The following is a 70692-nucleotide window of genomic DNA, read 5'->3' as shown; positions in this document are numbered from 1 at the left end:
TTTGCTTTTGTCTAATCTACAAGCAGTGACCTCAGCTTTATAGTAGAGATTGAATTCAATTTGCTTCTCACAGAAATAGCATCCTTTCTACTTCTCTATCCATAGATTTCCTTAATTTTTATTTAGTTACAAATTTAATTACTATGAACAGGCTTAAAAACAAAGGCCATCTAGCCATAGGTCAGTATTCCAACTGGAGAGAACATTTCAGAATTCAAATTGCCACAGCAGAGAGTCAACACTTTTTACCATGGACGTCAAAATACTAGTTTCTCCTGACTCTGTTGAATGGAAGTTGATAAACAGTTCCATTATTGAGGTCTGGTTACTACTGAAAAAAAAAAAATATAGGGCATGCATGTTTTTCTTCCAAGGTGATTTTTTTTTTTTTTTTTTTTTTTTTTTTTAAGGAACGGCTCAATACCATTCCCAAGTGGTAATTTTGCCCACACTGAAAGATGATGCCTTGGGTAGAAGTGTTTTTCTGTTCTTCTTTTGATGATTCACACTCTTCCTCTTTTGCCCTTCTGATCCTATGTTACCAACTTCCCACAGCTTGTGCTTAGGGCTTCACCAAGGGAGCTTGAGCCACACGAGGCAACTCTGATCTCGGAATGTTCTGCTGAGGGGTAGAAGAATCCTAAGAACTTTATTTTAAAAGGGGAGAGGAATTAGGATACATATATTGTCCTACCTTTGTTTAAGCTAAGTGGATCATAGGCTTTTATTCTTCTGGAATCCAGACAATGTAAATCTTAATTTTGGATCAAGCAAGTAGCCATATAACAAGCCGAAGTGCTCAGCCAATGGATGACTTAGTCTTATAAGTGGTGCTTTGATGGCATTGGTACAAGTTAATGCTCCTTATAGGAAGTATTAGCAAATGATTATTTGCATTTATTATAGAGATACTATAATGACACAAGTTTTAAAAAATTCTCCAAATAGTTATGATTCCAAGATTTCTATTCCTTTCTTATCTTAGTACCAAACTCAAAACAAAACAAAGCACAATCCTTTTGTTTATTCAAGCAACTGTTGTTTGACTCTGGGTGTGCTGAGCACAGCTGCTACTTACTCTAATTGCTGCAAAGGAATGCAAAGGCGCAACTCACTGGCTTTTCTAGCTGCGCTTCTCCTTTGGCTGGTATTTTCATAGTTTATACTTGTTTTTAAAAGTTGCTATGATTTATGTAACAATATGAATAACTTCATGCTACTTGTGTGTTTGTATCAGTTATTTGTCTCATTGTCCTGACAAGATCAACTTAAGGAAGGGAGAGTTTATTTTGGCTCAAAGTTTGAGGGTACACAGTCCATCATGGCAGAGAAAGCATGGTGGAGGGAGAATGGAGCAGCTGGTCACATTTCAGGCCCAGTTAAGGAGCAGAGAGAGAGATGAATGCCAGAGTCCTGCTGGATTCCTCCCTTTTGTTTAGGTAGGACCTCAGCCTAAGGGATGGTGCTGCCCACAGTTAAGGTGGGTGTTTCTATTCCAGTTAACCAAATCTAGATAATCCCTCACAAGTATGCTCAGAGGCTAAGATCATCTACAGTGCCCTTTACAGGCACGCACAGAGGCTTGTCTCTTAGGTTATTCTAGGCTGTGTCAATTTGGCAATCAATACCACAGTAACCTATGTGAACACTTATCCTGTGAAGAGCTTATAAATGATTCTGTTTTCTCATTTCACCCTCAGTAGTTAGCTGGTATAATGAAGTATCTCCAAGGAGACAGACTGCATCCATATATTGGCAAATATGCTCCCATACAGCCAGACACCACTCTTCTCTCATGAAGGCGAGAGAGAATAAAGAATCTTTTACTGAAAGTCATATTTTCAATCCAGTGAGGCCAGAGCATTGATCGAACTGCATGTTATAGAGCCTGCAATTCTCTGAGGTCCCAGGAATCTGCTCTGACGCTTTGATGTCCATACCATTATCCTCAGGGAAATTAAATGGGTCTGGCACACAATCCTCCCTAGTTCAGGAGCTCATGGTATTGCTGTGATGGCTCTGAAGGCCTAGGGCCGCATCACCTCCCCACACTCTGTCCCCACCTCTGGTTGGAGTTCATAGATATTGACAACGAATACATTTTAAGCCTGCATGTTTCTTCACACATGGCCAGTGAACTAGGGTTAACATTTTGCAATGAAAACTTCTTCAGCTCTCTTGCTGTTGCAGGCCCTGGGGAGATGTGAGCCCAATGCCTCTCTATGTACTTCTTGCTTGAATTTTATTTCTATTTTCCAGAAGTTTCTGAATTATAAAGTTGCCTATCTGACCCTGTGACACTTGACATTTAAACTTAGGGGATATAGTCCTCAAAAGAATGGTTCTCAAGCTGGGCGTGGTGGCACACGCCTTTAATCCCTGCATTTAGGAAGCAGAGGCAGGCGGATTTCTGAGTTCGAGGCCAGCCTGGTCTACAAAGTAAGTTCCAGGACAGCCAGGGCTACACAGAGAAACCCTGTCTCGAAAAAAAAAAAAAAAAAAAAAAAGAATGGATCTCAACAGGTAGACTGATTTTGGTGAGACTGATCTTGGATATTAATTGACACATTTGGAAGGGAATGTCAGTTGTAGAATTGTGTCCATCAGATTTACCTGTGGGCATGCCATCCATGGGTATCTTCTTAATTGATGTAGGAGGTCCCAGCCCACTGCAGGTGGTGCCATCCTTATGTAGGGGCACTTATGCTATGTAAGAAAGGCAGACAAGCAAGCCAATAAGCAGTGGCAATTCTTCTACGACCTCTTCTTCGGTTTCTGTCTCCAGGTTCACGCTGTGCACCCTTACCTAGGATTTGCCTGAAGATGGACTACAGTCAGTAAATTAAAGTAAACTCTCTCCTCTTCGAGTTGCTTTTGGTCAGAGTGGTTTATCGGAGCAGAGGAAATGCAGACTGAAACAGAGATGAATACCAGGCATGCAGAACACTGCTCTGATGGATCTGACCATGTGTTGGGACTAGGATTGTGGAAACATTTGAAACATTTGGCTAGAAAGGGTGTTGAGTGTTTAGAGCTTACTGGGTCATTCTGTGAGTTCTTGGAAACTAAAAATGCTAAAAGAAATGGAGATGATGGAGGCATGGCTTGCCAACTCTGAGGGACACTCGAAAGTCCCCCAGAGAGTCTTCTAACATTCTTTGTGTGGTATGTTTTTGATTAAGAATTATGGAAGTCAAACCTTTGCTTTACTGTAACAATGGATGCTGGCCATGTGGGAATAAACACATCAGCTGTGATTAATAGGCAATCAGAATCAGAAGTGAAATCTGAGAATATTTCTCCAGGATTAGTGCACAAAAACCAAGTCTGTGGTCCAGAGGGGCAAATGCTGCTACTAAAGCTAGCAGCTGAACTCAGTGATGTGAAACAGTCTCTCACATGGTATTAAATGGTATTAAAGCTGCAGGATTGAATAGGTCATGGAGAGCAGCTGAGGCTTGGTGCTGTGAGAGTCCATTGGTTTAAGTGCAGCCTGGGTTGTAGTAGAGACCCCAGGATTGAATGGGTCATGGGGAGAAGCTGTTGTTTGGTGCTGTGAGAGACCAGGAGGACACTGGTGAAATACTTGTAGTTATAGTGAGACCCCAGAATATTCAAGCTGCTAGGATTGTGGGATATCCATGAGGAGCAGTGTCAGGTGTGGAGTGGAGCCAATATGAGTTCACCAGAAACACTGTCTATGTTCTGAGTGGCAGAGCTGGAGTGGGGCAGGGATGAGGGAAGGGGCTGTCCAAGTCCTTTGTAGCCCAGAATATCTTTAGTTAGTTCTTAACACCAGACGTTGAGCTTTTGACATTGTTGGATATTGGTTTTGCTTTGGGATGATTGTAATCTGCCCGGGAGGCGGGGGGGGGCAACCAGATCTCGAGAGCCAGTATTTAGCATTAGAACACAAGCAGCATCAGACCAACCCCCAACATGCAATGGGCTCTGCTAACAGAGGAACTGCTAGAGTCCTGTCCACTGCTTCCCTGGGAATGGTGCAATGCTGGGCCTGTAGTGTGGGTTCCATTATAAAGACAAACATGAGAACAAAAGCTTGGGAGTACACACAAGAGGACCTTAGATGCCATCACTCTTGGCAGGGGTCACTGGCCTGCATCAGTGAGCAGGTGGTCACTTCCAGGCAGTGTCTAAGTGACAACAAAAGCAGGGAGAGCCCCACTTAACCCTCGAGCACTCAGCAATGCAAAATGCATGGATGCCTATGACACCTGGGACTCTGGGTATTGGAAACCTTGACATGGTTGTGTTGTGATTATCATGGAGACTATTGGTGAGTGTGTATGGGAGGGTGTGTCCTGGAACACAAGATGTCAATTAAGGATTCTCTTCTGCTGAAGTGAGGACAGGAGCCTAATGGAAGTTGAGTCTGACCCTCTCATGTATACTGATTGCTATGAGGATTGTGGTGGGCAGTGTGTGGGTCCAAGGAATGAGGCCACCATGAACTGTCAAAGATGGGAGAACAAAGTGGGATCATGTCAGAGAGATTGGGAAACCTCCAGGCAGGTGGCCCAGGGATTTAGGTACCTAGAGACTACAGCAGGAGGTAAGATCTCCGTGGAGTAGAGATTGATGACAGGGTGACAGGGTCAAAGGGCAGACTTGTTGTATAGCTGTATGAGTGGCATCACCTTTTCTTTGAAATATGAGACCACACAGTTAATTTTCCATCTGTTAGTGATTGAGGGGTTTACTATGGTTGTATTTACATTTAAAATAATATTTTTCTTAATTCTTTGAGAATCTTGTATTGTATTTTGATGATATTCACACACTCCTAACTCCTCCTACACCCTATATCTTCTTCCTGCCCCTATCTCCCTACCCATCCGGCATATGAGGGTTTTTTTTGTTTTTGTTTTTGTTTTGCTTTGCTTTGTTTTGTATTGTATTGTTTTGTTTTGTTTTAACCAGTAAGTCCAGTTTGTGTTATTTATTAGTCTTGTGTGTGTAGTTTTCCACTGGAACATGGTCAGCCTACCTGGAATCACATCATTAAAGAATACCAACTCTCTCTCTCTCTCTCTCCCTCTCTCTCTCTCTCTCTTCCCCCCTCCCCCCCCCCCACGGCCTCCTTTGCCAACTTTCATTGCCAATAGGTCTTGAGATAGGGGTTGGACTTGGTGTCTGCCTCTCACCTTCCCAGGTCTTCAGATAGGGGTTGGACTTGGTGTCTGCCTCTCACCTTCCCTGCAGGGCTGTGCTCTGGGCTCTGGGCTGAGCTTGCGTAGATCCTGCACGTGCTGTCCCAGTGCTTGTGAGTTTATATGAGCAACTTCTCTCTTGTGTCAAAAGGCACCAGTTTCCTTGAAGTGATGTCTTATTACCTCTGCCTCTTACACTCTGTCCTCCCAGTCTTTTGTGAAGGTATGTGAATCTTGACCGGAGGGGTGTGATATCCACACTCCATTTAGGGGTCAGCATTCTGAAATCTTTTATTCTCTGCATGTTGGTCAGATGAGAGTCTCTGTATTAATTAATGGCCACCTACTGCAGGATGATACAAGGGATTTAACTTGCTTGTGTCATGGGAATCACCACCCTTTATTTTTTTCTCATTGTCTATCCTTGACTGTGTCCAAACTCTCAATCCTCCTGCCTCAGCCTGCCATGTATCAAGAGTACAGGCATGTATCACCATGCCTGGCTGAGGTGTTTTCTTTTTTGGAAAATGAAAATAGCTTGCAATATTGTTGAGTTTATATCTGAACGTAGTCTTACTAAACTTCTCCCATTTTTAATTTCCTCAGAGATTTAACAGCTATTTTTTAACCACTTCAATTTCAATTTGTGATATTTTTCAGGTCATGTCTTAAAAAAAAAAAAAAGAAAGAAAGAAAAGAGAATCAGTTGAAGGAAATGCAGTATACGATAGGCTGTTGGTTATATTCCAGAAGAGCATGCAATGTTCCGCTCTACTTCCCCATGTGTCTTGAATTGTCTTTAATGGACACACTTCTTTAAGGATCAGAGCTAATTAGTATATGGTGACATCCTGTCAAGAAACAGCCATTCCTCCTACACCCTTCCCAAACCATGAAGCTTTCTGATTTGTGAAAAATTCAGTCTTCAAGGACTAGAGAGGTGCTTTAAGAGTTAAGATCTTATGCTACTCCTGCAGAGAAGCCGGGTTCAATTCTTAGCACCCATTTTGGCTCCCAAAACCTCGTAACTCTAGCTTCATGAGATCTGACACCTCTGGCTTTCGTAGGCCCCTGTACTAATAAGCATATACACACACAGGTGCACACGCAGGTGCACACAGATACATGCAGAGAGATACACAGAGAGGCATGCACAGATATAAACAGACATGCCCGCACAGAACATACCCACAGACACATGTATAAACACACATAGACACATGCATTGACACACACACACCCACAGACATAAACACAGACATAAACACAGACACACACCCACAGACACATGCACAGACACACAGGCACACACAGGCGTACACTCACAGACATGCACGATTTAAAAAAAATTGAATTGAAAAAACTCTTTATTGTTTTATAGTTTGTCTGTGTTAGTTACAATATCTGTGTCTGTGAAAACGTAGATCAAGTCCAGTCAGAAAACCTAGTACAATGTGTAGTTCATAGGAAGCATTCACATGCCAGGTAGCAGGATGAAGGTACAGCTTGTAGGAAGGGTGCTTGCCTAGCAAGGGTGAGGTCTTGGGTTTAAACCCTGGGACCTCAAGTGCCAAGGAGTAAAGTTGTTAACCTTTCCATCTCGCTTACATTTCTATTTTTAATATAATTTGTAAAGCAGGCAATAGCACATGTATGCTGTTCAGATATGTATTCTTTAGAGATTCCACTTGAAATAGTTACTTTATGAAGTCTTAAGTATTCTTCCGGTGATCTTAATCAATTGAATCAATGTCATGTGGGAAATGGGGGAGCAGCAGTTTGGATAAGCTGCCGAAACTGTGTCTCGTGTGCTATGTGTAGCTTAGACGAGCCTGTTGTGATCGAAAGCCCAGTTTGGTAATTTTAATGGTGATACTAATATGATGGGGAACTTGGAATCCACAGGCAGGATTCCCTATTTGGGAGCTGAAGTTGAAGAGGTGTTTCCAGCTATTCGACAGTGTGTAAAGTTTATATTTGGAAGTGTTGTTTAAACATCACTTTGAAATTAAAGAGACCAGGATCTAGGTGAAAGAAATTATCTTTAATATCTTGGGATGATAGTGGACAAGACACAAAAGGGTTACTAATATTTAGCCGAGTGTCCTTATTTTCCATTTGGGGTCAAAGGCTGAGCTCCAAATGAATAGGGTAACATTACTAAAGGCAGTGCAGAGCCTGGAGCTGGGTGTCCAGGGACTGCACAGTGCAGAGCCTGGAGCTGGGTGTTCAGAGACTACACAGACATTAAAGAATTTACTGATCGGATTCTTCTTCTTCTTTTTTTTTGAAAAAAAAAAAAAAAAGACTTTGCTGTTTCTAGACTTGAGTACTATAGAGGCCAGTTGTCCTGTCTCTAGGTTGTACTACTCGGCATTCTGTGTCCTTTTCATTGGAGAATATCATTGTTTAGCATTTATCCTTAGATCTGTGAGCTCTCACAAGTGAAGTTTGCACTTGGTATAAAGCAGAATCAAGTGTTTCCATATGTAATTAATAGGTATGTAATCATTAAAACTTCCCTCCTCCAATGAACAGTCAGCAATGGCGTGGTATGACTTCCCTGCCATGTTTATCCGAGGTATCTGACTTTGTCTGTCACCCTACACTGACACCACAATTAGAAGTTTCTTTTATTTTTTTAATTGGTTCAAATTTGACTATTCTGATTCATTCTAGTTTCTGTAAAGCTTTTAAAAGCAAATCACCAATCTCTACTAAACTCTTTCCCTGGTATTTTGATTTGGGATTCTATTTAAGTCTTTGGACTCAGAGATCCATGGGCATTTTGTTCTTTGTTCTTTGTATTTTTCATATTTGATATATGACTTGTTGTACCTGTTCATCTATGCTTGGATATGTTTTGAAAATTATTCTACCTGAGTCATGTTTTGATGTAGGTATGTACTACAAGATTATATTTTATTGAATACATGTAAAAAGCTCTGAACAAGGAAAATAAAAGATTTTCTCTTAATAAAGCAACATAGTATCTCTAGCTCTCTCTTTTGTGTGTCTGTGTCTGTGCACATACACACGAACCACATAAGTGAGTGCTAAGAATGTATAAGATCAATTCTCTTAGCAAAATTAGGGTGTTATTAGCTATAGTCACAACACCATACAGTGGACCTTGTATAATTTTAAGTTCTAGTGTCATCAATTTATCCAATCCCTGTACGTGGTCTGTCCCTCCAAATTACGCAGACTTAAATAATGTTTCCCTTAGTAACGATTTTCTCAGGGTTCTGTGTAACTATCACAAACATTTTTATTCCAATTATTTACTATTTAATATTAGGTCATATTTAAACATTTATTACTGTCTATGTAAACATCATTATTATGTAGAAGTACCATTAACCTTTTACTTGTTGCTTCTGATTGACAAAATTGTTAGACTTTTCTTTTTACTAAATTGTTTGCAGATTCCTTCAGGTTTCTGTGTTTTGTTTTTTTCCGTTTTGTTTTTCTTTTTCTTTTTTTTTTTTTTTTAGTTTTTAAAAAGTATATTTTATTCAAAAATTTTGAAATATATACACACGCACACCTTGATCTCTGTTATCTTTCCAAGTCAACAATTACATTTTGAATTAGACTTTGACATATGCAACTTAAATATACTACTTATGTAATTATATAAATTAGTTTTTATTTTAGGTAAATTTGAGCCCATATTTTAATGTGGCTAATTCATAGATAATTGTTTAAGAATGTTTATTAACGTGAACATGAGGGGTATAAAAGAGTGGTATTTATTTATCTTTTCTTTTTAAAAAAACTATATTTTTAAGTGTATATTTTATTATTTTTTTTTCCATTTTTTATTAGGTATTTAACTCATTTACATTTCCAATGCTATACCAAAAGTCCCCCATATCCACCCACCCCCACTCCCCTGCCCACCCACTCCCCCTTTTTGGCCCTGGTATTCCCCTGTACTGGGGCATATAAAGTTTGCAAGTCCAATGGGCCTCTCTTTCCAGTGATGGCCGACTAGGCCATCTTTTGATATATATGCAGCTAGAGTCAAGAGCTCCGGGGTACTGGTTAGCTCATAATGTTGTTCCACCTATAGGGTTGCAGATCCCTTTAGCTCCTTGGCTACTTTCTCTAGCTCCTCCATTGGGAGCCCTATGATCCATCCATTAGCTGACTGTGAGCATCCACTTCTGTGTTTGCTGGGCCCCGGCATAGTCTCACAAGAGACAGCTACATCTGCGTCCTTTCAATAAAATCTTGCTAGTGTATGCAATGGTGTCAGCGTTTGGATGCTGATTATGGGGTGGATCCCTGGCTATGGCAGTCTCTACATGGTCCATCCTTTCATCTCAGCTCCAAACTCCGTCTCTGTAACTCCTTCCATGGGTGTTTTGTTCCCAAATCTAAGGAGGGGCATAGTGTCCACACTTCAGTCTTCATTCTCCTTGAGTTTCATGTGTTTAGCAAATTATATCTTATATCTTGGGTATCCTAGGTTTGGGGCTAATATCCACTTATCAGTGAATACATATTGTGTGAGTTCCTTTGTGAATGTGTTACCTCACTCAGGATGATGCCCTCCAGGTCCATCCATTTGGCTAGGAATTTCATAAATTCATTCTTTTTAATAGCTGAGTAGTACTCCATTGTGTAGATGTACCACATTTTCTGTATCCATTCCTCTGTTGAGGGGCATCTAGGTTCTTTCCAGCTTCTGGCTATTATAAATAAGGCTGCTATGAACATAGTGGAGCATGTGTCCTTCTTACCTGTTGGGGCATCTTCTGGATATATGCCCAGGAGAGGTATTGCTGGATCCTCCGGTAGTACTATGTCCAGTTTTCTGAGGAACCGCCAGACTGATTTCCAGAGTGGTTGTACAAGCCTGCACTCCCACCAACAATGGAGGAGTGTTCCTCTTTCTCCACATCCTCGCCAGCATCTGCTGTCACCTGAATTTTTGATCTTAGCCATTCTGACTGGTGTGAGGTGGAATCTCAGGGTTGTTTTGATGTGCATTTCCCTGATGATTAAGGATGTTGAACATTTTTTCAAGTGCTTCTCTGCCATTCGGTATTCCTCAGGTGAGAATTCTTTGTTCAGTTCTGAGCCCCATTTTTTAATGGGGTTATTTGATTTTCTGAAGTCCACCTTCTTGGGTTCTTTATATATGTTGGATATTAGTCCCCTATCTGATTTAGGATAGGTAAAGATCCTTTCCCAATCTGTTGGTGGTCTTTTTGTCTTATTGACGGTGTCTTTTGCCTTGCAGAAACTTTGGAGTTTCATTAGGTCCCATTTATCGATTCTCGATCTTACAGCACAAGCCATTGCTGTTCTGTTCAGGAATTTTTCCCCTGTGCCCATATCTTCAAGGCTTTTCCCCACTTTCTCCTCTATAAGTTTCAGTGTCTCTGGTTTTATGTGAAGTTCCTTGATCCACTTAGATTTGACCTTAGTACAAGGAGATAAGTATGGATCGATTCGCATTCTTCTACACGATAACAACCAGTTGTGCCAGCACCAATTGTTGAAAATGCTGTCTTTCTTCCACTGGATGGTTTTAGCTCCCTTGTCGAAGATCAAGTGACCATAGGTGTGTGGGTTCATTTCTGGGTCTTCAATTCTATTCCATTGGTCTACTTGTCTGTCTCTATACCAGTACCATGCAGTTTTTATCACAATTGCTCTGTAGTAAAGCTTTAGGTCTGGCATGGTGATTCCGCCAGAAGTTCTTTTATCCTTGAGAAGACTTTTTGCTATCCTAGGTTTTTTGTTATTCCAGACAAATTTGCAAATTGCTCCTTCCAATTCGTTGAAGAATTGAGTTGGAATTTTGATGGGGATTGCATTGAATCTGTAGATTGCTTTTGGCAAGATAGCCATTTTTACAATGTTGATCCTGCCAATCCATGAGCATGGGAGATCTTTCCATCTTCTGAGATCTTCTTTAATTTCTTTCTTCAGAGATTTGAAGTTTTTATCATACAGATCTTTCACCTCCTTAGTTAGAGTCACGCCAAGATATTTTATATTATTTGTGACTATTGAGAAGGGTGTTGTTTCCCTAATTTCTTTCTCAGCCTGTTTATTCTTTGTATAGAGAAAGACCATTGACTTGTTTGAGTTTATTTTATATCCAGCTACTTCACCGAAGCTGTTTATCAGGTTTAGGAGTTCTCTGGTAGAATTTTTAGGGTCACTTATATATACTATCATATCATCTGCAAAAAGTGATATTTTGACTTCCTCTTTTCCAATTTGTATCCCCTTGATCTCCTTTTGTTGTCGAATTGCTCTGGCTAATACTTCAAGTACTATGTTGAAAAGGTAGGGAGAAAGTGGGCAGCCTTGTCTAGTCCCTGATTTTAGTGGGATTGCTTCCAGCTTCTCTCCATTTACTTTGATGTTGGCTACTGGTTTGCTGTAGATTGCTTTTATCATGTTTAGGTATGGGCCTTGAATTCCTGATCTTTCCAAAACTTTTATCATGAATGGGTGTTGGATCTTGTCAAATGCTTTTTCTGCATCTAACGAGATGATCATGTGGTTTTTGTCTTTGAATTTGTTTATATAATGGATTACATTGATGGATTTTCGTATATTAAACCATCCCTGCATCCCTGGAATAAAACCTACTTGGTCAGGATGGATGATTGCTTTAATGTGTTCTTGGATTCGGTTAGCGAGAATTTTATTGAGGATTTTTGCATCGATATTCATAAGAGAAATTGGTCTGAAGTTCTCTATCTTTGTTGGATCTTTCTGTGGTTTAGGTATCAGAGTAATAGTGGCTTCATAAAATGAGTTGGGTAGAGTACCTTCTACTTCTATTTTGTGAAATAGTTTGTGCAGAATTGGAATTAGATCTTCTTTGAAGGTCTGATAGAACTCTGCACTAAACCCATCTGGTCCTGGGCTTTTTTTGGTTGGGAGACTATTAATAACTGCTTCTATTTCTTTAGGTGATATGGGACTGTTTAGATGGTCAACTTGATCCTGATTCAACTTTGGTACCTGGTTACCTGGTATCTGTCCAGAAATTTGTCCATTTCGTCCAGGTTTTCCAGTTTTGTTGAGTATAGCCTTTTGTAGAAGGATCTGATGGTGTTTTGGATTTCTTCAGGATCTGTTGTTATGTCTCCCTTTTCATTTCTGATTTTGTTAATTAGGATTTTGTCCCTGTGCCCTTTAGTGAGTCTAGCTAAGGGTTTATCTATCTTGTTGATTTTCTCAAAGAACCAACTCCTCGTTTGGTTAATTCTTTGAATAGTTCTTCTTGTTTCCACTTGGTTGATTTCACCCCTGAGTTTGATTATTTCCTGCCGTCTACTCCTCTTGGGTGAATTTGCTTCCTTTTTTTCTAGGGCTTTTAGATGTGTTGTCAAGCTGCTAGTATGTGCTGTCTCCCGTTTCTTCTTGGAGGCACTCAGCGCTATGAGTTTCCCTCTTAGAAATGCTTTCATTGTGTCCCATAGGTTTGGGTACGTTGTGGCTTCATTTTCATTAAACTCTGAAAAGTCTTTAATTTCTTTCTTTATTCCTTCCTTGACCAAGGTATCATTGAGAAGAGTGTTATTCAGTTTCCACGTGAATGTTGGCTTTCCATTATTTATGTTGTTATTGAAGATCAGTCTTAGGCCATGGTGGTCTGATAGGATACATGGGACAATTTCAATATTTTTGTATCTATTGAGGCCTGTTTTGTGACCAATTATATGGTCAATTTTGGAGAAGGTCCCGTGAGGTGCTGAGAAGAAGGTATATCCTTTTGTTTTAGGATAAAATGTTCTGTAGATATCTGTCAGGTCCATTTGTTTCATAACTTCTGTTAGTTTCACTGTGTCCCTGTTTAGTTTCTGTTTCCACGATCTGTCCTTTGAAGAAAGTGGTGTGTTGAAGTCTCCCACTATTATTGTGTGAGGTGCAATGTATGCTTTGAGCTTTACTAAAGTGTCTCTAATGAATGTGGCTGCCCTTGCATTTGGTGCGTAGATATTCAGAATTGAGAGTTCCTCTTGGAGGATTTTACCTTTGATGAGTATGAAGTGTCCCTCCTTGTCTTTTTTGATAACTTTGGGTTGGAAGTCGATTTTATCCGATATTAAAATGGCTACTCCAGCTTGTTTCTTCAGTCCATTTGCTTGGAAAATTGTTTTCCAGCCTTTCACTCTGAGGTAGTGTCTGTCTTTTTCCCTGAGATGGGTTTCCTGTAAGCAGCAGAATGTTGGGTCCTGTTTGTGTAGCCAGTCTGTTAGTCTATGTCTTTTTATTGGGGAATTGAGTCCATTGATATTAAGAGATATTAAGGAAAAGTAATTGTTGCTCCCTTTTATTTTTGTTGTTAGAGTTGACATTCTGTTCTTGTGGCTGTCTTCTTTTTGGTTTGTTGAATGATTACTTTCTTGGTTGTTCTAGGGCGTGATTTCCGTCCTTGTATTGCTTCTTTTCTGTTATTATCCTTTGAAGGGCTGGATTCGTGGAAAGATATTGTGTGAACTTGGTTTTGTCGTGGAATACTTTGGTTTCTCCATCTATGGTAATTGAGAGTTTGGCCGGGTATAGTAGCCTGGGCTGGCATTTGTGTTCTCTTAGTGTCTGTATAACATCTGTCCAGGCTCTTCTGGCTTTCATAGTCTCTGGTGAAAAGTCTGGTGTAATTCTGATAGGCCTTCCTTTATATGTTACTTGACCTTTCTCCCTTACTGCTTTTAATATTCTATCTTTATTTAGTGCATTTGTTGTTCTGATTATTATGTGTCGGGAGGAATTTCTTTTCTGGTCCAGTCTATTTGGAGTTCTGTATGCTTCTTGTATGATCATGGGCATCTCTTTTTTTATGTTTGGGAAGTTTTCTTCTATTATTTTGTTGAAGATATTAGCTGGCCCTTTAAGTTGAAAATCTTCATTCTCATCAATTCCTATTATCCGTAGGTTTGGTCTTCTCATTGTGTCCTGGATTACCTGGATGTTTTGAGTTAGGATCCTTTTGCATTTTGTATTTTCTTTGACTGTTGTGTCGATGTTCTCTATGGAATCTTCTGCACCTGAGATTCTCTCTTCCATTTCTTGTATTCTGTTGCTGATGCTCGCATCTATGGTTCCAGATCTCTTTCCTAGGGTTTCTATCTCCAGCGTTGCCTCGCTTTGGGTTTTCTTTATTGTGTCTACTTCCCCTTTTAGTTCTAGTATGGTTTTGTTCATTTCCATCACCTGTTTGGCTGTGTTTTCCTGCTTTTCTTTAAGAGCCTGTAACTCTTTAGCAGTGCTCTCCTGTAAATCTTTAAGTGACTTATGAAAGTCCTTCTTGATGTCCTCTATCATCATCATGAGAAATGTTTTTAAATCTGGGTCTAGATTTTCGGTTGTGTTGGGGTGCCCAGGACTAGGTGGGGTGGGAGTGCTGCGTTCTGATGATGGTGAGTGGTCTTGATTTCTGTTAGTAGGATTCTTACGTTTGCCTTTCGCCATCTGGTAATCTCTGAAGCTAGCTGTTTTAGTTGTCACTGTTAAGAGCTTGTTCTTCAGGTGACTCTGTTAGCCTCTATGAGCAGACCTGGAGGGTAGCACTCTCCTTAGTTTCAGTGGGCAGAGTATTCTCTGCAGGCAAGCTCTCTTCTTGCAAGGCAGGTACCCAGATATCTGGTGTTCGAACCAGACTCCTGGCAGAAGTTGTGTTCCACTCACTAGAGGTCTTAGGATCACGTGTGGAATCCTGTGTGGGCCCTTGCGGGTGTCAGGCGACTCAGCTGGCAAGGTAGCCGGGGCTCGAGTGGAGTGGAAGGGGTTTGTGCCCCAGATCAAGCCCGGGTAGCCTGCTTCCCTATGTACCGCAGTCTCAAGTTCCGCGCGATTGGATTGGGGTAGGCGCTGTGTTCCACTCACCAGAGGTCTTAGGGTCCCGTGGGGAGTCCCGTGTGGGCCCTTGCGGGTGTTGGGCAAGACTCTGCTGTCAAGGTAGCCCGGGGCTCGAGTCTCGAGTCGAGCGGAAGGGACTTGTGCCCCAGATCAGGCCCGGGTAGCCTGCTTCCCTATGTACCGCAGTCTCAAGTTCCGCGCGATTGGATTGGGGCAGGCACTGTGATCCACTCACCAGAGGTCTTAGGGTCCCGTGGGGAGTCCCGTGTGGACCCTTGCGGGTGTTGGGCAAGACTCTGCTGGCAAGGTAGCCCGGGGCTCGAGTCACGAGTCGAGCGGAAGGGCCCGTTTTGTTTTTCAAAACAGGGTTTCTTCGTATAGCTTTGGCTATCCTGGAACTTTCTCTTGAACTCAAAGATCTGCCTGCCTCTGCTTCCCGATTGCTGGGATTAAAGGCACATGTCAGCACCAGCCAGCCCCCTTTCTGTTTCTGAATGTATAAGCAGTAACGTGAGAGTTGGTTGCTCATGCTGTTGCTGTTTACTTCAGCAGCTGTGGGAATTTTCTTTTTTTTGCTGAGCTGCTTGTCCATATTGAAGGTGAAATAGATTATGATGATTTTGATTGTGTCTGCTTCAGAAGGCGTTGGACAACCACTTTCGTGACAGTGTCTCTGGTGGAAGCTGTTAGACGTTTAGTCTGAGCACTTGGGGCTGCCTGTCAGCATCCTCTGTGTGGGGATGGAAACTTGGTGTTGGTCACAAGTTTCTTGCTTCAAAGGGGAAAAATCTCACGAGGTGTTGATTTTCCTGGAATGTTTTGATAAATTGTGATAATGATAATTGGGTGTTGTCGTTAATCACACCCACCACTGAGAGTCTAGAGGTATAAGCAGAAACCATGTGTTTGCAATATGTGTGTTGATAAAAGACCCATAAGGAAAGACAGTTAACCCAACTAAAATGAGCAAACAGAACTCGAAAGTCTTTGAATGGACAAGCTTAACCAAAGGACAAATATCCATGAGTTCATGCCGACATGAAGAATGTATAAAATAGAAAATAAATAGATGATAAGGGATTGATAATCCTTATTGAAGAACTATAAATTATATTATATTTCCTTCACTGAGATTTTGGATTCTTCTGTCTTGAGGTGAATGGCCCATAGTGGCTGGCTTCCAAAGAGTAGATGATTAAAGATGATGAAAAATAGTTATGACACTGAAGAAACCCCTTGGGTACTGCCTTCACCAAGGGATGAAGGCAATGGCAAGCCATGTTAATACCACATACTCTTATATGACATCTGAAGTTGGGCATCTCATGTCTAGATGTGCTCTGTTCAAAACTCAGCAGGTAGGCATTCAAGGTAGACCCTTGAGATTGTTCAGGAACGCAGGAAGCAAAAGAAGGTCATGGAGGGTGATGGTCTAGGGTAGGCGGCTGTGAGCACGCTCCAAGTGAATAAGTACAAGCAGAACAATGCCCCCATATCGAGGGAAGACTTCCCATGTGCCAAGCCTGAGGCCCTGTTTCAGCTTCTTCATCACAGAGGAAAGAGAATGAATGTATTCCGAAGGAACAACTAATCCAAATATGTTTTTCCAAATTACTTAAAATGCCAATTATATATCAATGGAAGCAATGTTACTTTAAAATCATGTCTTCTGTGTTGTTATAATATCCATTGAGTTTCTAAGTAACGGATGCTAATGTGCAAAGTCATTCCGCGGGTGCGTGCCCAGTAATGAAGTCACTTAAATGACATCGCCTACTTGATTTGTCACCACAGCTGGGTGAGGGCAACACTACTCTGGAAAGCTTCCGCAATTTATCAAGTTTGGCTGGCCTGAAGAAAGGTAATCACTTGCTTTCGGCTGATGTGATGTGTGAACCAATACCAGCACTGGAGAGATTTGCCATGACCTATCTTTTATTCAAAAGTTAACTATGACAAGTTTGCTATATGTAGAGCACTCATTGGAAGTTTCAAGGGCACAGGGTAAATGTTTTCCAGGCCTGACGTGTCATTATGAGGAGGATGGAGCAGGTTCATTGTGCAAACTAAGGGATAATAAATAGGGGTAACAAGAAAACACATTTAGATCCAACAGAAGGAGGTTGTCTTCGGTAATTAGTTATCCCAAACGGTTTGCTGTAAACCAACGAACTCCCCACTCTGAATTAGAAGTAGCTCAATGTAATGTCAAGGAGAAAGTGAAATAGTTCTTCTGTTATGCAGAACACACTGGGCTAGATTGCCAAGGACATGGCTGAAGCCTTCGTATAGGCTGAAACACAGTACCATCCAGCCAGGGTTCTAGACGAGATTTCAATTTTGACAGTGAATTAAGTTTGTTAAGTGAATGCAAATGCTTTCATGTGTTTTTCTGTGGCACATTTTGGCAAGTCTGTGTCAGAATGTATTTCTTGGGGAAAATGAAATGTGCTTCTCTGCATCCTGAGCCTGATTTTGTAGAAGACATTTCAAATGTCACGGTTGTCTCTGTTCCTCTTTATTTGGTGATCACAAAAAGAACTTGGGTGGCATGTAAAGATTACCCAGAAAACTGTAGCCACCAGGGGCATGGTGGTGTGTGCGCGGTGCCTCGGCCTCTCTACCCCTCTTCTCATGGGAGCTGATCCCCTTCCCTTCATGGATATCTCTTCCCCACCTCTATGGGTTTCTATGAAAACTCATATCTTCTGTTCCATCATAGCACCATACTTAGTTCAAGAACTGATATGAGATGCAAGTTGAATTCCTAAAGGTTTCTAAGATCTTCTTAATGAACCATACTGTGAATGAACTGGCCCTTTGTTCTGGTCTTCCTAAAATATGGCTGCTCATCTCTAAGGCTGTCTCTCTTGCCCTAGCTGACAGCCTTCTGGAAGCAGAGAGGCGGGGCTTTGGGTGTGGACATGCTGCGGTGCTTTCTCAGCTTCCACACTTCACCTGGCCTGTTCATGTGACTTACCCTAAGGACTCCTTTCAACTCATAACAACCCTGATTTTATCCCCAGAGCTAGCCCTAGTTAGATTTTGGAGACTTTTTTTTTTCTTGACAGTATGAAAAATGAATTTGAAAAGAAAAGAAATAGCAATTAATCAATAATAATTAAGGGCCAAGTGAGTTAATTATACAAAGTACTTGGGACATGTGTGTCTAGTGAATGCTTCGAGATTTTATCTTTTCACTGAAGAGATCAGATGAGATGTCCTGATTGGAGGAATGTAATGAAGCCCCCTCTGCAGAAACACAGTGATGGGCTTGAGTCAGATGCTAGGGTAGAGGGAGGGCACACGTGGTGGGAGCTCATCAAGGGGAGAACCTGAGGGAGGCTACAAGGACGACTCAAGGTTAAGAGTGCCCACTACTCCTTCAGAGTTCAGTGCACAGTGCCCACAGCAGGAGGCTCACAACAGCCAGTAGCTCCAGTGCCAGGAGACTTGATGGCCTCTTCAGGCTTCCATAAGCCTGCTTGCGCACCTACACTCACACAGGCACATCAATTTAAAAAAAAAAATGAACCTGTGAAAAAATAAAGAACTAGAATCAGAATAATGGCGAGATTTATTGAGATAATGATGAGGGTTTGACAAAGAGATGTTCAGGGAAACCAGGGCAGGATAGGGGGATCTTGGACTACCATGATGTTCTGCTTCCACTAGAACAAGCACATTTTGAGGTCGCAACATGACATCAGTTTAAAGTGGAAATAATTTATTACTTTGAAATTGAGCTGAGATACAGTTGAGGAATTGCGTTTTTGGTTTATGCATATTTATTCAGACTGTTTTTTTTCTCGGGATCTATTGGAAGTGGTAGTTATCCGAAACATGTCTGAACCATGAACCCCTGTTTTAATGTACTTAGGACTGCACATAAAGAGTTCAGAGTAACTGCCCTGAGAGAACATGAAGAGTGTCTAGAATAGAAGCTAAGAGAATGCTGGGTGGAGCAGGAGGTGCCACACCTTGCCTTGGAGTTTGGGATTGTATAGAGTCTCAGGAGTCTGTTTACCCACATGTGTGCCTCAGTGGGGTGATTCCAGGGAGTTACAAAGGAGATGTGGGCTGGTAACATGGGAAGAAAAGTCCCCAGAGTGCTTGGGGCCAATAGGTGACAGATGAAAGAGGATGCGCCTGATGTCCTGTTTGCTGTCCTCTGCAGCCACTGGATTACCCAGTGCTCCTCCTAGTTCATTGCTGTTGTACTGAGTGCTGCTGACATGTTGGTAGAACGAGTAGGAGGGGATGGTCTCTATAACCTTAGGATTTGTGGACTCAAGTCCTGAGGAGTGTGACCTTCATGAGTACTCCTTTGGCTTCATTAGGTAAAAGAGGAGGACTGAGGCTCCAGCAATGGCACTGCCTCATTCCCAACCCCACTGCCCAATAAAGCCTTGCATCAGACTCTAATCCTGGAGAGTGATTTTTTTTTTGGTTGAAGAGAATGCTAACTATGGCCCATAATGGCTGCTTCCCTTCCCCCTTGAGAACAAGGAGATAAGCTTAGTTCTCTGCCATGAGGGCTTAGCCAGGTTCCTGGAGTTATAGCAGTGTGACCCTCTCTGAGTGTGCACCCTTGAGAGTTTTCACATCCATACTGTGCCACAGTCAGATTGATCAAGTCTGAGCCAGGTGCCGCTGTTGGGGTCATATCTCATCAAAATTATTATTATACGTTCCCACCAGCTTGTACTTTCACTGGCTTCTACAGATGCCTGCAGGTCTTAGCTGCACCTCTGTGCATTTATCTTGTCTTTGGGTGTGGTGCTGTGATTTGCCCTTGCATCTCAGGTTTCTCTGTGCAAGAAAAGCCACTGGTTTTCAGTTCACTCTGTTTCATCATTGGAAATGACTTGTCAGAGTCAAAGGAGAGCCTATAACTGTATAATCTATGTACAAGATATATCAGAAAAATAGCAATAAGCTCAGCACATATTTTGAAACTGAGTAACACCTTGATAAATAATCAATCAATCAATCAATCAATCAAAGGAGAAGTCTCAAGGGACTGAAGAACACATTGGACTAAAGTAAATGAAGGCAGGACACAGACATGTGTGTAAGATGGTCAAAGAGGTTCTCACCCTTAATGCACAGGTCACAAAAACAAGAGTCTATTCAGAACATTAATGACCTACCTCAAGGACTGAAAAATAACATCAATATCGCAACCTGATTAAAAGGAAATATGTGGTAATGAGAGGACATAAACCACTACAATTAAGCACAGAAACACAATAGAGAAAATTGTGGAACAAAGTCTGCCCTCTGTGACTGTGCCTCCACCTTGAGCAGACCTGAGAAAGTGACAGACACTAAGTACCTGCACATTTCTGCCTCTCACCACCCTGCATCCTGGGATGCCCAGAGCTTTATCAACCAGGTGAGGGTGATTCATGTTCTCAAGAGATGATCTCAATGGAATTGAGATTCGGACCATGCCAGAGCCCGGTTTAGAATCTCAAAGAGCACTCAATTCAGATTTTATTTGACGTGAAGTTGGAGGTTATGCAGAAAGCACCCTCTCCCTCAGAGGTCAGGTTCCAATAGGATTTCCAGGTTTTACAAATCACACCGCTGGGAGCTGGAGAGATGATGGCTTAGTAAGTGAGTTCACATCCCGGTACCCACAGGAAAGCCAGGCATGACTGTATGCGTCCATCACCCCAGTCTTGCAGTGCAGAGGCAGACTGGTCCAGGGTGCTTGCTAGCTGGCCAGCCTCACCCAGAGAACTTCAGGTCGGTGAGAGACCTTGTCTCAAAAATGTAATATGGAGAGCCATAGAGAAAAATACCCAATGTTTTCCACTGATGCTGCACGTTCACACGTGGGCACACGCTCCCATATATGTGTACACCTGATCACACTGCAGTCCACCGATAGCAGCTGGGTCTGAACAAGATGAAATGTTTAGTAAACTTCAGTTGTGTTTGGGCAATAGGAAGCTGTGGACTGGAGCTGGAAATCACAAAATCTTTTGCAAGGTCAGAGCCTGCTACAAATCTCTCCCTTCCTCAAGGCTCTATCTCGGATTGATCAAGTCTGAGCCAGGCACCGCTGTTCAGTGGCAGAGGCACTTCTGTGTGGTCACTGCCGAGTTGCACCTGACTTTACCCATAAGCACTTGTGCTTTCCTTGGTCTGGTTCAGCAATAATGAAAGATAATGGTGACATGTTTACATTTCACTGGATTTAATTTGCTAGATTATTGGTCCCTCAGGAAATATTATAATAATCATTATTATCTTCAAGTAATCAAGTGCCAACATCTCGGGATGGTTTATTTGGAGCCGTGGAACTGAGTGTTTATTTGGAAAAAAATTTGTTTGTAATACAATATGCAGCCACATTATGCTGCTTTCTGGAAGGGAACACCAGCAAATTGATTTGCAAGTAAAATATTTTGTAGAATTAACATTGGTGCCTTTTTGTGACTTGAAATATTCTGAGGTTTTAGAAACCAATCTTAGTTTTTCTTTTCTTTTTTTTTTTTTTTTCATTTTGTTATATTTTGGCCTTTTGAGAATGAGTCTTGCCATATAGTCCCAGCTGGTCTAGAACTCATTATGTAGACTTGGCTGGCCTGAACTTGCAGCAATCCTCCTGTACCTACCTTTGAAAGATCCCTCTTTCATGCTAAAAGCATTTATGTAGTTTAAAATATGACAGTTAAGAACTCTGATAGCACGGTGTGTGTGTGTGTGTGTGTGTGTGTGTGTGTGTGTGTGTGATGTGCGTGCCATAATGCAAGTGTGGAAGTCAGAGAACAACCTATGGGAGTCTGTTCCCTCTTTCTGCAATATGAGGCTGGGGAATCACATCAGGTTTGAAGGCACGCAATTCTGTCTGATGAGCCATCTTGCCAGCAGGGCCTCTAAGTTATTTTTTATTGCTATAGAGTAAAATGAATTATAATTTTGAATATGGGATTATATCCAAAGATTTGTCAGACCTTATTAGTTAAAAAATATATCTACAGATTATTTTTGATTTCTTAATAGATGATCTTATTTTGCAAAACTAATGACAATTTGGCTTATTTCCTTTCAATTTTATCTCTAATTTCTTATTTGCTTGTGTATTTTTATTTGCTTATTTTGATCCTTAACCAAAAAGCAAATGCTTGTAACATTTAATCCATTCTGCATCACAAGCGAAGGGCAGAAAGGGAAGCTCTAAGTAACTGTTAGAGCAAACAATGTAGTCACATGCTGTTCCATTCCAGAAAGTAGGCATTGTGGGGAGGTATGTCAGCTCACCCGGGATCTTGCCATTTCAGACTAGAAGCTGATGTGGGATAATGATGTCAGAAAAAGAGGCAGGGAGGCTCCCACACTCCCAAGTGACAACCAAGGTCTGAACAGGCAGTAGCTATGGTAGCTGAGACCTATCCCTATCTTGGTGTTTCTCCCCAAGTCAGAGTTGGAGATTTCCCAATGGCTAGATACACAAGGAACTGAGGTTTAAATATTTGGCTTTGTGAGAATACGGGAAATCCTTTTTAGGACTAAAGTTCTGAGAGAAATAAGATAATTCTTTTAAAATGTACTAAGACTATGAAAGAGTAGTAAACTCAGTGCTCCAAGGTATGCTAATCATAAAAGATAGTGACATTCCTCCACCCACAAGCTTCCTGGGTTCAAAGAGTGTTCATTCAAAGAAAGTCACCCTGACCATTACTGGAACCTGCAATGCAAATGTGCTATCGTTAGGGGCTCTTAGAAACTGTCTTGAGAGTTAACAATTACCAGGTATTCCTTGTGACACCTGTGACTTTGTACTTCCTTGTGACTCTTAACCGGTATTTTTGGTATTTTCCAACAACGCCCTTCCCACCTCCTTGAGTTGTGGTTTTTTTCCTTTAAATACCCCCTTACTCAGCTACTGGGGCGCCACAGTCCTCTACCCCTGCGTGGTGTATGACCATGGGCCCGAGAGCACTCTTGAATAAAAATCCTCTTGCAATTTGCAGCAAGACCGTTTCTCGTTGGTGATTTTGGGGTGTCACCTCTCCTGAGTCAGAACGTGGGGGAGTCCTCACGTTGTGGGTCTTTCAACCACACAGTTACCTTAATAAAAATAGGCTTTTAAATATATATTTGTTTTGTTCCCATCTTCCGCCCTTTATTCATTCATTCATCCATCCATCCATCCATCCATCCATCCATCCATCCATCCATTCATTTTTTTTCATATGCTACTTTGGAGAAAACCTTCTGTGGCAGTAGGGCGGGGCTGCTCCTCAGTTCCTATCTCTCTGGTCCCTGTGTGAAGCAGAGATTCGGAGAACAGAATGCAGTGTGTGAAGCCCTGCTGCTCTCAAACTGGAGGACTGATAAGCGAACCCCCCATCCGGTTTCCATTTTCCCCTCTCTCCTGCCTTTATCTTACCAAGGTTTCCTTTGCTCCCCGGCACGCTGGTGGACTGCGCATGCTCAGTACATGCTAAGGCCCCTCAACCCATCAGTAAACAACACTGAGTGAAGCCATCCTGTATCCTGGGCCCTGGTTTCACCTTTTCCCGCTGTGCCCAGCCTTGCCCCAGTACACAGAGATGGAGCTCTGTTCTTTCCCCAAGCTTCCCCACCCCCACCTCTGGGGGCTTTAATTTAAGGACATGAGAAGCTTGCAAACAGGGACTCAATTTCCTCTTCTGTTCATTCAAATGGAAGCTCTCTGCCACTTATCGGCAAAAGAAGAGCTAGGGGATTTGTTGGACAGCTCCAAAGAGAGGACAGAATGTTAAAAATGGAAATAGATAAAACTTCTGTGCCTGGAGGGAACAAATTCTGGGCACTTCCACAGACTGTGTGCCTGCCGAGGATGTCCCAGTGGTTAGCCCAGCGATTCAGACTCTAATGTGAACAGAGTTTTTGATTTCATGGTTTAACATAAAATGAACCAAATATAATTACTGAAGCTGATTAAGTTGTTTGTTCTGGGTCAGCAACCCGTCGCTGGCTGCAGAGGCTTTTAACTGGGTCCAGCAGAGGAGAGGCTCTGTTTGCATCGCTTGTATTCTTCAGGGGAAGGAGGAAGCCGTCACCAACCAATTCGTTATTTCAATCACTGTATCCTATTAAGGACCACTCAATACCTTTTTTTTTTTTTTTTTTTTTTAATAGAATTAGCTTACTTTTGCGGAACCAGCTTCACCATAATGGGCACTCACCAGCTGGCAGTTACAAAAAGACTGTGGAACTCACCCGGTTGGGCAGGGCAGGAGCTAGAGGATGTTACACCCTCTCTGATAGGCCGGTCCCTGCAGAAGACACAAAACCAGAAAGCAAGAATGAGGGATCTAAACGATGAGGAAATAGGTGTTCTGTAAGACCATTTAAAGAAAAAAAAAAAAAAAAAAAAACAATTTCATCGACTTTTAAAGATGTCAGGAGTCCATGTGCTAAAGTTCAGTATTTACTTCATAGGAACATATTCTGTTGTAACTAAGTTAGAGAATTTATCAAATTGAAGTACTATGGTACAGTTGAAAGTAGGAAAAGAAAAATACTAAGGGAAGATTGCTTTCTGAGGAAGATCCTAGACATCTATATTCTAGAATGAGAAACACTCTTCTTGGATACTAAAAGACTTTCATTTCCTCCCTGTTGCTGTTAGAAAGTGGAGCTTTATTCACTAAATTTCAAAAATGGTGAGGTTTCTCATGTTACGTTCAGATTTTTACAGTAGTTCTCTTGCTTTTTTTTCTTTTAATGTTTATATTGGTGCGATCTCAAATGAACTCTCAGGCCAGATTCATGCCCAGGTTTCTGTATGTGCACGTGTATGTGCCTGTAGCCCTCTCACGTACAGACATCAGTATATCCCTTGCCCCGTGAAGACACAGGGGTTCCCATGGGGTTCTCCTGCCCCTTTCCTCATCCACCCCCAGCTTGCTCTCCATTCTCTACCTCCTGCCACTCTAACTAGCCTGTTTCCATCTTTGTACCACTGTCAGTTCAAGAATATTCTACGAGTAGAAAAATAGACGACACAAACTGGCTTATTCACTGAGTCTAGTTCTCTGGAGGGTCAACCAGGTCGCTGTGCATGTGAATAAGTCAATGGATTTTATATCCAGTCACTAATCCACTGTCTGGAGGATGTAGTTGGAGACCTGGTGGTCAAGGCCGATTATAAATAATATTGGTGTGGTGATTGTCGCATGGCCACAGTACTCCATGTTCCTGAGACAGCCCCCAAGGTCAAGTCACCAAATCTGTGTGTTCCTATTTTTCAGTAAGTGCCTGCTTCCTTTAGTGGCCCTTCACATTCTCTTCAGCAGTGAGGGAGTTTCTTAGCTTCCCTGCTGGGAGCTTGAGTTTGCACTGCTTTTTATTTTCAGTCATTGTGGTAGGTGTGTAATAACACCTCATTTTGGTTTAATTTGCATCACCAATGGCTAGTGATATGCAACATTTTTCAATTCCTACTTACCTCCTGTCCTTTCCTTTGTTTGTCAAATGTCCTTTGCCTGTGGGTTAATTGGGTTGGTTGTTTACTTTTTTGTTTGTTTGTTGACCACTGCAGAGACTTGAGACTTCATTATATTCGAGAGAGTAATTATTTCTAAAAGTACAATTTGATTTTTTAAAACAACAACAACAAAAATCGTCTGTAGCATGCCTTTTAATGTTCTTACTGGCTTCAAAGACCAGAGTTTGGATTTCAATCACATTCAGTATAGGAAAATCTGGTCATTTGGTGTCTTCTAGCCACAGGTGCTAGAATGTTATCATACTTTGTGCTGAAAGTTTGGAAATGTTTGATTTTTATATTTAAATCTTGTGATTTGCTTTTAGTTAAATATTGTATAGGTGTAAAGTTTAGGTTGTAAATTAAGTAATTAATTTTTCTTGAAGTATCTGATTGTTTCCCTACCAGTTATAGCTTTCCTCCATTGACCTACTCTTTATGCTTTTATCAAAAGCCAGCTGAAAGAACCTTGAGGACCTGTCCTGGGTTGTTTGTTCTGCTGTGGACCATTGTGTCTCTGGGTTGTTTGTTCTGCTGTGGACCATTGTGTCTCTGGGTTGTTTGTTCTGCTGTGGACCATTGTGTCTCTGGGTTGTTTGTTCTGCTGTGGACCATTGTGTCTAACTTGCATAGCAGATTATCTTGACAGAGGCTGTGTAAGTCCTGAACTAGACTCAACTGAATCCTCTCACTTTCATTTTATTTGGAAAATAAAATAAATGATTAGCTCATGGATATCTATAAAATCTCAGGGATATTAATAAAAGCTTCATTAAACATTTAAGTTGCCTTGAAGAGAACTGACATCTTTACTGTGTGGTCCTCCAAAGGATGGACAGAGTATCTCCTTTTATTTATGCCTTCTCCATCTTTATAGTCTTACTATAGTCTTAACACATGATCCACTGTTCTCAGCAGAAAATGGTACTATATTTTTTTGATCTCTACCAGTTCCAGTGCCTGTGGCGAGAAGTCACCAAATGTCCAAGATTTCAGGGTAGATTTTCCTAAATTGAACATGACTGAAATTCAAACCCTGTGAAATCATTGAGAACATTACAAGACATACTACAGACCTGTAAAAAAAAAAAAAAATCTTTCCTATTTGTGTGTGTGTGTGTGTGTTTTTTTTTTTTTTTTTTTTTTTGAGACAGGGTTTTTCTGTGTAGTCCTGGCTGTCCTGGAACTCACTTTGTAGACCAGGCTAGCCTCAAACTCAGAAATCTGCCTGCCTCTGCCTCCCAAGTGCTGGGATTATGGCGTGCACCACCACCGCCTGGCTCTTTCTTTTTTTAATTAAACTAACAAAATATATTTTAAAATATACAATTCAGTATTAACATTTTTAAGTCATCAACATAAATGCCTCTTAAATATACATGATATCTTCTGAAACTAAAAGTAATATGCACTCAACCAGTTTTAAGATCTATTTGGAACATTAAACATGATAGAAGTAGAAAAAAAAACCTCTTATGAAGTCTTCTATGAAAGGAAATTGTGACAAGTTCATGATTAGACAGAAGCTGTTCCATCTCCAAGGGAGAATACTCAGTGTAACTATGACTTCATAGAATGAATTAGGTAGAGTTCCTTCTGTTTCTAGTTTGTGGAATAGTTTGAAGAGTATTGGTATTAGGTCTTCTTTGAAGGTCTGATAGAATTCTCCACTAAACCCATCTGATCTTGGGCTTTTTCTTTTTTTTTTTTTTGGTTGGGATAATGACCACTTGTATTTCTTTAGGGGTTATGGGACTATTTAGATGGTTTATCTGATCCTGTTTTAACTTTGGCACCTGGTATCTGTCTAGAAAATTGTCCATTTCATCCAAGTTGGTGAGCCTTTGTTTGGAGGTAGGAGACTGGCCTGAACAGATGTGTGTGGGAATGGACTGCCTAATAATGAGGAAAGCTGACTGGTAGTGGGCTCAGGGACACGATGAGGAAGGTGACAATAAGACCTCCAAGAGTCTGAAGGAGGCAGTGCCACTTGAGATGGTGAGAGAAAGAAGTGTGTGAGGGTTAAGATTCATGATGACTGATGTATAGACAGTAGAAGAAGGAGAAGATAGAATGGATGTTCAGGTGCCAGTGTTTAGCCTTGAATAAGTAAGTGATGAGAGAAGGCATGTTCAGACTCAAGGGACCCAGAGAAGAACAGGTTCTAAAGGAATATGTTACTCTTTTAGATTCTGAATGGTCAACTCTGTCATCCATCCCATCAAGAAAATAAACAAAACACTCACACAGTGTGCACATAGCACATACACCTATTTCATAATGATAGCATTTAAATCAATGGATTGAAGTGGGTTAAGATTATAAGGAAGGGCTGGGAAAATGTCTTAGTGAGTAAAGGTACTTGCTGCAAAGCCTGAAGACCTGAGTTCAATCCCCAGGACCCACATGGTAGAAGATGAGGACCAACCCCCAAAGTTTTCATTTAATCTCCAGATGCAAGTTGTGTCAAGTATCAGTTCCCCAATACATAACTAAATGTAGTAAAAAGAGATTACAAAGAGAGAAAAATTGTGTGGGAAGAAGGAACTAAGAACACAGGACTTGGAAAATGATGGTTTTTAGTGAAGTGAAAAATATGTTTAGCATGTCTTTTCTACGTGCATAGAAAGATGAATTGCTTCCTTTGATTTCTCTTCACAAGCTTTCTGCATTACACAGGCTGGTGTGCTGCTGGGCAGGTCCCAGATTAAGGGCTGACAAGTGCTTTCTATGATTGCAAATCAAGCATGTCTACCCAATCTGAGTTTAACTGCATAATGGTAAAAACAACCAACACACATATAACAACTGTCCTGAAGCCCAAATGACCCACTGCCTAGTATTTTATGCTGGGGATGAAACCCAAGATCTGTGCATGCCGTGAGAGTAGTCCACCATGGGCCTCATGAGTGTTCCACCACTGACCACATCCCTGGCCCCATCACTTTCTACTTGGATTCTGTTAGCTTAGAATGGGACTTGACTACAATCAAATAAAGCCCTGGCCCCTGTTTGCATTTGTGATTTGTTCTCTTTTTCTTGCTTGACACTTCAGTGTCCTTATACCAGAAGGCCTGGATTCCTTAGCAACTGGCAGACTCCCTATCCTGAGGCACACTTCCTCTGCCAGCTGGCTTTTGCTATATCCCATCTGGATTCAGGTATGGTCTACTGGCTTTCTGTAAAATTCCTAATCTTTGAGAGCCACCTTAGAACCTTTTTTTGCCATATCCGATTCCTTAGTACAGTTCTGATCTTAGCATTTTGAATTCTGTTCTGTTGACAATCTGCATTTCATATCCCCGACTAGGCAATGACCCAGGAGGGCCAGGCTTGCAGATCACATACCTTCTGGACTTAGGTCCACTGCAAAAAATGCTTCATTGAGTGACTTTCTTAGTGTGGTGATGATGACAGTAATTGGCCTTCAGTAAATTAACATTTGTTTTGTTGCTCAAGGCCACCCCCAGCCCTAAGAGTCAGTTCTCTTGGCCATGCAGGTAGAGTTTTTACCACTAGGGTTTCTAAGTCAGAAACAAAAGATAGCCTAGCCTAAACTCACAGTGCTTCCTTCTGTGGGAAGGAAAGAGGTGAAGGGGAGTTGCTTTGTTCCAGTCTCTACCAACTGGAAAAACATCTTAAAACCTGCAAGGCCTTCCTCATCAGGAGGTATGCACTGGCTGCTCCATGATGATCTTGGTCATTGAGAAAGTGCTGCAGGCTGCTAGCTTTTCTCACTTTTTTTTCTTGTTATTTTATTATTATTATTATTATTATTATTATTATTATTATTTAGTTTTTTTTTTTTTTTTTACTTTCCTATATACACTCTGCTAGAATAACAAGACTCTTCAATGGTTCTGAACAGAAGTTATGAGGACTTTCTCACTTAGGCCCCAGTGGGCAGGTGCCCGATTGCATCGTGGCTTCTGGCTAATAGACCGAGCTAATCAAGAGAACTCAGAAGGTGGGAGAAACTCATTAGCTGGCTGTGCTCACTTCTGAATGCAGAGCCCCAGGGCGGTTGCTATTTTCGAGCATTCTTAAGTGAGTAAGTAGAGGAGCTGAGGACATCTTTCTCTGAGGACTTTACATGAGACTGGGAACAGCACTGGTACTCGGAGGACGTTGTGAAGTCTGAAGATAGGATCTTCTTCACACCAGATTAGCTTCTCCAAGAGGAAAAAGCTAAGTTGACCCCATGCACATGAGACTGTGGGCAGCCTTCATCAAGGACAAAGGAGAATCAGAAGGGTGAGCCTCGGACAATTCAGAGCCAGATTGGGCTCATATCTGTTGGTGAAGACACATGAAGGCTGTGTTGGAATAGCTTGAGGTGGTGGCAGTATGTGTTGTGTCCAGCCAGCGGCTCACATGTCTGGGTTTTAGTCTGGAAAGGCATCTTGGAAACCTGGAAGAGAAGAGGGAGCTAGGCAGGCGAGAGAAAGATGTAGCTAAGACAAAATTCTGATCAAAGCTCAATTTTACTAATTCGTGCACCGAGTTATGAAGGAGGGGGAAAGGGCTAATTCCCGCCAAATAATCCTGGAGTCCAGTTGCAGGGTGACCACGTGTACAGCTTCAGAACAGCAAGGCGGTGGTGGGCGTGGCAGAACGATTGAGCGGCAGGCTCCACCCTGATGCAAACAGTGAAACCTGAGCAAACGGGTTTCAGGCTGGGGAGGAGAGGTTACAAGTATGGTTTCAGTTGCACCTTAGCCAGTATCTCATAAGTCCAGAGCATAGGTATCTGTATTTGGCAGAAGTGGCTTGGTCATTCGTCGGTTGGTCATTCGTGGCCTCTGGTGGTCCATGGAACCATCACTGGGCACAGTTCAGAGGACATACAGTCTGATCAGTGTGTGTTGATGGTAGCATTGGTACCTTCCATCCATGTTGCTGTCCCCTCACTCTGAGCCACACTTTTACAGATCTTGGTGTCTGTACTCACTTCCTATGGTGGCCATAGCAAAAACCTAATAGACTCATGTAGAAATTCCCACCCAGTCATTGACACCAAAGTCAGAACTGTGGCACCACTGTGGCTGGAGTCATATTCCCTCTGATGGAGGAAGCCCTTGCAGCTTCAGATTCCTGTGTCCCGAAGTGCTCCTCAGCTAGTAGTAATATCTTTCTAGATTCTTGTCTGTCTTCACATATGTGTCAGTCTACTGAATTTTTTTTTAATCAGCTAAATTGGATTAAGACCCTATTGACATCAGCTTAACCTGACTTCCAGAAAGACTGTATCCCAGCTATGTAGGTACAAGTATAAGGTATTAGTGTGTATGTGTGCATGCGTGTGCGTGTGCGTGTGTGTGTGTGTGCATGCATGTATAGACACTGTGTCTTTGTGCACACACATGATAAAGCCAGAAGATGTCAGATTTCTTCCTCAGTGAGCTTTTTTCGTATTGCCTAGAGATAAAGTTTTTCACCTTACTGAGCTGGCTGGTCAGTGTGTGCACGGGATCTGCCTGTCTCCATCTCCCAGTACTGGGATAATAGGCCTGTGCAGCTCTGCTGGCATTTCAGCTGTTTGCTGGTGATTTGAACTCAGGACTTCAAACTTTCTCACCTACCTGGCAGCCATCTCTTCAGCCTCATTAACATATTTTAAAGAGACACATTTTGCTAAAATGGGGTATACTTGGTAGCATGCTGTAGCGTCTCTCTGTGCTGTCTTATCCCCTGGTGGTTGCACCTTCTTATCTCAGCTTATCTTATGTTGGGTTCTATTTACAGCTCCACAGAAGAAAGGAGAGATAGTCAAGGGGACGATATGGTCCCCTGTGTGTTCTTCCTGTCATAGTTGTAGGAAAGCAAGATCAACTTCCCAATCACAGCTGTGATTTCTCTTTTCTTTGCTGACCCCTGGGGAGAAAGTTGGCAGGTATCAGGTCCCACGTACAGCTTATCAATAGAGTCTTCTCTGTGTCTCCTGACAAAGGAAGCTAGGCCTTCCCTGTGTGTATCCAGAGTTACAGAGAGGATGGGAAATCTCCCCCTGTGGTCAGCTTATTTTGTCTCTCCACTTTGCTCTCTGCCGCTTGTATTATCCCTCCTGAGGACACATACTCACTAAGAGATCTTGGTTTGGCCTTTGGTGTGTGAGTTTCTGGGGAATCTAGCAATACATAATATACAAGATGTTATTAGGGGGAAAGTCCATGGAGAAAAATGAGGAAGGAAAAAATATCTAAAAGCACTTGAAAAGAATGTATCGGGAAAAACAAAAACGGACACTTGGGAGACCTTCGAACCACTACATGGTCATGAGGAAGTTTTGGCTAGGACAGTGGGGTATGATACTTCCTTCCTTCCAGAGGCGACACAGAGCCTCCTCAGGACTGTGCTAGTCAACAGAATACAAGTAAACCACTTGTTCCAACCCTAAAAGCAATACCAGGAATAAAAACACCTCAGACGAGACGGAGGAAGGAACACTGTGATGCATACTTCATAGCAGAAGCTGTCACAAAGGACTCCAAGAACAGCTACTTACACGATGGCCACTGTGTCTTTTCAGAAAACACTTTTGCGTAGCAAACTTCTGTTTGATTTTGTACTGTTGTTTTCCTCGCTGTTAATCAAGGGGACCACCAGTAGACCAGGATATCTCACCGGTAGACCAGGATGTAACATCCAACTTTCCTCATCTTTGCTTTTACCCCCTTCACTTTGACTCAGCTTTTGGTTTCTATTTTGTTTTTCTTTTTTTAAAAAAATGTTCAACATCCTTAATCATCAAGGAAATGCAACTCAAAACAACCCTGAGATTCCACCTCACACCAGTCAGAATGGTTAAGATCAAAAACTCAGGTGACAGCAAATGCTGTTGAGGATGTGGAGAAAGAGGAACACTCCTCCATTGTTGGTGAGATTGCAAGCTTGTACAACCACTTTGGAGATCAGTCTGGCGGTTCCTCAGAAAATTGGACATAGTACTACCGGAAGATCCAGCTATACCAATCCTGGGTATATACCCAGAAGATGCTCCAATATGTAATAAGGACACATGCTTCACTATGTTCATAGCAGCCTTATTTATAATAGCCAGAAGCTGGAAAGAACCCAGATGTCCCTCAACAGAGGAATGGATACAGAAAATGTGGTACATTTACACAATGGAGTACTACTCAGCTATTAAAAACAATGGATTTATGAAATTCTTAGGCAAATGGATGGATCTGGAAGATATCATCCTGAGTGAGGTAATCCAATCACAAAAGAACACACATGATATGGACTCATTGATAAGTGGATATTAGCCCAGAAGCTCGGGATACCCAAGATACAACTCGCAAAACACATGAAATTCAAGAAGAAGGAAGACCAAAGTGTGGATACTTCCTTCCTTCTTAGAAGGGGGAACAAAATACCCATGGAAGGAGTTACAGAGACAAAGTGTGGAGTAGAGACTGAAGGAAAGACCATCCAGAGACTGACCCACCTGGGGATCTGTTGGGAGCCGCGCCCACATTCGCCGTTACAAGATGGCGCTGACAGCTGTGTTCTAAGTGGTAAACAAATAATCTGCGCATGTGCCGAGGGTGGTTCTTCACTCCATGTGCTCTGCCTTCCCCGTGACGTCAACTCGGCCGATGGGCTGCAGCCAATCAGGGAGTGACACGTCCTAGGCGAGGGATAACTCTCCTAAAAAAGGGACGGGGTTTCGTTTTCTCTCTCTCTTGCTTCTTGCACTCTGGCTCCTGAAGATGTAAGCAATAAAGCTTTGCCGCAGAAGATTCTGGTTTGTTGCGTCTTTCCTGGCCGGTCGTGAGAACGCGTCTAATAACAATTGGTGCCGAATTCCGGGACGAGAAAAAACTCGGGACTGGCGCAAGGAAGATCCCTCATTCCAGAACCAGAACTGCGGGTCGCGGTAATAAAGGTTCCCGTAAAGCAGACTGTTAAGAAGGATTCAACTGTATGAATTCAGAACTTTTCAGCTGGGGAACGAGAGTACCAGTGAGTACAGCTTTACGAGGTAAGTCTGATCTTGAACTTTCTAAGGAAATTCAAGACAGTCTATCAGAAGTAAAGTGGAATATGTTTGGCCTTGAATTTTTTCTGGTGTTAGGAGCCCTTTTGTTCCTTTTCACATGTTATCAAGTGGTTAAGATAGGGCGGATTCTAGAGGAAATTCAGGACAAGCTATCAGAAGTAAAGCGGGGAGAGAGAGTAGGAGCAAAGAGAAAATATGGTACACAAAATAAGCGTACAGGCCTTTCCACGGGTCTTGAACCCGAGGAAAAGTTAAGGTTAGGTAGGAATACCTGGAGAGAGATTAGAAGAAAAAGAGGAAAAAGGGAAAAGAAGAAAGATCAATTAGCGGAGGTCTCTAGGAAAAGGAGCCTGTGCTCATCGCTGGATGGGCTCGGGGAGCCAGCTCTTAGTAGCTCTGAAGCAGATGGAGAATTCTCCTCTGAAGAAACAGACTGGGAGGAAGAAGCAGCTCATTATGAGAAAAAAGGGTACCAGCCAGGTAAAGTGCTAGCTAATCAGTTAAGGAAGCCAAAAGCGGCTGGCGAAGGCCAGTTTGCTGATTGGCCTCAGGGCAGTCGGCTTCAAGGTCCGCCCTATGCGGAGCCCCCGCCCTGCGTAGTGCGTCAGCAATGCGCAGAGAGGCAATGCGCAGAGAGATGTGCAGAGAGGCAGTGCGCAGAGAGGCAGTGCGCAGACTCATTCATTCCCAGAGAGGAACAAAGGAAAATACAACAGGCATTTCCGGTCTTTGAAGGAGCCGAGGGTGGGCGTGTCCACGCTCCGGTAGAATACTTACAAATTAAAGAAATTGCCGAGTCGGTCCGTAAATACGGAACCAATGCTAATTTTACCTTGGTGCAGTTAGACAGGTTCGCTGGCATGGCACTAACTCCTGCTGACTGGCAAACGGTTGTAAAAGCCGCTCTCCCTAGTATGGGCAAATATATGGAATGGAGAGCGCTTTGGCACGAAGCTGCACAAGCGCAGGCCCGAGCAAACGCAGCTGCTTTGACTCCAGAGCAGAGAGATTGGACTTTTGACTTGTTAACGGGTCAGGGAGCTTATTCTGCTGATCAGACAAACTACCATTGGGGAGCTTATGCCCAGATTTCTTCCACGGCTATTAGGGCCTGGAAGGCGCTCTCTCGAGCAGGTGAAACCACTGGGCAGTTAACAAAGATAATCCAGGGACCTCAGGAATCCTTCTCAGATTTTGTGGCCAGAATGACAGAGGCAGCAGAGCGTATTTTTGGAGAGTCAGAGCAAGCTGCGCCTCTGATAGAACAGCTAATCTATGAGCAAGCCACAAAGGAGTGCCGAGCGGCCATAGCCCCAAGAAAGAACAAAGGCTTACAAGACTGGCTCAGGGTCTGTCGAGAGCTTGGGGGACCTCTCACCAATGCAGGCTTAGCGGCCGCCATCCTCCAATCTCAGAACCGCTCCATGAGCAGAAATAATCAGAGGACATGTTTTAATTGCGGAAAGCCTGGGCATTTTAAGAAAGATTGCAGAGCTCCAGATAAACAGGGAGGGACTCTCACTCTTTGCTCTAAGTGTGGCAAGGGTTATCATAGAGCTGACCAGTGTCGCTCTGTGAGGGATATAAAGGGCAGAGTCCTTCCCCCACCTGATAGTCAATCAACTGATGTGCCAAAAAACGGGTCATCGGGCCCTCGGTCCCAGGGCCCTCAAAGATATGGGAACCGGTTTGTCAGGACCCAGGAAGCAGTCAGAGAGGCGACCCAGGAAGACCCACAAGGGTGGACCTGCGTGCCGCCTCCGACTTCCTATTAATGCCTCAAATGAGTATTCAGCCGGTGCCAGTGGAGCCTATACCATCCTTGCCCCCGGGAACCATGGGCCTTATTCTCGGCCGGGGTTCACTCACCTTGCAGGGCTTAGTAGTCCACCCTGGAGTTATGGATTGTCAACATTCCCCTGAAATACAGGTCCTGTGCTCAAGCCCTAAAGGCGTTTTTTCTATTAGTAAAGGAGATAGGATAGCTCAGCTGCTGCTCCTCCCTGATAATACCAGGGAGAAATCTGCAGGACCTGAGATAAAGAAAATGGGCTCCTCAGGAAATGATTCTGCCTATTTGGTTGTATCTTTAAATGATAGACCTAAGCTCCGCCTTAAGATCAACGGAAAAGAGTTTGAAGGCATCCTTGATACCGGAGCAGATAAAAGTATAATCTCTACACATTGGTGGCCCAAAGCATGGCCCACCACAGAGTCATCTCATTCATTACAGGGCCTAGGATATCAATCATGTCCCACTATAAGCTCCGTTGCCTTGACGTGGGAATCCTCTGAAGGACAGCAAGGGAAATTCATACCTTATGTGCTCCCACTCCCGGTTAACCTCTGGGGAAGGGATATTATGCAGCATTTGGGCCTTATTTTGTCCAATGAAAACGCCCCATCGGGAGGGTATTCAACTAAAGCAAAAAATATCATGGCAAAGATGGGTTATAAAGAAGGAAAAGGGTTAGGACATCAAGAACAGGGAAGGATAGAGCCCATCTCACCTAATGGAAACCAAGACAGACAGGGTCTGGGTTTTCCTTAGCGGCCATTGGGGCAGCACGACCCATACCATGGAAAACAGGGGACCCAGTGTGGGTTCCTCAATGGCACCTATCCTCTGAAAAACTAGAAGCTGTGATTCAACTGGTAGAGGAACAATTAAAACTAGGCCATATTGAGCCATCTACCTCACCTTGGAATACTCCAATTTTTGTAATTAAGAAAAAGTCAGGAAAGTGGAGACTGCTCCATGACCTCAGAGCCATTAATGAGCAAATGAACTTATTTGGCCCAGTACAGAGGGGTCTCCCTGTACTTTCCGCCTTACCACGTGGCTGGAATTTAATTATTATAGATATTAAAGATTGTTTCTTTTCTATACCTTTGTGTCCAAGGGATAGGCCCAGATTTGCCTTTACCATCCCCTCTATTAATCACATGGAACCTGATAAGAGGTATCAATGGAAGGTCTTACCACAGGGAATGTCCAATAGTCCTACAATGTGTCAACTTTATGTACAAGAAGCTCTTTTGCCAGTGAGGGAACAATTCCCCTCTTTAATTTTGCTCCTTTACATGGATGACATCCTCCTGTGCCATAAAGACCTTACCATGCTACAAAAGGCATATCCTTTTCTACTTAAAACTTTAAGTCAGTGGGGTTTACAGATAGCCACAGAAAAGGTCCAAATTTCTGATACAGGACAATTCTTGGGCTCTGTGGTGTCCCCAGATAAGATTGTGCCCCAAAAGGTAGAGATAAGAAGAGATCACCTCCATACCTTAAATGATTTTCAAAAGCTGTTGGGAGATATTAATTGGCTTAGACCTTTTTTAAAGATTCCTTCCGCTGAGTTAAGGCCTTTGTTTAGTATTTTAGAAGGAGATCCTCATATCTCCTCCCCTAGGACTCTTACTCTAGCTGCTAACCAGGCCTTACAAAAAGTGGAAAATGCCTTACAGAATGCACAATTACAACGTATTGAGGATTCGCAGCCTTTCAGTTTGTGTGTCTTTAAGACAGCACAATTGCCAACTGCAGTTTTGTGGCAGAATGGGCCATTGTTGTGGATCCATCCAAACGTATCCCCAGCTAAAATAATAGATTGGTATCCTGATGCAATTGCACAGCTTGCCCTTAAAGGTCTAAAAGCAGCAATCACCCACTTTGGGCAAAGTCCATATCTTTTAATTGTACCTTATACCGCTGCACAGGTTCAAACCTTGGCAGCCACATCTAATGATTGGGCAGTTTTAGTTACCTCCTTTTCAGGAAAAATAGATAACCATTATCCAAAACATCCAATCTTACAGTTTGCCCAAAATCAATCTGTTGTGTTTCCACAAATAACAGTAAGAAACCCACTTAAAAATGGGATTGTGGTATATACTGATGGATCAAAAACTGGCATAGGTGCCTATGTGGCTAATGGTAAAGTGGTATCCAAACAATATAATGAAAATTCACCTCAAGTGGTAGAATGTTTAGTGGTTTTAGAAGTTTTAAAAACCTTTTTAGAACCCCTTAATATTGTGTCAGATTCCTGTTATGTGGTTAATGCAGTAAATCTTTTAGAAGTGGCTGGAGTGATTAAGCCTTCCAGTAGAGTTGCCAATATTTTTCAGCAGATACAATTAGTTTTGTTATCTAGAAGATTTCCTGTTTATATTACTCATGTTAGAGCCCATTCAGGCCTACCTGGCCCCATGGCTCTGGGAAATGATTTGGCAGATAAGGCCACTAAAGTGGTGGCTGCTGCCCTATCATCCCCGGTAGAGGCTGCAAGAAATTTTCATAACAATTTTCATGTGACGGCTGAAACATTACGCAGTCGTTTCTCCTTGACAAGAAAAGAAGCCCGTGACATTGTTACTCAATGTCAAAGCTGCTGTGAGTTCTTGCCAGTTCCTCATGTGGGAATTAACCCACGCGGTATTCGACCTCTACAGGTCTGGCAAATGGATGTTACACATGTTTCTTCCTTTGGAAAACTTCAATATCTCCATGTGTCCATTGACACATGTTCTGGCATCATGTTTGCTTCTCCGTTAACTGGAGAAAAAGCCTCACATGTGATTCAACATTGTCTTGAGGCATGGAGTGCTTGGGGGAAACCCAGACTCCTTAAGACTGATAATGGACCAGCTTATACGTCTCAAAAATTCCAGCAGTTCTGCCGTCAGATGGACGTAACCCACCTGACTGGACTTCCATACAACCCTCAAGGACAGGGTATTGTTGAGCGTGCGCATCGCACCCTCAAAGCCTATCTTATAAAACAGAAGAGGGGAACTTTTGAGGAGACTGTACCCCGAGCACCAAGAGTGTCGGTGTCTTTGGCACTCTTTACACTCAATTTTTTAAATATTGATGCTCATGGCCATACTGCGGCTGAACGTCATTGTTCAGAGCCAGATAGGCCCAATGAGATGGTTAAATGGAAAAATGTCCTTGATAATAAATGGTATGGCCCGGATCCTATTTTGATAAGATCCAGGGGAGCTATCTGTGTTTTCCCACAGAATGAAAACAACCCATTTTGGATACCAGAAAGACTCACCCGAAAAATCCAGACTGACCAAGGGAATACTAATGTCCCTCGTCTTGGTGATGTCCAGGGCGTCAATAATAAAGAGAGAGCAGCGTTGGGGGATAATGTCGACATTTCCACTCCCAATGACGGTGATGTATAATGCTCAAGTATTCTCCTGCTTTTTTACCACTAACTGGGAACTGGGTTTAGCCTTAATTCAGACAGCCTTGGCTCTGTCTGGACAGGTCCAGACGACTGACACCATTAACACTTTGTCAGCCTCAGTGACTACAGTCATAGATGAACAGGCCTCAGCTAATGTCAAGATACAGAGAGGTCTCATGCTGGTTAATCAACTCATAGATCTTGTCCAGATACAACTAGATGTATTATGGCAAATAGCTCAGCTGGGGTGTGAACAAAAGTTTCCGGGATTGTGTGTTATTTCCATTCAGTATGTTAAATTTACTAGGGCAGCTAATTTGTCAAAAAGTCTTTTTCAGTATATGTTACAGAATTGGATGGCTGAATTTGAACAGATCCTTCGGGAATTGAGACTTCAGGTCAACTCCACGCGCTTGGACCTGTCGCTGACCAAAGGATTACCCAATTGGATCTCCTCAGCATTTTCTTTCTTTAAAAAATGGGTGGGATTAATATTATTTGGAGATACACTTTGCTGTGGATTAGTGTTGCTTCTTTGATTGGTCTGTAAGCTTAAGGCCTAAACTAGGAGAGACAAGGTGGTTATTGCCCAGGCGCTTGCAGGACTAGAACATGGAGCTCCCCCTGATATATGATATATCTATGCTTAGGCAATAGGTCGCTGGCCACTCAGCTCTTATATCCCATGAGGCTAGACTCATTGCACGGGATAGAGTGAGTGTGCTTCAGCAGCCCGAGAGAGTTGCACGGCTAAGCACTGCAATGGAAAGGCTCTGCGGCATATATGAGCCTATTCTAGGGAGACATGTCATCTTTCATGAAGGTTCAGTGTCCTAGTTCCCTTCCCCCAGGCAAAACGACACGGGAGCAGGTCAGGGTTGCTCTGGGTAAAAGCCTGTGAGCCTAAGAGCTAATCCTGTACATGGCTCCTTTACCTACACACTGGGGATTTGACCTCTATCTCCACTCTCATTAATATGGGTGGCCTATTTGCTCTTATTAAAAGGATAGGGGGAGATGTTGGGAGCCGCGCCCACATTCGCCGTTACAAGATGGCGCTGACAGCTGTGTTCTAAGTGGTAAACAAATAATCTGCGCATGTGCCGAGGGTGGTTCTTCACTCCATGTGCTCTGCCTTCCCCGTGACGTCAACTCGGCCGATGGGCTGCAGCCAATCAGGGAGTGACACGTCCTAGGCGAGGGATAACTCTCCTAAAAAAGGGACGGGGTTTCGTTTTCTCTCTCTCTTGCTTCTTGCACTCTGGCTCCTGAAGATGTAAGCAATAAAGCTTTGCCGCAGAAGATTCTGGTTTGTTGCGTCTTTCCTGGCCGGTCGTGAGAACGCGTCTAATAACAGGGATCCATACCATATACAACCACTAAACCCAGACATTATTGTGGATGCCAACAAGAGCTTGCTGACAGGGGCCTGATATAGTTATCTCCTGAGAGGCTCTGCCAGTGCCTCACAAATACAGAAGTGGATGCTCACAGCCATTCATTGGATGGAGTACAGTCCCCAATGGAGGAGCTAGAGAAAGGACTCAAGGAGCTGAAGGGGTTTGCAGCCCCATAGAAGGAACATCAATATGAACTAACCAGTAACCCAAGAGCTCCCTGAAACTAAACCACCAACCAAGTAAAACACATGGTGGGACTTATGACTCCAGCTGCATATGTAGCAGATGATGGCCTAGTCAGTCATCAATGGGAGGAGAGGCCCTTGGTCCTGTGAAGGTTCTATGCCCCAGTATAGGGGAATGCCTGGGCCAGGAAGCAGGAGTGGGTGGGTTGGTGAGCAGGGGGAGGGGGAGGAGATAGGTGATTTTCGGAGGGGAAACAAGGAAAGGGGATAACATTTGAAATGTAAATAAAGAAAATATCTAATAATAAAAAACAAAACAAAAACAACAACAACAACAAAAAACAAAACTAAGGTACACATACATTCCTGGTGTAGTGCTATTCTTCTGTTCTGAAGCAAATCTCATTCTTATTTGGCAATTTTCAGATTGTGTTGTAAGTTGGCAGGAAGTAGTGCCCAGGCTGTGGTCCTGACTGCCAGGCCTATTGTTGAGAGGATCCAAGGGAAGTGTGAGCAGCCTCTGCTGAGCAAACACTGGTGTGACGGAGTTGACTAAGGATTCAGACTGTGATGAGAATGGGGCGAGCACACCAGGGGTCTTAATTGTCCAGCAAAGTGAGAGACCAAGGAAGGAAGGTTCTAGAGATTTCAGAAAAATCAGTGCCTGGGGAGTGGGGACTGATTCCCACCTGGCAGTTGGTTTGGATATTATTGATAATCCAGATGGGTTTGACTGGGGAAATTGGATCAGTGTGATAACAGCAAGAGAAAAATCGGTTGTCTAAGGTCTTTGAATGGAAAATATGACAGAATCTAATAACCAGGTACTAAGTAAGGATATGATTGATGAGCTAAAAATAACTTAGGGAATTTGCATATGGGAGAATGGTGGTGATGGGTTCCATCAACAGAGAAAGTCCAGAAATTGGTTTTATGGCAAGAAAAATGAGGGGAGGGTTGCGGTTTATTGCTTCATAGTTACAAAAAGTATGAGTGGCTCTGGGGCAGGCTTGTTCTGGACTATACATCCTTCTGATCTCTGGGCTCAGCTCTTCTAGGTCCCACCCCCTTACCCAGCTACAGGCACAGATGGCTCAGCAAACACCATGCACACATCCACTGTGCTGAGTAGTAACAGCAGCGGCAGCGGCAGCGGCAGCGGCAGCAGCAGCAGCAGCAGCAGCAGCAGCAGCAGCAGCAGCAAAGGGGATCTTTATCAAAGAATCCTGCCTCAGGCTTGTAACTTGCCCTGACTAGACCAGTGTAGACCACATGGCAAGAATGTACCCAGAGGGCTTTAGCTGTCATTGGCCACATTCAGATCATGTGGATATATTTAGATGTTGAAAATCTCTAGCCAAAGCTCAGGGGCTGAAGTTAAGTGGATGCTGGTGCTCAGTAGGAAATTGGCAGAGCCAGAAGGAAAGGAACCAGGTGAAAGACCCAGCTGAAAATGACTCTGAGGAGTTAATTCGGGAAGAGCAGGGTCACAGCCTGTGGTGATTCCACAGAAGAGTAGAGGGGGAGGGAGATGTCATCTGGCATAGTATCCATTGAAGAAAGTGGCTGATGTAGAGGACACTGGAGAGACATACAGAGGACACTACCTGCCAGCAGGAGGTTCTTCAGCCCAAAGTATGACAAGGCAGGGGCAGGGAAAGCAGAATTGTCTATGTAGTGTGTATTAAGTGAACTACAGCATGCTATATGTGGGTTTCTGGAGGGGCCTAAAGACCTTCCACAAGGGCCTCTGCTCCATGACTCTCGATCTTTGTGCTAGTTCCACTGCTATGATAAAACCTTGATAACGTGTGATCAAAAGAATGACGTTCTAACCTCGGGTGCATGTTTTAACAGATGTACACTTAATTACCGGGGGTTTGGGAAGAGAGGCTCACCTGTAAAGTGCTTGCCTTGCAAGCGTAAAGACATAGTTGGATCCCAAGAATCCTTGCAAAAATCCAGGCATAGCAGTACATGTTTATAATTCTAGTGCTAGAAAGGAGGACTGACAGATCTTTGGGGCTTACAGGCTAGGCTAACTAGCCTAGACTAGTTGATGGCATCTAAACTAATGAGAGGGATGTTATCTAGAAAGAAAAGCTATGCAACACCTGGACACATGAGAAATGGGAGAGAGGGGTTGTCCTCTGAGTTCTATCAGCATACACACACACACACACACACACACACACTAGATAGAGAGGAACAGGAGAGGGAAGGATGGGGACTAAGGGGAGAGGAGGAAGATATGCAACTGAATACACAGGTATAGGTGAAGTAGCAATATACACAACCATGGGGCCCTGAATTCAACCCTAGCAGCCATGTAAAAAACTGGCTGTGTGAAGGATGATTCTAATCTTAGCAATGGAGAGGTAGAAAATGGCCTATCCCTGGGGCTTACTGACCATCCTCTGTAACTGGACTAAGTCCCACTGAGCTATCTTGTCTTGAAGAACAACGTAGGTAGCTCTTGAAAATACTGTAGGTCTGCCTCTGGCTTCCACACGAACATGCATACACACGCACCTAAACATGCATCAACATGTATGAATACACACGTTGAATACACATATGCCAAGAGATGGGGAGGAAGAAAGTAAAATTATTTCAACATCTAGAAGGGAGGGAAAGGATTGAGCCCCATCAGAGGGCATTGCATGAAGATTGCAGCTGATGTACAAGTTCAATAGGAGAGGCATTAGATTACACAGTATTCTAAGATGGACACTTCCCATCTCCACATCTCCCTGCTTCAGACCTGCCTACAAGCTGGTGCCCCCTCAGAACACCAGCTGCCTCCTTTTTTTCTTTCCAATAATTTCCAGTTAGTGGCACCTCCAGACAGACTGTTGACTTCTGGAACATTTTATTCTGTGCATTTAGTATTTGAACCTTTCAAGGACACAGAGTCTCATATGTCTGGGCCACCCTTTGGAGACAGGATGCTTTCTCCACAGCTGATTAGCTATTTGGGAAGGAAGGAAGGAAAGGGTCACTGCCTGTGGCCAAAGATTCAGGAGGTAGATCAGGTGGCAGATGACATCAAGAAGGTGCCTGCAAAGCAGACTGGAACATGTGGTTCAGGGAATGCAGAGTGGACAGTCTGACTTTTCACCTAACAGCTCTGGCTTGGAAGGAATCAATAGTGATTCAAGTTGCTTTACCCAACTCTTGAGGAATGTAGGGGAGGCGTACTAGAAATGACATGTTTCTGATCTTTTGGAAGGTTTAAAGTAAGACTGTGTCCCCTGAGGGAGAAAATCCTGGGATTTCTGATGTCACCGTCTTTGTAGCGTTAGTGGCAATGGATGAGGAGACACAGCAGACACCTTTGGAACTGGTTTCTGCAGCCAGGTTACAGTAGAGCTGGCATTCTGGACATCCGAGCACACATGGTAGTATTCTCTCTTCGCAGAGATGAAAGCCCCTTTAAAGCTCTCCTCTCTCCTTCCCTTCTGAGGATAGGGCGGAGTTCTGATGGAGCTGCCTCTAAATGTTGGGATTGGATGCAGTTTTGCAAGTAGGACCCTAGTTCCTGTGGCAACTTCTTTACTCTTCTGTTGTCCGTTGGCTCATCCATCTCTTGTGCTGCCTCAAGCAGAGGTCTGGACTGTTTTGAAGCTTTGAAAGTGAAAGAGTACACTTTGCTCCTCAAAGGCTTCTGCTGTGTCTCACTTGCGGGTCCCGTCATTTTTTTTTTTTTTTTTTTTTTTTTTTTTTTTTATCCCTCATTTGCTTCAGTCTTTTCTCATCCAGCATGGACACCGAGCAGGGCCAAACTGGCTCTGTTCCCTTCTCATTCTTGCCCTTGCTTTCAAGCCTCTTTTACTTTTTATGCCAAAAAGAAAGAAAAGAGAAAAGAAGACCGTGTAGGAGGCTGGCATTGCCATGGCAACAACACTGATGGGGGCCTTTGGATTTGAGCTGCACTTGCAGGGAAGTACTGGCCTCAAAGAAGCTAAAAGGAAGAGGAAGCGGGGAGGGCAGGAGGGAGGGAAGAAGGGAGGGAGGGAGAAAGAGATGGAGGGAGGGAGGGAGAGAGGTAGGGAGGGAGGGAGGGAGGGAGAGAGAGAGAGAGAGAGAGAGAGAGAGAGAGAGAGAGAGAGAGAGAGAGGAAAAGAAAAGGAGAGAAAGTCAGACAACAACGGAGGAAGTGGGTAGCAAGTAAGGGTGGCCTAGCAAAACCCTAGATGCATTTGCGGTGACATCACTGCCTTTCCCACAGAGACCATTGACACCGGACGAAGCGTCCATTCAAGTCCCCAAAGCCACTCTCCAGGTCTGGTGGGGGAGCCCCCACTCTCACCCTGAATGCTTTTTTTGTTGGGGAACAGTGGAGCGTTTCTGAAAACTTGCATAAATGACTGAGGAATTCCCTGCCCTTGCCAGGAAGTCCAAGCCACTTGTGAGCTAACAATACGGAACTTTATCTCCTGTCCTATGCTGGAAGTTCCAGCTGTAGGCTCCGAATTCTAATAAGGGCTTTACTCATGCCGCTGAGGTTAGGGTAATATTTTATCCATCTCCTCTTTTCACTGAGACGCAGTCATTGCTGCTGTTGAGAGCCAGAGGCAAGTCCTGAGGACTGAGGTGGATTGGGGTACTAGTGGGGAGGGTGGATCATGGAGCAACTAAGAGGAAGGAAGTCAGAAAATGGTTTTTCTATTATTAGCTTGATGGGCCCACTTGCTGCTTGTGGGACTCTACACTGACAGGGTGAAGAGAAAAAGTTCACAGTGACTAAGGACCCCTGAACTAGAAATATTACTTTAGGACAGGGTCCACTTTTGGAAGAGTGCTCAGTTGTCTCCACATTCGCAAAAAGCGCAGAGGCAAAGACAGATGGCATGCCCAGCATTAGAATGCCTGCGCCTGCTCTGTTAGCTTCCGTCTCTGTGTCTGTAGGAAAATGCCTGTTTATTGTTTAGTGCTTTCCTGTTCCAGATTTGCCAATTCAGCTTTGAAAAGAAGGCTGGCTTTGGGCTAAGTAGGTGTTAAATCCCTGCCATGTAAGTTCTTAGAATATCCCCTGAAAGAGCCAGTAGGTTGGGTCAAGTATGTCCCCAGGGAAGCCCGGAAAGATGTTTTCTAGTAGCTGGATAAAGTGGTGACATTTTAAAGAATGCACAACATGGCAGGTGTTTATTGTCACAAACCCTGTTTCAGTTAATTTTCAAGGGACTCCCCAGGGATGTCTATTCCCAGCCCCTTTGAATATGGCTGCGTCCTGGTGCTCACACTTCTGCCTTTGTTAAAGTCTGACCTCAGGTCTTCCAGGAGCTTAGATCCTGCTGCACAGAACATGAAAGATGGACCCGTCAAGGAGAAGAGAGGAATCTTCTGGGGAGTATGGGGGAGCAGAGCATGTGACCCCTGTGCAGCTGCTTCCTCTTAGAGTTTTCACCCATGAATCACACATTCAACTTCCCGGAAGACGCAGGACGGCCCGACCTACAGAGCAGTATGTAAGAAGAGAAGTAACCAGATTCTACCTGCACTCTTGCCAACCCTAGAAGTTGCTAGGTTCAGGGCTAGGGTCTGCTGGGAAGGCTCAGGAAGACAGGATGGCATGGACAAGGCCATCTCCCCAGAAGCCCTTCTTTCCTGCTGTTTGGAACACTGGCCTCAGGGAAGGGATTGAGACTTGAACACCATTGGGGGCTGTGGCCTCTGAGATGCTACTTTCTCATGTTGTGGATAGTATGAATAAGGGGATCTGGTGCCCACCAGGGGCATGCCAGAGAGGAAAGAAAGAAACAGGAGCAATGGAGATGAGAGTAGGGTGTGTACCAATATGTCTCTCCCACCTTGAGAACCACTAAGAAAACCACCCAGAGGACAACAGATGGATAGAAAACTACATTTTAAGCAGGAACCTTGCCCCGTTGAGGAAGGAGAATAGAAAACACAAATTGTGCTCTGCGAGCCCATCTGGAGAAAACAGAATACTGGAATTAGCACATAGAAACTGATAAAGTGAAAAGAAGCTACGAGGGTTGGAGAAATGGCTCAGAGGTTATGAAAATGTGCTACACTTCAGAGAACCCAAGTTCAAGTCCCAGCCCCTACATCAGGCAACTCTTAATCTCCTGGAACTCTGGCTTCAAGGAAATCAAACATCTCTGCCCTCTGTAGGCACCTAAAACCCCTGTGCACACAACCAGAGACACACGCTTACACATTAGTAAATATAGTTCAAAAGAAAACAAAACAACCTGAGAAACAGAAATGAGCTGTGATTAACAATGAGAACTTAATTGAAGAGATTCAAGGAAGCATCTAAAGACGTGAAAAGACATGGAAAGGAAGCAATTGGGACAAAAAGCTAGAAGTTGAAAGAGGAAGCGGTGATTGTGTACACAGTGTGATTCCAGAAAGGGTGGGGTCCAGTGTGGCAAGAGAGGCAAGAGTTTGTGGTTAGCCTGAGCTACACAGCAAGAGACAGAAGCCTAATCTTCCTCAAACAATAGAAGGAAACAAAATATCAAAGTAGAAACAGAAACAGAACAACCAAGAATGGTCAATGACAGGAAGGGTAGGAAGAGGTGACAGAATGACAGAATGGTAGAGACAGTGCTAGATTATGTTAGTAAGGAGAAAGTGTTCTTAAAATGTGAATAGAAAAAAGTGTTAGTTAATTTAAACATAGAAAACATGGATAAGATTTTACAAAACAAAAGAATAAAGAGCGCCTGAGACCAGGGAGAGCCAAGAAAATCCTAGGTGAGCATCCGCACACATTGATTCAGATAGCTTCAATGAGCATCTGTGCACGTCTATGCCGGAAACTTAGATGAGCACGCGAGCACATGGATGCAGGTAGCGTCAATGAGCATCCATGCACCTTGATGTGGGTAACTTTGGAAAGCCTGAGGATCATTTCCCAGTCCAGTGAAGTTTACTAGAATGACCCCTAATAGATATAACATATTTAGACAGGTTCTGCAGGAGAAATAGAAATGTGTGCCAGGTGCCACTCCTTAGAGAATACAGAGTCCGAGGGGATGTTGTGCACATGGAAGTGCTGTTCCAGGAAACAGATGCAAGGGCATGTCCAGATCAGTTTTAGGAGGCCTGAGTCATGTCCACAGACAATGGGGGACCCTCAAGAGATGGTGGATCAAGCCCATTTGTCAGCACTGATGGGAAAATCCAAAGTCACTCACTGTGAAAATTTGATTCATATTAGAAAAGAATATTTATTCATTTATTCATTCATTTATTGATTGATTTTTGAGATAGGTTCTCTATGTGTAGACCATACTGGCCTTCAACTTGACCCAGTCCCCCTATCCTCTGCCTCTTGAGTGCTGGGATTATAGGTGTATTCATTCCACCATGGCTGATCAGGAATATTGATATATCATAGTTAGATCTAAGGAAAAGAATCATATAACTATCCCTAAAACTATGGAAAATAGTCACAAAGTCTCTTCCGTTCTTTATAAAATATCTTGCAAAAATAGGGCTGGGAATCTAAATCTCTAATATATTAGAATATATATTATTTATATAAATACCTTGTATATCTTTGTATGAAGGGAAGCAGAGTTGTGAACACGGACAGTCCAAACACACAGCAGGTCAAGGACAGTGATTTTCATGCCAGACTGAGAGGCATCACATGATCCCAACAAACAGGAATGGGGAGGAAGACAGAAGGATAAGAAACCTCTTGGGCTTAGCTAATGCACGTCCTAATTTTAATTCCAGAATCAGTCCTAATTGGGATGCACTAAAGCCATTCCTTTGAAATGATCCCCACTGACTTACTACATTTAACATTGTTCTAGAAGTATTGGCCAATGCTACTGGATCAGAGTAAAGAATTAATGGCAACATGGCTAGAGAACAATATAATTATCTCAGCTGACAAAATAAAATACCAAGAACTCCCTGCAAAGAACTAATCGTAAAACTCATCTAATTGAAAAAGAGTAATCAATTGCTAGAATATAGAATTAACATATAAAAATCAATAGCCTTTATATTCACAAATGGCCTATCAGCACGCATAAAAAATGAGAACAGCCCCAATAGCTGTGGCATTATAAGGTAAAATATATAAGAGTAAACTAAAAAATAATGGCTTAAAATCAATTACAACCCATTGCTACACCCAGAAAGACTTAGCGGGATACAAGTGTTGTACTGTCATCTTCATGACAGCTTCCTCCAGGATCATCTCTGAGTTTAGTGCAACATGTGTGCACACAGATATACACAAACACACAAACACACATATACACAGATATATACACACACACAAATGCACACATATACACACGTACACGCAGACATATATACACACACACACAAATACAAATACAAACACACATATACACAGATATACACACACACACAAATGTACACATATACACACGTACATGCAGACATACACACACACCACATACACATACACACAAATGTGCATAAGATACACTCATTTTTCACAAAGCCAGGTAGCTGGATGCTGAAGTTTACTGGGAAAGGAAGATAAAAGATCCAATAAAATATAAATCTTCTGTAAGAACCCCAAGTGCATTTAAGGACCGGAGGAATAAAAAAATTAAAGGTTTAGGAAGAACTCCAAGTACACATTGAAAGTTTAGACTGGATTGGTGAGATGGTTTAGAGGGTAAAGGTGTCTCCTGCCATGTGATTCTGCCACATGGTGTAAGCCCAAGGGCCACCTTTGATGCTTATACTCAAAACCCACATACAGCTTTGATCAATGCAAGCCTCATGTCCTGAGCCCAATCCCCAGAACCTACATGGTAGAGAGTTCCAACTCCACAAAGCTGTCCTCTGATGCCCTCATGTGTGCTATTGCAAGCCCACTTGTATAATATCTAGATACACAGTACTAGTAAATAAAAAATTAAAAAATCAGTATAATACAAAAGTGATATGAAAACACACACACTACCTCTTTGGAACACAACACTTTTACAATAAGTGATATTCAAATAACTTGTCAGCCTTCTTGGGAAAAAAAAACCAGTATCAGGTATATTTCTATCCTGAAAAAAAATCTGAAAAGAATCCAAAGTCCAGATTAATGTTTAAAAAAGTGATATTGTCATACTTTGAAAACTGACTCTGTACATCTGTGTGTTGTGTAAAGTCAAAAGGCAAACGATACCCCAAGAAAGTGTAGATGACCAATTACACACCTAATATACAAAGAACTTCTGTATAATAGAGGAACAAAATCAAATATTTATACCATTAGATGCACATCACTCATTCGTGATGGAAAAATCACAAAAGACATGTCAAAAATCATCCTGTTTGAAGACTATGTCTTGACTTCACTCACGAGAGATTTAGATCTAAATGGCAGAAAAAGCCACTTTTTACCCATCCATTCGGATACAACATGGACACTTGGTGTGTCACTTCACTGGTAACGCCTAGCAATTTAAAATGTTCTTATGTCAGGGAATTCAGGGATTTCAAACATGACTGTATGTGCTCAGCTCTCTAAGCCTTGTACAGAATTTTAAAGACGCTGTTGGAAAATTTAGACACTTCTTCAGGGTGAAAAATATTAACTGACAGGCAAGGACCAAAATAAGGGATCTACCTTTTCCATTTGACCCTCTGGGAAGACCTTGCAATTCCTGCCCCACCTCATGTGTTTAGGTGTTATCTGGGTGTGTGTAAAAAATGACACAGGTGTCTGTGGCAAGTGCCAATGACACAGAATGTGAGCAAGTGGACCAACATTCCTGCCAAAACATTATCCTAAAGTCAGATGCCAGTTCTGCTTGGAGTCACCTCTTCTGAGGAATTTTCTAAGCTGGGGTGCCTGCCAAAGAGTTCAAATGAGTATCACCTGTTAACTCCTAGTCATGTGACTCCGTAGTGCACAGGACATTTTGTTGAGTGAAGTCCACATGGTCCTGGCACTACACATGTCACACTACCTCTGCATAGGGTCTTGTGGGTGCAGAACAATGAGATGCAAGCAAATCTAAACTGTTTCTACTAAGGAACACGTCTTGCTGTGTACTTATGCGGGTTGCCTATTAAAGGAAAGCACCCTCAGATTAATCCACGGTGGCAGAGAGGTGATGTTGTGAAATCTTCCAGTTCTTGTTTGATTATCCATGTCCTGACTAGTCCCAGAGATCTCCCCTGTTATCAGTGGGTCATTTTATTACACCCCAACATCTGCTTTGAAGGTTTTTGCAACTCCTAGTTTTGATTTCTCAAAGAAAGCTGGTCTTTTTCTCTATTATATTTTTAGGATCTATCTATCTATCTCCCTATCTCCCTATCTATCTATCTCTCTATCTATCTCTCTATCTCCTATCTCCCTATCTATTTATCTATCGTCTATCTATCTATCTATCTATCTATCTATCTATCTATCTATTTATGAGTATACTGTCTTCAGACACACCAGTAGTGGTCATTGGATCCCATTACAGATGGTTGTGAGCAACCACCATGTGGTAGCTGGGAATTGAACTCAGGACCTCTGGAAGAGCAGTCTTAACCACTGAGCCATCTCTCCAGCCCAAAGTTGGCCTTTTCTAATGAAGTGACCACTCAATAGACACTTGGAGAGGAAGAAGACTTGAGATGTCAGAAACTGAAATGGGTTCTTGGGAGTTCATGGAGACAAGCTTTATGAAGTGGGTCACAGGAAGAAGGGAATGATAAGAGATAGTCTATGGCCCTATGATAGGATAAATGCAAGGCCTACAGAAAGCTTTGTCACATCAGGAAACATGTTTCTGTCTGTTCTGAAAGGGGTACTGTCCATGCTCAAGACCCTTGGGATCTAAAGCTGTCACTTGGCATCAACACTGGCAAAGCAAGATGGTGCATGGAGATGCAGTCATGATACACATGATCTGACCTGGGTCATATCTGTCCTTCTGTCCATCCATCCATCCATCTGCCCACCACAGAAGATTGTGTAGCAGACACACCAGGAATGTGAGGTACTTCCTGATGGTGGTTTGGGAATGAAATGGATTTAAGAGATAGTTGGGAAAAAGGCGACAGAGCATGCTTGATGATTTCCTTGATGAGGGACTAGAGGAGGAAGCAAGCCAAGGTAAGGATGACTGTCAACTTCCTTCTTAAAAGAAAAAGAGTTGACAGGGGTGCTGTAATCAGAGGCCAACAGTAAATGAGATGAACAGGATGAATGGCTTTGAAATGGCATGCTGGATCCTGGTGGGATCTAGGCAGTCTAGGCAGAGAATTCTTGTAACATTCATGCAACTGAGGTTCTGCATCGGAAATGGAGGAAATCTGGGCCATGGGAGGATGGGATGCTCACTGAGACCATTCTCACGAGGCATGAAGGAATGTGACCTGTCCCTTGTAAATTTACACTTTGTACTTGCATAAGAACCCAGACAATTCTCTCTCTCTCACTCCCTAATTGAACTTGGTTTTACTAATCCCAAACTAGCATAGTGTTTCTTGTTCTCAATGATTTATTAAAGATGAATGTCCCAGCAGATGGCATTCTGGGTGCTTAGGATCAGAGACCAGTGCCTTTGAGTTGCCCTTGCCCCCAGCTGCCACACTGTCTGCTGCTAGCCGGCTTTGGCTCTGGGATAGAGTAGTTCTGCACTGCTTACAACCAGGCTTTTCCTAAATGAAGCCCTTCTTCGGGATTTAGTCAAACTTTTACTGAAACTGCAGACCAAGAGCATAGAATAGCATAGTTCATAGCATATGAGTAGAAAATATTTGTTAATTTTAAAACAAAAGTTTCAATCCCCTGTTCTATTTTTGAGATTATTCCATCTATTTCTTGTCAACTCCTAAGGCCAGCCTGGCTCCTGATGGTTCTGCCCTTTCAACTGCAGGAATCTCCCCCTGACAGGCTTCCTGGAGACTCCTGCACACTTCCTGCCTGCTTAACAGGAAGCCCTGCAGGGAGCTGACCTTGGGTTCTTGCAAAGAATCCACTTCCCTGAGGAATAAGGAAATGCTATGAAGCTCCCTCAGCTGGAAAATTAACAAAAGAAATGAGTTTGATCAAACAGTAAACACACACACACACACACACACACACACACACACACACACTCATACACACTCACATATCACACACACAACACATATCACACACAACACTCATACGCCATACACACACCACATACACACATATCACACACAAAACACACATCACACACACACATGCAACACATACACCACACACCACTCACACACCATACACACATTACACACACACACATATAAACATATCACATATACCACTCACATACCATACACACATCACACACACACACACAAACACACACATATATTCACACACACACACCTCATATACACCACACCACATAGATACAACACACACTCACAAATCATATACATGCAACACACATCACACACATACAACATACACACCACACACACCACACACACCAACACACATACACAACATTCACATAACATAAATATACACATAGACACACACTCAAACACATGTGTACACAAACTATTACAACACTCATACACACAACACACACACACACACACACACACACACACACACACACACACACACACCACTTTATGATGTTGGGTGGCTTTAATGACCAAATAATAAAAGCACTTTTCCAGAAGGAAGTGAGGAATAAGAACCTAAGCTGTGCGTGAGTTGTGTTTCTATAATTCAGTCAGGTGACTCTGGGCAAGTTATTTAGACGTCCCAAATCCCAGGTGCCTCATACATTTAATGAAGAGATCTTAATAGTTGTTGAAGGGATTAAGTGAGATAACTTATATTAAAAGCTTAGCTCTGTGGCTGGAACAAGGCAAAATGCTCACCATCAAAATAGTAATTATTAATTACCCTACGTCGCCTATAGGAAATGAAGAGCCTTCAGACTGTGAAAGAGTCATCTCAAGTGGATGAGGGCCATGCTGTTGGAGGCACGGCTGTGGAGAAAGCCACAGAGAACAGCATCTTGGTTGAGCTATTGATCTGTAAGGTGCTCTAGGGAGGGAAATGGGTCATATCGATAGCATGGGATTGAGCTCAGCAGATTTCTAGGCCTCTAATGAAGAACCAAATGCTCTGCTCTGGTAGAATCAGGGGAAAGGTTTTTTGTTTTTTAATCTTCCTATCATTTGCAGAAATATAAGGAACTCTAGGGGTTTTTCTTATCCAATGAAAATATCAAAGGACTCTTTTTTGCATTTATATATCATTATTTGTTATACGTGTGCATGCTTGTGTGTGCATGCATGTATGTGTGCATGCTTATGTGTGTGCATGCTTGTGTGTGTGCATGCTTGTGTGTGTGCATGCTTGTATGTGTGCATGCATGCAAGCATACAACAGTACTTATGAAGAGGTCAGACACCAATTTGCAAGAGCTGGATCTCTCCTTCCACTTTGTGGGTCCTGGACTCAATTCAAGGCCTCTCAGCTTAGGCTTGGTGACAAGTACCTTTACCTAGACAGTCATTCTTGCTGGCTCAGGATCAAAGAATATCAGAGCTCTTGTCTGTTTGCTGCTTAAAAAGATCACATTTACTACTGTTTCAATCTACACTTTACAACTTATCTAGAAGACAGGCATTGGAGAGATGGAACCTCAAATTTCTCCAAGAAATGCAGAAGGAATGCAGAAGGCCGACAGCATAGAATTGGGAGCAGTAGCTGGTACCCTGTCTATCTCACACCTGTAGTAATGATATTGGTTCCATGCCAAAACCCGAGGAAATGGGAATCATATCACTGGAGAGAGATAGATGGTCCTACACAGCATTGCTTCAGTCAGGGAACTTGCTGTCAGTGAGCATCATGCTTAGGACAGGAACAGCAGGCATTACTCTTATTTTTAGCTATGCACATGCTCTCAAAATTACAAGGAGCAGGGACCACTGGTGTGCAACCCGAATCCTGATGTCATTGTTGGGGAGAGGGACAGCATGGACCCGAGGAGTAGAAATAACTACCTGGGGGACCATTTGTTCATTTGCACCTGTGGTGCTTCAGAGCTGGTTGACATTTAATGCTAAATAATATTAATGAAAGGAACTTGCTGTCCCCATGATGGATTTCTCTTGCTTACCTTCTTTCCCTCCTTTTTTTAGCTCTTCCATTTTTAAAGCTCTAAGTGGCAGTCAGACCTAAGAAACTGACCGGAGGCTCATAGAGGATCTGAGAGGCCCAAGGGGCCTCTGAGCATACTGGCTGCCTTCATAAGTGACACTTCTAGATGCTCTGAAAGCTCAATTCAAATGGGCAATGAGCGTACAGAAAGCTGCCCATGGGTACAAGAACATAGAACAAAGTTTATGAGAGTGTTCAGAATCTCACTCCTAACTCTGCAAGAATACTGGAAAACATGCTGCAGATAAATGGAGGGCAGGAGAGGGAGATCTGGCCAAAGCCATCAAGAGTGGAGAGACAAGGGATGGGTTGGCCGTGGGGCGGGGCGTGCCTGTAGGATGGGGCTTGGCTATAGGTCAGCTGGCCCTTAAGAGTCCAGGACCCAGAAATAATCTACAGGCTTGGCTCAAGTAACCTGCAGTGCCTGGGTCTTCTTAATAGAATTTAAATTTAAAGTCAGATATTTTATTGTCTCTCTGGGAAGAATAGTTAATTCTACCAGGCCATGCTGTCACTTTAAATTATCAGTGAGAATTTCAAGGAAAAAGATCAATTCTGAAAGGAAATCAATTTTGGGTAACTAGAAACAATCTTACTTTAGGGCGTGTGGGGTATTCTAAACAGAGGATGTTATTGTGTGAGTTTGAGACTCCCTTTTGCTGTATTATCCTACTTTTGTCTAAGCGTGTTACAGACCTAATTTGCTTTTTAATACATCTATGTTTCCACCCGTGGGTCCACTGGCAATTTGATTCATTTATGCGGGTATATATATATACATTTGTAATCTGAAAATTCAGCCCGCTAAATTCTACCAAGAAAAAAACCGGGACTGTCAGTATACAGTCCCTTATACTCTTCTGAATTCTTTTCTCCTCCTCTGGGGTCGCCTGAGTGTGGACTGCTCCCACAAGCTGCTGGGTCGCCATCACAGATTCCCTCAGCTTGCCACTTCCTCTACAGAGCGAGCTCTCAGGACAGCTTCTCACTACACAGGGCTTAAGCAGAGATTTTAACACGCAAGAAGTACGAAATCCCCTTACTTTAAACCCTCCAATGAAAAGGCGCCTACAGATTAAGAGGGAATAAAGTGACTATCAACCAGACGCAGGACATGAAGCCGTCCTTGTATTCTGATCTGAGCGAAGTAAAATGAAAATTACGTGCACAGTCTCCTCTTACACACAGGCACGCTGTTTGATCTCTAGAGTGCGGCGTTTAAGGAACTACTCAGTGTTCCGGTGTGATACACACTGAATTATTTATGTGGGAAAGAAGCAGAATTAAGAGTTTGCAGGACAATTGTGGGGAGGGGCGCTTAGCTGGCAGGCAGCTCCCACGGTGGAGAGGAAGCTCCGGGCCAATCCCGGAGCTTGAATTCCTGTATTGGGTTGGGGTGTGGGGGGTGGGTTAAGGCTGTAGGGAGAGAGAGCAGTTCAAAGAGCTCCTCAGTTACATAACAGGTTTGACGCCAGCTCGCTACACGCCGGACTGTGTCTCAAAAACAAGACATGATAAAATAAAATTGAGAAGGCGTTGATTAGGAGGTGGGTGGAGTTTGGGTGAAATAAATGTGGGCAATGCTCCCTCCTCCTCCTCCTCCTCCTCCTCCTCCTCCTCCTCCTCCTCCTCCTCCTCCCTCCCTCCCTCCCTCTCTCTTCCCCCCCACCCCCCCAGAGTTTGAGTCTCTTTAACAACAATTGTTAAATCGACAGATAAAGACCTCCACTAACTCCCCCATGGACCTTGGATAAAATTCTAGGTCTGGCAGCTTTCGTAGCCTCATCCCTATGCTCTTCCTGGTCTCAAATCCACCATAATGCGTTCTATAGTACGAATGGCCCTTTTCTGGCCTAGGGTCTTAGGGCTTGTTCTGCCCTCCTCTGGGAGCATGGATTCTGCAGGTGGTCATCTGGGAGGCTCTGGAGAGTTTGACTGTCCTGTCACTTAGCAGCCCTTTCCTGTCATTCCCCTGCACCAGCTCCTCCCCACCTGTGTGTTTGCCTGTCTGCGTCAGTCTTCCTGGCCCTTTAGAGCTCCGAGTGAGTTTTCTCTCTCGTACAAGGTTGGGAACACCACAGTGTGTCGGGGCAGGGGACATTCAGCAAATGTTTAAGGGGCGAATCAAACAATGTTGAATTTTCCCCCATGAACAATGCAAAAATCCCTTCTCTTTCCCATGTGGCTGACCTTTTCGCCTCTCTTGTTTCAAAATTAGCCCGAGAGGAAGAAAAAGACGCGGTTGATCGCTTTCTGATGCTTTCTCCCCACCTCCGTTTCTTTCTGAAAATTGAAATAGAAAAAGCCCAAAACCCCAAACCCCAAACAAACAAACAAATAAACAAACACCGAAAGAAGAGAAACAGGCGGCTTCCCTTACTAATGCTACTTTGGGGCGGGGGGGGGGGGGCAAAATTTTGCTCTCCCTCTCCTTTCTGTTTTCCTCTCTTGGCTTAGAAACTCCTCTGGTTGGCAATAACCTGATGAGCTGTCAGGAAATATGTCGGGAGTAATGAAAATAGACCTTTTCCAATTTCAAAAGTGTCGCTGGTTTTTTTTTCTTTCTCTCTCTCTCTCTCTCTCTCTCTCTCTCTCTCTCTCTCTCTCTCTCTCTCTCTCTCTCTCTCTTTCTTTCTTTCTTTCTTTCTCCTCTTCCCCAGCCATGGTCCTGGGCCTCCTCCCCAAGTGAGTTTCTTTGCATTACCATATAGGTCATATAGACACAGTTGCTTTGGATGTTCTAGAAAATGCCCTTAAAAAATAAAACACAGATGTTGCTACATTGTTAAATCTTGTCAGTCAGACCGGTTGAACACATTCCGCCTAAGGGTGCAGAGACGCGGAAGTCAAGGGGTTAAACTCATTTTCAATTTGCCTACAGATGGATGCACCCGGCTTTTCCTTTATCTGAGAAGCCTACATCCATAGGCCCGCAATAACAAACATTCAGGAAGCTGCATTCAATGTGAAATTTAACAAAAGGAATTAGCCACAGTGTGTGAACAGTAACTTTAAATAGCAGAGGTGACAAAGGAGGGCGGCTGATAAAAGAAAACCGGTAATTACTATATCAGTGCCCTTTGCACACGAAGTTTCTAAACTGTATTAAGAGGTTGTTCACAACTCTGCCTCCCTTTTCTCCCATCAAAATAGAGCAAAATAAAATATAACAAGAGGCCAACTACGTCTCTGGATCGTTTGAACAGAACAGCACAGCCAACGTAAAGTGTTCTTATACACGGTGCAATTTCCAATTGCAAAATTTAATTGTACAAAAAAAGTATTCTTAAGTTTTTTTTTTTTTTTTTTTTTTTTTTATAAAGCCAGCCCTGCAGAGTATAAACTCTCCATTTCTCAGCCTTCCTGCAGGAGCAGTGGGCTAGAGCTTTTCTTTTTAATATTTAATCTGAACTTTATTAATTCTTTTAGGTGCAAAGAGACAGAGCATCTGATACACGGCCACCTCGCCGTACAGAGCGCAGCTCTGGGGATGAGAAGCCCACATGCAGGGCCTTTTGGTCTCAGGCCTCCTTTGTTATCATCTTAATTCTGCTGTGTTTTCCTTTTCTAAGCTTCAGAAATCATTGACTGGAAACAAGCACCCATGCCCCACAGTGCACAGAGGCTGAGGGAGGCTTGGTGGGAAAACAGATGGCCACGGGTAACCCACCTACAGTCAGGCAGGCAGTGCAGGAGGGGTAGGAAAGAGGCTCAAACAATGCTTCTCTATGAAATGGGGGTGCACTGAGACGTTCTCATCCTGTCTCCCCATCCCTGCTTCCGCTTCAGTTTACTTGATATTGTGTTCTTATTCTTAGCAAAATAGTTTTTAAAGATATGTTATTTTAAAGTATGTATGTGTACGTGCATGCTTTTAACTGCTGAGTCATCTCTCCAGACCCCATTAGCTAAACTACCTGTAAAGGCTGAACCATCACTACCTGAGTATTCTCGTGTGAAGGACAACAGAACCCAATGTGAAGATGAGAATGTTTAGAAAAATTAACCATCTAAAGGAGGCACAAGGCTCTTTTGGTCTCTTGAAAACCTGTCAAGTGGAGAATAAAGATAAATCCAGACGATTCTAGAAAGGTAGAAGCAACATCAACAGGTGGGCGCTGTATGAAGTTTCCTGAGCATAAATTCATAATTCAGTGTAAGGATGTTTTTTAGAATTAGTTATATCTGCCCACGAGTGATGAAGACAGAACAGGTTTGCTGGTATATTTGAGAATTGTAGATTCCTGAGTACTCCAAAGGTGTGAGATGGATTTACCGGCATCAAGGACGTTGCTCCAAGGGTCAACTGCACTACTAAATGACTACATGTCAGAGATTATTGTCTGTCCTTGGAAATGCAGCCTGCTCTAGGCTGGCTGAAATTCATCTCTGGGAAATGGTTGGTCTGCTGGGAATGCTACTTCCCAGCCTCATTTACTTACACTTGAGACCTGGCGACCAGGCTTGACCATGGGCACGAAAGCAGAGGTGGTAGCCATCTTTCCTTTGTCACTGTGGCTGGGAAGCTAGTCTCCATCTGCATCCTTCTTCCCCATCTGTGATTTGAGGCTGAGTACCATGCAGCCCCGTATATGTTGCAGTCATGATAAGGAAGGAGGTTCGGGCCTTGAGAGCTTCCCTCAGTCCAAGAACTGGCCTGAACTGATAAAGAGGCCATCTTTATACCCTCCAATTCAGGTGTTCATTCACTTTACATGGAAGTTAGCTTTACTCTCCCTGACGTAGCCACTCAAATTCCTTCAAAACTGGGAAGAGACTGGAGATTCTAACCAATGTGGGTCATCTCTGGGATTTATAGATTACAGAACAATTTGTTTTCCAGTATGAATTGTACCCAGAACAAATGTTTCTGAATCTTGGATCTGTTTATCTATCTATCTATCTATCTATCTATCTATCTATCTATCTATCTATCTATCTATCTATCTATCTATCTATCCATCCATCTGTTTATTATTTTCAGCTCCAATTAAGAGCCTTCATTTGGGCATTTTTGTTAAACCCTCTCTAACAGTGAATGGAACTGAATAACCTTCTTCATTATGAGTTATCGTGTGGGTTTCTTGGGCAGTGTTGGGGATACTCGGTCACAGAATATTTTGAGATTGAAGCCACAGAGAACAGCAGATCCCTAAATGGGACTAAGATGGCAATTCCACTAGTGACTGGAGGACAGATAGACCATACAGAAGCCAGAAACAGCTGCTGAGCAGCTCAGAATATTGTCTTCCCAGCTTCTCCAAGGCCTGAGCTGAGAAACCAGATTTCTTCTGGGTGTACATCACTCTTTCCTCTCCTTTGAAGGACACTGAATTTCCATAAAACCACAAAGGCCAGAAGCACACTCAAGACCAAAATAGCACTGAGGTTAAAAAAAAAAAAAAAGAGTAACCTTGGTTAAACAGTGTCGCTCCACGGCCCATGGCCATTAAGTACTAATGCACTGGAGATGCTATGGTAGAATATATGGGCCCCCTTTTGAATCATAGGACCTTAGGCAATAAGAGCATAAACATTTGTTGGCAAGCAGGGCAATGAAGCAGAATGCAGTTAGTTCAGATGCAGGCATGTTGATTTCCTGTGCTATGCTCAGCTGGACTCTGAGATCGTCAGTACTGTGAACTCAAACCTACATCCCCAGCCAGATTCCTACAGAGGGAGGGGACAGGAGGGACGGATGGCCAGCTTGCTTTGCTCCTGTGTGCTCAGTCTAATCTGTACATATGTGCAGATCCATATTTAGAATTTGTCTAGGCAGAGAGTGGTGAGCCATGGAAGCTTTTGCTTATCACTTGAAGGATGCTGGGGAGTTGTACGCCAAGCTTCTATCAGGAGCCCTATTCTCTTCCTCCTCACAAATCCACAAAGACAGAATCTGCTGATGTGGAAACGAAGGCTGTCTGTCTGTCAAGGACACGGGACATTTGTGTCCTTCGCCTACCAGTTTCTGTCATATTGGCAGGCAGATGTAAGGCTCATGTGGGGCCACGGTGGGTCAATAACGTCAATATGGTTTTGAGTTTACATTCAGCTTTTCTTTGACTAAAGAGAGAGCTTTTATGTATAATTAAGGCTTGGAAAATGGTGTCAGCACTTTTCCTTTGAGAAAAAAAATAAAAAGGGTGAGGGCAGCTGCTAGATGGGCTAAAGTCTGTGGTCTTTCTCTTCAGTATTGTGGCTGGTGGTAACTCCAGGCTGTGATGTTTGCTGCCCTGGAGACATGAAATGTCCTATGGGAATGACTGTAACCAAGAGTCCCTCCCCCATTCTGTGTAGCTGCTGCACCCCCCTCTCAGATGAGTCCAAAATTTTCAGAGACAGCCTAGTTATGGCTAAGGTTTCAAGCCCCAAGTCCTTCACTGCTCTGAACGCCACCCTGATGTGACCTGTCACCTCCATTCCAACACTCTGAGAATAGCCCGCCCTGGTTGCCTCTGTGTCCTTGATGCTCAGCCATGTGTGACTCTGGCTGCCCAGACCTGAGGCTGCGGGTCTCAGGAAGGGCCAGCATCCTCAGTGAGCACCTCTCTCCGTACCACACACATCGGATTGATTCCAGAGAGCCTCAGAGAGGGCTGTGTGCCTTTCAGTGTAACAAAATCACTGTGGTAGTGGTTCCCAAGTTCTTCCTCAGATCTGGTAACCCCCCCCCCCAACCCCAAGAGCCCTCCGATATCATTCCCCTGGCTCCCCCTAGTGGCCCAGGGGTCCCCAACCAGAACGTTTTTTATTACAGGGTTTTTTTTGTTTTTTGTTTTTTTTTGTTTTTTGAGATTATAATATAATTACATCATTTCTCACTTTTCTTGCCAAACCCTCCCACATACCCCTCCTTGGTTTATAAGTTCATCATCTGCCTAAGGAGATTTCTGATGAGCCTGTTTCTATACCACATGTGAGGGCAACTGGATCCACCCTGATTCTAAACCCAGAATGTGGGGTCCTGGGAACTCTGGTGTTTTTATGCTCCCATCTCTGAATGCTAGTCAAAATTTCTGCCAGGGACCTTAGGGGCCACTTACCTTTGAGGTTGGGTTGGGACATCTTGTCTTTTTGTTTGTTTTATTTTGAAGACAACATGAGCCGACTCTGGCCTGGACCTCATCCGGGAATGCAGATGGGGCTCAGCTTTAAATGATTGCCTGCCTTAGTTTCCCCAGTGATCAGTAGCAGCGTGAGCTATGGTGGCAGTCTACTTTAATGAGAAGTCCAAGAGTAGAAGGTGAGGGACCAACTATCTCTGATGCTATGTCTGGCACCAGTCCTAAGCCATCCAGGTTGCTGATTTCTAACAGCTGTGTTAGAAAAGTTCATGGACATCACTAACATTTCTCTCTTGTGTGTTTCAGCCACACAGTTCTCAAATATCCACAGACACCATAGCAGCCCAGGTGAGCCAAACTAAGCAGCCAGCATCACTGCCCTCATGTTGAGCCACAGGGGTTGGGTCCTCAGAGTGCTGCTGCCACTGCTGCGAATTTGTATATATTTTTAAAGAAAAGTAAGCAAGTTAAGTTTATTGCAAAGGAAGGCTATAGCTCTCTGCAGCAGAGGAAAGGGTCAGAAACTGGTTGCTCTGCGGGTAATTTTAATTTTTTTTTCTATTTAGTTGCTTTTTTTCTTACTAAAGAATAAGGGGTTTTCTGTTAGACATAACTTAAAGGATCTTTGTTAGGGAATAGGGTGAGGGTATGGGAAGGGGCAGTTTGGGGTGGGTAAGCATGGGACCTCTTGGTTCAGAGCCTGGCTCCACTGTTTTTACTGGACCATTGAATGAATGGTCCACAGCCAATACCCACCCATCTGTGCCTTCATCTTCGGGACTGGCCTAGGTAAAGCTGTAAGCCTCCCTTACTCCATGTAGACCATTCTTACTGGAAATGAGGCCAGGACACAAGTCTATACCTCTGACCTTTCATTTGGGCACATTAATGCTTCACAATTTTGACAAAGGGAAGTTAACTTGGGTTTGGAAAGTTAGGAAAAGGTGTTGCTGCCATGCAGATCCCTTGCTCAATGAGGGCCAGTGAATCCTTTGCCCACTGAGTGCCAGCTCTCTCTCTCTCTCTCTCTCTCTCTCTCTCTCTCTGAGTGTGTGCATGCGTTTGTGCGTGTGCGATAATGGCTGATGCAACTGTTGGAAACCAGAGGCTTAGCTCATGGGTGCTTCCATGGTTGGGTCAGGGTATGCTTTATTTGTAGAAGGCTGACTAAATCTTGACCCCAGCTATCTTGGCAAGCTGCAAGTGGCCATGTGAGAGATGAGCTTCAGGCTCAAGCCCAGCTCCTGGAAGACAGGTGTCTACAGAGAAGGATGGTACTACCCTCAGAGACTCCTGTAAGGAAAGCAGGCCTTTAATGATGTGGGGGAGCTGAACCCACGGAAGGGGTATCTAGGGAGATAGATGGTATGAACCAAAAGTAAGGAAACTGGCTGTGAGCTATTGGGTAGGAAACACACACACACACACACACACACACACACACACACACGAAAAGAACTGTGGGAAGCCTGTGCTCTCAGGGGACAGATGCTGTCCCTAGGGTCCTTCAGCTCAGGGACCACACTGATCACAGGTTCCTTTTCTTTGCCTGTCCTGGCCATTGGTTTTCCTGGCCAAACCTGCCATATTTTCTCCCAGGACACATGCATGGTGTGCCATTTTGAAGGAGAATCAACAAAAACAGAAGTCAGGTTGGAAGGCATCCATGCTGTCTGGGTGTCAGAAGAGGGGGTGTTAACATCGTCTCTTAATTTGCCATCACATCATATACCCCTACCTTAAAATGAAGAACAAGAATAGTACTTTTTCCTCTTCTTCAGAGACCCCTCCCTGGTACTGGCATAAACTCACATGTGCAGAGACCAGTCAGGCTTGCCCCCTGTATCCCCCTCTCTGGACCCCCATGTGTACTGTGTGTCTACCAGGCTGCTCACAGGTGGCCTTAGGGGCCGTTGCTTTTCAAATGGTGAAACAAATTTGGTGGGTTTTGGTTGTCATTGATTGGCTTTGACACACTGCTGAGGTTGGGCACCAAGGACCCCTGGTACTTTAAGTCACTTTTATCGCTCAAATATGGAGCTTTGACAGCTGAAACGCCTTATGAGAATAGCATTTAAATGTGCAATGCGCCATAAATACGCAGAGTGCGACAGCCAGGAAGCTGTGCTAATCGCGGCTTTGATGTCCCACGAACTACTGTAGCTGGCAGTCCTCGTGCTTCTGCAGGCCTCTTTGGACTTAGCAGATACCGCTCAGTGGATCCAGTTTTCCACTCCTCCCCTCACGAGGACAGCTGTCATCCCTGACTCAAAGGAAAAATCCTTTCTGGGCCCTTGCTTGGCCACAGCCTTTCCTGGCCATACTCCTAGGAGCCTCTCGCTTCCTCCCTGCCCGGGAGTGGCAGAGGGTGAGGCTGGCTAGACCCAGCCAGACTTTCCCAAAGTTCTGTGTCATTTACCACCTTGTCCTACAGCAACATGCTATTTTTAATTTCTGGCGACTGCTACTCTTGATTGGCTGGGACAAGAAATGGAAGTTCAGCTTGACTTGAGTAACAGGGAAAACGGTCCGTCCCCGACAGAACATGCAGCAGGAAAGCTGAAGGTTCGCTATAGAAGCATGGGTAGACCACCCTAGCTTCCGCTGTACTTAAAAGCTGCCAGTAAGAAGCCTGAATGCTTACATTTGATAAGAGCCTTGATCTTTGGATTCCATGGTCACTACAGAGTGCAAGGAAACCACAAAGGGTGTCTGCTGTCTGTAATTTATTAGGTTTCAGAGCATCCCAGGAACTACAGACTCAATCCCTCAGCTCTTGGGTCCAGGAGCGCCCTCTTGTGGGAGAAAGCACTTTTGCCTGGAATTTCTATTTGTCTTTTTTTTTTTTTTTTTCCTCCAGTTTTTAATTTTTGAGAGTTTCCTACATGCATATACTATGCTTTGGTAACTTTTCCCCCAGTTCCTCCCCTTCATCTCTTCCTCTCCCCTCACTTTCTCTCCCTATTTAATGCTTCTTGTTTGTATACTTACTGAGTCCACCAAGTGCTGTCTGTATGGGCATGGGTATAGGACCATCCAACTAGGGCATTCTTTATTATTTTTGTTTTGTTTTAAACTTGTTCTTACTTCTGGAAGAACAATATTAGTTCATAGTTTTGGAGAGTAGAGGAGCTGGAGAAATGGGTGGGTTTACTATGCTAACCAATACCATCAGTACTTGTCTGTCTTAGGGCTTCATTGTTATGTGAAGAGACACTATGATCAAGGACAGCGTTGTGGCTGGCTTACAGGTTTAGAAGTTCAGCCCATTATCAGGAAGGCAAAAAGCATGGCAGTGTCCAGGCAGACATGGTGGTGGAGAAGGAGCTGCGAGTTCTGGCATCTTGATTGGAAGGTAGTCAGGAGAAGATTGGCTTCCACGTGGTGTCATTGCCCACCCCCACAGTGACAGACACACTTCCTCCAACAAGGCCACACCCACTCCAACAAGGCCACACCTCTTAATAGCTCCACTACCGGGGGCAAACATATTCAAACCATCACACTATTCCTTTGTATGTGTGTATCACATATGAATGCATGGTGTATGGGTATGTGTATGTATTATCACACATACAGAGGCCACAGGAGGATGTTGGTGGTAGTGTTCCATCACTCAACACCTTACTCTTCTGACACAGAGACCTTTGCTCAACCTGGAGCTAGGATGGTAGCCCGCAAGCCCCAGCAATCCTCTAGTTTCTGTTCCCATACCTCTGGAGTTGCAGGATCATATATATGCCTTTAAAATGGACATGGGGGACCTGAATTCAGGTTATCTATCATCCTTGTTCAGCAGGTGTCTTAGCCACTGAGCCATTTACTGCTCTCTCCCTGTCTTAGGGTTTCTATTGCTGTGAAGAGACACCATGACCAAGGCAATTCTTATAAAGGACAACATTTAATTGGGTCTGGCTTACAGTTCAGGGGTTTAGTCCATTATCATCACGGCAGGAAACATGGCAGCATCCAGGCAGACATGGTGTTGGAAAAAGAGCTGTGAGTTCTATACCCGGATGGGCAGGCAGCAGGAAGTAGAAGTGACACTAGACCTGGCTTGAGCATTTTAGACCTCAAAGCCTGCCCCCTAGTGACACACTTCTTCCAACAAGGACACACCTCCTAATAGCCACTCCCTATGGATTTATGGGCACCATTTTTACTTAAACTATCACACTCTTTATTCTTTTTTTGATGTAAGTTTTTCACAAGCAACCCAGAAGTGAGCCTTTCTTCTGAAAAGGATTCTGATGTTAATGGTTCTTTTACACCTATCTCAAACGAACATTTTATTTCTTTATCCATCTGCTTCACAGAGGAACAACTATACAGGTTGTGCTGCTTTTATTTAATCTATACACTTCGAGGAAATTGGGCTTTAATTTTTATGCTCTGAGGTTGCCTACCCCACCAGAATCAAAAGACCCAGCACTTCCATGGCCTCAAACATCCTCGTGCTCTGCTGTTATCACGGGTGGATGCTCAATGTGCAGTCTGTCATCTTCATGTCTGAAAGCACACAGTGCTGTGCTGCTGACTACAGACATGTCACCGATCGATCATCAGTTCTCAGAACTTGTTCACCTTCACGCCCACTGTCTGCTCCTGGCCCCAGTCCCCAGCAACTAGTTCCCTCTTTTCTGTTTTATGAATACTGTTACCTTTATGCATCATAGAAGGAAATTTGCAGTCTGCTTGAACGTTTGTCTGTTGAAAACCTCACAGTGCCTAGGCATCTATCAGTTGGACATCACCATTGCCCAGCTCTCTTAGTCTCAAGCTTACATCTAGGCACAGATCTAGCTGTCCTCCTAGGATAGGGACCATCCCGTACTCTTTTCCTTTCCTTTTAAGTCTTATCATTAAGGGATCTTGCTTCATGCCTGGTTTTCATTAAGCCTCAGTTGATATTGTGAATTGGATTTGAACTCTCCCTCTGAATTCAAGTGTTGTAAAATATTGGTCAGTCTCTATGAGGGCAGAACCGCAATGGACCTTCCACTGAGCTTCGTATACAGCAGGTGACATCAGATTAATTTCTATTCTTATTCCCTCAGTGTGAAGCGAGACCTCCATTCCAGACGCCCGAAGGCATCTGAAATGTACTCTCCTGGAAGTGCTGAAGGGCACATCTTACTTTTAAATCTCAGGATCATTTAGGGTCTTGGCATTCACGGTTGTCACTTAGGGGCTTGAGTCAGTGAGATGAGTAGTCTCAGCTCCTGCACCGATGAACCCCCAGCCTCCTCCAGTCACTGAAGAATCCAAAATTACAAGGGTCTGTGTGCCAGGGAAAGATGAATTGCCAAACAGACTTTGTGGATGGAAAAAAAAAAAACCCTACTATCAATTTGTAAGGATGGATACAATTTAGAAGAAGAAGAGCCAATGCAAAGCTATTTTGTATTTGCTCAGAAGTTGAAAGGAGAATTTAAAACCACATAGAGTCCCCAAGGCACCGATTAATAGTCTATTCCGTGTGTTTGATTCTTGCAAAGTGAAGATATTATGCTACAGAGTCTCCTAAAATTAAGGAGATGTGGATAAAAAATATCACACGTGATTTACACATTCTTCAGTCTCTCTGTGAAGTTTCTAAACCTCGAAGCCTTTCTGTTATTTATTTATTTATTGCTTGTATTGGTGTCAAGAGAGAGGTATGCTCACAGTTTCACTTTGACTGTTAGTTTTTCCCCTAGGCTGGAAAACAAGCCAAATGGTCTAATATTCTTGTTTTTCTGTGTACAAAATAAGAAAAAAAGTAATAACAATCTTAGTTGGTCTGTCTTTGTCTCTGTGCCCACAGCTTATCACATCAAAGATGGATAAGCTTGGCAAGCCCCCCCCACCCCCACCCCCAAGCTGTTCACCTTTGTCTGCTCTGCAAGTTGCAGCTCAGGGCTATGATGCCCGGCGTGGTCCTTCCCCTTAGCCCTCAAATCTATCTCTGTTCCTGTTCCCTTCCTCCTCTTTCTCTTGGCTTCACATTTTTCTCATTTGAGAATTAGCTCGATGCTCTAGTTCAATCTCACCACAGGCAACTCTCTTGTAGGTTTCCTACCACGGGGACATCTCAAATGTTAGGAGACTACCTTGCACTCTGGCCAGCATGGCTCCCCCATGTCTCAGAGGATCAGCTGAGAAATGCTACATCTTCTCCATTGTGAGTTAGACTGTGGGTGTGAAGATCCTGTAGGGGACTCAGAACTGAAGAGCTGGAATAAAGATGGGAGACATAGCCCTTGCCTAGCATGTGCAAGACAAAGAGTTGAATCCCCAGCCCTTCATAAAATAGAAGGGCAGAAATAAGAACTGAAAATGGGCATTTCTTTCTTTTTTAAAAAAAATTTTATGTATGAATATACTGTTGCTGTCCTCAGGCACACCAGAAGAACATATCAGATCTTATTACAAATGGTTGTGATCCACCAGATGGTTGCTGGGAATTGAACTCAGGACCTCTGAAAGAATAGTGCTCTAAACCACAAAGTCATCCCTCCAGCCCCCGGGGCATTTCTTTCGTGCTAAAGTATCTCCAATATCACATAGCTACTTAAACTCAGTGACTCCCAGTGGTTTGGGACCTTGGTCCAAGCTGTTCTTAGTCTTGACAGTGATTCTATGAGGTATGGGCATCATTTCAAATTGTATATGAGGAAGCCGGCTCAGAGGTTAACCTGGGACAACTGGTAAACCAAGATGCTTTTATCTGTAGCATTTCCCTTCACTCTACTAACACATCTCTAGTGGGGAGCATTTGGAGAGATGAAGGCAGATGGAAGTGGGGAACAGTGGGGAACAGTGGGGAAGAGTGGGGTGGAGGACCTTGCAGACCAGATCTCTGATGACAGGAGGGACAGGGGGCCATGAGGGTTATTCAAAAACTATCTCTCTAAAGCTCACTTACGACTGCTGAGGGGATTCCTCAGGCCAGGTCCTGTCTGATTCAAGATGATCAGTTTCCAGCATGAGGACTCGGGGAATGGTGCCTATCAAAGGCATGGGTGTCGTGAGTCTTCCCTCCCCGAACACGAGGCACAGGTTCTCGGAACAACAGGAGACAGTGGGAACTGTGTGGAATCTGAGTCTGTGAATGCAGCTGAGTAGCTGTGAAAGTGTGTCATCCTGTCGGGAGAGACACAGCTGCACAAACACAGACAGGGCAAGGCTGTTTAAATAGTCACACGTGTGAAAGAGTCTTAAAGGTGGTGACAGCATTTACATGGAGGATGGCCAGGGGAGGGAGGTCGTGCTGAGTGAACTCATAGCCACAGGCACTCAGTCACTTGCTGTTAGCTGTTAGCTAGCATCCATAGAAACAGGAGCGGCCGGAGGATGCTGCAGGTTAAACGTAAACAGACATCAGCTCCTGCTCCATCAGGACACTGAAGCTGACAGAGACTGGGAGCCAGGCTGGATAAAAGAAAGCCAAGCAGGGCCACCACCATGGGGAAGACTGATTCCAGCCACTCTTGGAGTTCTAGAGGTCAGGACTGGCTTCTCAGGGTGATATGACAAAGGGAAGAAAGACTTTCACTTGGTTACAGGGAAGAATGCTTCAGCAACTAAAGCCACCCAGTGACCGAATGGGCTGCCTCAGACAGTTGGAATGGGAACCATGACCTACTTTGAGAAAATTTAATTACCAGGGAGTGCTCAAGTGCTCGGCTTATTTCCATTTCCTTCTTAAGAAGTTAAAAGTCCCACTGAGCCTTGTTTACCACTGTCTGACCCCGTGACAGTGTCTTTCTTAGATTGTGTGATTGGTTTGGATGTTACATTTAAAGAAATCTTTAAAGCAGAAGTGAGGGGGCTCTTTGGCTGACTTAGGTGTGGCAGTCTGGTAGACAGATACCAATATTTATTAAGAAAAACTTGAGGTCACTGGTATAAGCGTCTATCTTTAGAGGAAAGTTGACATCAAGACCAAAGAAGGCCTGGCATGTTGGCACACATTATAAAACCCAGCACTAGGAGTCTTAGACATGGGGAGAGAGAGAGAGAGAGAGAGAGAGAGAGAGAGAGAGAGAGAGAGAGAGAGAGAGAGAGAGAGAGAGAGAGAGTCAAAGACTAGTCACAGCTATAGAGTAAGATTAAGGTGATTCTGGGCTACAGAATGAGAGACTGTTTCAAAGCCAAACCAAACCAACAGAAATACAGAAATGCCTCTGACCTTCTCGTGTATCTCTAATGTATCTCTCCACATTGTACTGTTGTTACTGACTGCGTGTCTCTTTCCCAGAAGGTCATTTTCTTGAGGATGGTAATTCTGTTGACCTCCTGCAACACAATGAACCACACTCACCATTCAATCAAATTACTATATAAATAAGAGAATGAAATACATTGGTTAAATACATCCAAGCAGAATGTAAGTAAACTCATAATAAAGAAATATGTAAAATTATCTTGAGGTTGTAATGGATTTGTGTCTTAGCATGTAGCTTGGTTTTAGCTCAGCATGTTTTCCACAGTCAGATTTTAATAGTAGATGATGTGGAAGGTACAGGCTGTGACCTTGGCCATACAGATGTGGTACTGGGGTTGGGCGAAAGAACTGGGAGGTTGAAGCAGCCTTGCTGGATAGTGTGGGATTAGGGGGTAGTGGAGTGCCTCTGTTTGAGCTGTGATCCTGGACACTGCCACGTTCCTAAGGGTACTAGAAAACACTGTCTGTTCTGAAGAGTGAGAAGTGATTGAAGCCTGATGTGGTGCTACAAAGCTGTAATTCCAACATCTGTGTGGCTGAGGCTGGAGGACCATGAATGGGATGCTAGCCTGGGCTATGTAAGGGGATAGCACCTCTATAAAGTATTGTTATTCATGTGCAGTGAACGCTCAATATGGAGAAAGCAGAGCAGATTGCGGTGTGCTGGGATGTGTGCTTGAGCAAGGCCATGCACGTGATGCTGACTGTTGTAATCTAGAGCTGCTCAGTGAACATCAGGCTGTGGGCCAATCTTTCTTCCTGGTTTCTTCCCACCATAGCCATTCCAAGAGTCCAAACGTTTGGTCTCACGGGCTGCTAGATAGTATCAGAAAGCCATCTCAAAGCTACCGGTTTCACTTGTTTAACGAAACAAAGCAGAGAATCGGGAGGATTCTGTGTTGGCTGTGTTGGTTAGTTTAACTATGAACTTTGTACAAGTACCCGGGAAAACAGTCTCAGGTCAGAAACATCAGAGTGGCCTGTGGAC

At 43.5% G+C, this 70692-nt stretch overlaps 1 long non-coding RNA gene across 1 annotated transcript; it reads left to right on the top strand.

Annotated features, from left to right (window-relative positions):
• Positions 1-44786: 44786 nt before the first annotated feature.
• On the top strand, positions 44787-69901 carry 4930452A19Rik (RIKEN cDNA 4930452A19 gene). Its single transcript, NR_045433.1, has 4 exons — positions 44787-44810; positions 45567-45774; positions 51074-51267; positions 69738-69901. It is a non-coding gene; the product is annotated as an RIKEN cDNA 4930452A19 gene (long non-coding RNA).
• The last annotated feature ends 791 nt before the right edge of the window (positions 69902-70692 follow it).

The sequence above is a fragment of the Mus musculus genome, chromosome 17 (assembly GCF_000001635.26).
Source record: "Mus musculus strain C57BL/6J chromosome 17, GRCm38.p6 C57BL/6J".
Classification (NCBI taxonomy): domain Eukaryota; kingdom Metazoa; phylum Chordata; class Mammalia; order Rodentia; family Muridae; genus Mus; species Mus musculus.
Note: the sequence above shows the minus strand (reverse complement) of the source record. Positions and strands in the feature narration are given on the sequence as shown.